Here is a 72,089-nt window from a genome sequence, read left to right as displayed (position 1 = left end):
GGAATAGATTTCAAAGTCTAGAAATAGAATCTGTTAAAGATGATAGCAATCATGTAGAAATGAAATTTAACTCTCTAAAGGATGCCTTGGTAGAATCAGCAAAGTCAATGATTCATAAAAAAAGAAAAAAGCACAAAGAATAAATGGATGACAGATGAAATAAAAAATCTAATGGAAGAAAGGAGACAGAAGAAAGCAAATCCTATAGAATATAAGTCCTTAAATAAAAAAGTTAAAAGCTTATGTCAAAAAGCCAAAGAAGAATGGTTAAACCAGGAATGTGAGCAAATAGAAAGAATCCCTATTACTGATCCAACCAGGTTACATCAACAAATCAAGAATATCACTGGTAAAAAGCTCCTCTGTTCTTCAGGTGGATGTTTGAAAGCAAACGACGGTACCATTATCATGGAAAAAGATGAGATTATGAACAGATGGACTGAGTATATTCAGGAATTGTTTGTAGACTATCGAGGTGAAAAACCAGAAATCAAGAAAAACCTTGAAGGTCCAAGTATTTGTAAAATCTGAAGTTCGTAATGCAATAAATAAGGTGAAGAAAGGAAAGGCAGCAGGTCCTGATGGATTAGCAGCAGAACAAATTATCACCCTTGAAGATTATGGAATTGAAAAACTTACTGATTTAATCAATGACATTTATGAGACTGGAATAATTCCAGAAGAGATGAAAAAAATCAGTATTTATCACTCTTCCTAAGAAAGCTGGAGCAATGGAATGTGAATTACATAGGACTATAAATTTAATGAGTCATGACACCAAGATACTTCTAAGAATTTTGATGACAAGAGCTAAAAGTAAGATACAAGCTGAAATAGGTAAAGAACAATGTGGTTTTTTTGAAAGACAAAGGTACAAGAAACGCAATATTGATGTTAAGGATACTATCAGAACAAGCTATTCAAGTGCAGAAAGATTGTTTGTTTTATCGATTACACAAAAGCATTTGATAAAGTGAAGCACAATAAGTTATTTGAAATATTACAGAAAACTCCAGATCTAGACTTGAAAGACCTCTGCTTAATCAGAAATCTGTATTGGGAATAAACTGCCTCTGTAAGAATAGATGGAGACGTGAGTCAGTTTACAAAAATCAAGAGAGGTGTTAGACAAGGGTGTGTTTTCTCCCCTGATTTAGCTAATGTGTACAGTGAAACAATATTACAAAAAATAAGAGACATCTTGGGAATCAAAGTTGGCGGTGAAAACATCAATAATTTCAGATATGCCGATGACACTGCGTTAATTGCAAGTACGGAGGAAGAACTACAAAACTTAATTGATATAATTGTTGAATAAAGTGCAAAAATGGGTCTATCTATCAATTGCAAAAAGGCAGAATGTCTGGTGATATCCAAAAAGAAGGAGAATCCTATCTGCAGGCTGAGAATAACTGGGGAAGACATAAAACAAGTACAGAACTTTTGCTACTTAGGAAGCTGGGTGACATCAGATGGCAGCTGCAACTTGGACATCTAAAGAAGAATAGGGATGGCAAAAGACACCTTTACGAGAATGAGGAGTATATTGACCAGTACTAAACTAGGCATGACAACTCGCCTCAGAGTACTGAAATGTTACGTTTATCCAGTTATGTTGTATGGCTCAGAATGTTGGACAATATCTAGTAACACGAGGAAATGAATTGTAGCAGCAGAGATGTGTTTTTTGAGGAGAATGGAGGAAACGAATATCTAACGAGGATGTCATGAATAGAGCAAACACAAAAAGAGAAATAATGTATGAGATCATGAAAAGGCAGCGTAACTTCATTGGACATGTGACTAGGAAAGAGGAGTTAGAATGCACGGTAATTATGGGAAAGATTGAAGGGAAGAAAGCAAGAGGAAGACAAAGACAAATGATGATGGAGACAGCAGTCAGAGAACTGAAAATGAATACCGATGAATTGACTCACTTGACCCGAAACAGGAGTGTGTGGGCCATGGCAGTCAAAGCTCAAACTGGGCATGGCACCTGATGATGATGATGATGGATGAGAAAGAGAATAAGTAAGACCAAAGGCCATCATTACATTGAAAACTGTGACAGGTCACTACTATGCAGCAAGTTTCAACATGGAATAAAACTGCTATCTACACACCAATTTTGTGCTTATTTTAGTTGTATATCTTTCACCACTGAGCAAGATGATGTCATTTTCTTTGATTAATATGACAGAGGATTCACATTTTAATGCGTCGTTTCAGTGACTGACAGACTGTAGTGTCAAGATCAGGCTCCTGAATCAGCATGGATAACTTCACTCACTCAACACTGAACTGATCACTACACACAACCTATGGGCTCACTTTCAAGGACTCCACAACTCGTGTTCTCAGAATTTATTGATTTGGAGATTCAGCACAGAACAGGCTCTTTAGGCCCAATGAGCCACACCACCCAGTAAACCACCGATTTAACCCAGCCTAATCCCAGCACAGTCGTCACTGATTTCTTTTGACACAAGAAGATGGATTTCACTGTATGTTTTGATGTAAAAAGCTAATTTTTAAAAATAAAACAGAATATATATATGCCATATGTTCTTCCCGTCCATGTAGCCCATTGGTTTCCACTAAAACTGAATGTTGTTGACCAATATTCCATGGCCCCAATACATTGTGTGTGACTGATTTACTGTTGCATAGGAGCAATCATTTGTGATCGCCTTTCCTACAACTCCTCTTATCCCATCTCTAGATCTCCACAACTCCATCTCTCTCTAACCAAAAAGGAAACTGAATGAATGCAAAAATTCTTGAGGATCTGAAGACAATTCAGAATTGGAGCGAATGAGGGTGAGAGACAACATGATAGAGATATACAAGATGATCAGAGGCACAGATCAAGCGGAGATCCAGAGAATATCTCAGGGCAGAAATTGCCAATGTGTGGGGAATAATTTCAAAGTGATTGGAGGAAAGGATTGAGAGGGTGTCCGAGGAGTGTACGTGCAGAGGCTGTTTCCTCTGGTGGGAGAGTCCCTGACCAGAGAGCAATGATTCTATGGAATTAATAGTCACCGATGGTGGTGGAGGCCATTGGGTATATTTAAAGCAGAGGTTGATAGGTTTTTGCTTAGTAAGGGTGTCAAAAGTTATGGAGAGAATGTTGTTGACGGGGATGATAAATGAGCCATTATAGAATGGTGCAACAAACTCAATGGGCTGAATGGCCCTCTTATGCCCCGATGACTCATTGTCTTATGGTCTGAAGTACAGGCAATGCAGGAGATGATGGAACAGTCTATTTACATGAGGCATCCATTGGCACTTCCTTGAATCCTGTTTTGAACGACAAGTAAAGAGCACAGAAGTTCTACCATATCCTTTGAGAATGGCTTTGGGATGTCCTAGGACAAGTAAAGTTCTCTTTCAGAATCAGAATCAGCCTTATTTTCACTGTAATCTGATGTGAAATGTTTTGTAGCGGAGAAAAAACACAAAGCAAGTTCTTTCCCTCAGACCATTAATGAGCTCAGATTTAACAGGTCCAGGTTCAGAAGTGGGACACTGCATCTGAAATTATCTGCAGCTAATCAACACTCATCAGATAACTCTGAGCTGAAGAGATCAAGGGCTCCAAACAGACTCTGGCGTTACTGCTTCACATCCTCACAGAGCAGGTGAAGTTTATTATGTGATATTCCACATTGTCAGTGGGGCATTTCAAGGTTCAAAATTCAAATTAAATTTCTTATCAAAGTATATATATGTCACTCTCTACTACCCTGATTATAACTGCAAAAATACTTTACCTTCTCTCCTTTTCAAGACTCTTTATTGTACATTCACGTGTTACAGTCACAGATCAGCATTGAGAGAAGTTATACCTTCTGTTTGAAGATTGACACCCTGATGACCAATGCAAGCTGCAAAAATTTGCAGCTCACTCTTTTTATTCAGCACCTAACTTTTATTTCCATTGCTTGTTCTCCTTTAAGACCTTTGTACATTGACTGGAAATGTTCGTGCTGTGGCTCTTTCTCACTCCATTTCAATAAAATGTGTTTTGAGAGGTCAGGAATCATTCAGCTTATCACAGTTGAGAAACTTCACGGTAAATTTATTCTCAAAGTATGTATATGTCTGTCTCCCTTGAGATTCATTTTCTTCCAGACATTTACAGTCTGTCTGTCAAGGTACCATATCCGATGTGGACAATGGTGACCATGGTTTTCCATATAGATCTATCCTTCGTTCTTTGGATAACTTCTATTTCCTCGATGTGTAACCACCTGGCTAGGCTTTTGCTGTACATAAGCCAAGATCTTCCTCTAGGTTTTCTCCCCTCGATCTTAACAGAAAGTATGAGTTTTTCTAGCTCATTGTTCCGCATGATGTGTCCTAGGAATCTGAGTTGTTTTTCTCTTATTGTTGTTACGAGTGATGGAACTGCTTGGGCTCTTCTGAGAACTTCTTCATTTGATGTGTGTGTCATCCATGATTTACAGTAGATCAGAGAAATACAACAGAATCAAAAAAAAACTACACAAGGACTGACAAACTGCCAATGTGCATAGGAAGGCAAATGGGGCAAATGCAAAAAAAAATTAAAGATGTAAATAAATAAGTAAGACTGAGACATGAGTTGTGGAGACCTTGAAAAAAAGTTCATAGGCTGTGTTCGGTGAGCAGTTCAGTGTTAAGGTGAGTGAAGTTATCCACACTGTTTCAGGAGCCTGATGGCTGAACTGTTCCTGAACCTGGTGGTTTGGGACCGAAGGCTCCTGTACCTCCTTCCTGATGGCAGCAGCTGGAAGAGAGCATGTCTGGACGATCAGGGTCCTTGATGATGGATCCTGCTTTCTTGTGGCAACACTCCTTTGCAGATGTGCTCATTGGAGGGGAGGGTTTTACCGATCACTGATCAGTCTTAACCAATCTCCATACTAACTGCCTCTGAGCAATGAATGGGTCTGTTTTTACAGTTGGCTACAAGTCAATATTGCTGATAAATCAGTAAACACAGAAATATCATTCAATGTTATCATAGCTTCAAGGCATTGCAATGAAAGGATCAATCTATATACTACTAAAGCTCTCATGCTCTGTCTGTCTGTTTGTCTGTTTGTGACCTCCAATTAGCACAAACAGTGCATTACAGCAGCACTTCTTTTCTTCAGTTTGCATAAATATTCATTTCCTTTAATATGACGCACAAAGTCATTAATTGTGCACCCAATTGGCTTTAGAGGTCAGGTAATTAGTTAAATAGAGATCTGTTTTTGGAGACCTGTGTGCAGTCAAGGTGTTTCAATTGAATGTATTAAAAAAAGAGCGGTATCTGGAAGGTCCAACACCACAATCGGTGTTGTTTCCATCGGTTTTAAGCAGCGATAGTTAGTTTAAACACATAAAGACATCTTTGTTGACTGTCCTGACTTTGGAAGCAGTTGTACTTTTTAGCTGTATCAGGCTGAAATAGGAATATTTAATCAGATCCATTGAGAGTACTGCTGCTACTCGAGTCGCGTCTAGGCACCCCGGCAGAAGAATTTTCAGTGTTAAATTCCATCTAACACTTCTCCACCCAGCACTGCATCCTGTCGATATCCTCTTGTAAATTACAACTTTCTGTATGATCCAAAACACCGACTATCTTTGTGTCATGTGTAAACATTAGTACATACATCAGACTTTGGAATTAGTTAACATTACAGAGGCGTATTCATATACACAAGTGTCCATAGATCAGTAGGTCATAACCTGGGACTGAACTGTATCATCTTTTATCTTACACGTTATTCCTCTGACCAGATCTACATTCTACATTAACAGTCTTCCACTTTTAATCCAGATCTGAGGAGGGGTCCCTGACCTGAAACTGGCTTCAATGAAGGGTCTCACCCAAAACATCAACTGCTTATTCCCTTCTGTTGATGCTGCCTGATCTGCTGAGTTCCTTCAGCACTCATGTGTGTTCAATCAGCATATAGCAGTGAGATTGAAAATCTGGCTGAATGGTGTCACAACAACTATCTCTCACTCAATTTCAGCAAAACCAAAGAGCTGATTATTGTCTACAGGAGGAGGTATCCAGAGGTCCATGAGTCAGTCCTCATCAGGGGATCAGAGGTGGAGAGAGTCAGTAACTTTAAATTCCTTGTCATTATCATTTTAGAAGACATGTCCTGTGTCCAGTACATATCTGCCATTACAAAGAAAGCATGGCAGCACATTGTTGACTTAGAAATTTGCGAGGATCAAGATATCACCTCTGACTGATTGAAACACCAATGTCCTTGAATGGAAAAAAAAATGAGAAAAGGTAGTGGATACAGCTCAGTCCATCACGGATAAACTCCTCTTCACTGTGGAGCACACTGTCAGACTACAAACAGCATCCGTCATCAATTAGACTATGCTCTCTTTTTCCTGTTGCTGTCTGGAATCAGGTACAGGAGCCTCAATTCCCACGTCATCAAGTTGAGGAACAGATATTACCCCTTAACAACCAGGCTCCTGAACCAGAGTGGATAATTTCCCCTATCACTGAACTGATTCCACAACCTCTGGACTCACTTTCAAGGACTCTACAACTCATGTTCTCAAATATTATTTAGTACTATTATTATCATTTAGTTTACTTTTGGTATTTCACATTTTTTGTCTTTTACACATTGATTGTTTGTGTGTCTTTGTTCATGGGTTTGTCATTGATTCTGTTATGTTTCTTTGTATTTACACTGACTGCCTGAAAGTAAATGAATGGGATAGTATATGGTAACAAATGCAGTATGTACCTTAATAATACATTTAAGTTTCTTTTCTGAGAATGATACAACAATTTGATCAATATAACATTAAAAATGATTGCAATTGGTTATATTTCCAGTCAATATTCAAAGATCTTGAAGATGAATGAACAATGGAATTGAAAGTTGAGCATTGAACAAAATGAGTGGTTACAGCTTGATGCAGCTTGCAATGGTCAACGGGGTGTGAATCTGCAAATGGAAGGTGCTACTTTTCTCAGAGTTGACATGTATCTGTAACCCGTCGATGTTAAATTAGCCTCAGAGCTGCTACATGAAGGGAGCTGTTTGCAAATGTGAGAATCAACACTGCATGATAACAAAGTGCAAAATTTTAGAAGATTCTTTGTAATCAGATAATGATGTTGTATAGCATAAATGTATTCACACCATGGATGAGAGAGAGAAGTAATGTGACCAAAGGCCGCATTGACATGGAAAATTGTGACAGGTCACTCTTGAAACTCTTGACAACATGAAATAAAAATAACACCAATTTTCAGCTTATTTGAGTTGTATATCTTTAATATTTAATCAGATCCATTGAGAGTACTGCTGCTACTTGAGTCGCGTCTAGGCACCCCGGCAGAAGAATTTTCAGTGTTAAATTCCATCTACCACTTCTCCACCCAGCACTGCATCCTGTCGATATCCTCTTGTAAATTACAACTTTCTGTATGATCCAAAACACCGACTATATTTGTGTCATGTGTAAACATTAGTACATACATCAGACTTTGGAATTAGTTAACATTACAGAGGCGTATTCATATACACAAGTGTCCATAGATCAGTAGGTCATAACCTGGGACTGAACTGTATCATCTTTTATCTTACACATTATTCCTCTGACCAGATCTACATTCTACATTAACAGTCTTCCACTTTTAATCCAGATCTGAGGAGGGGTCCCTGACCTGAAACTGGCTTCAATGAAGGGTCTCACCCGAAACATCAACTGCTTATTCCCTTCTGTTGATGCTGCCTGATCTGCTGAGTTCCTTCAGCACTCATGTGTGTTCAATCAGCATATAGCAGTGAGATTGAAAATCTGGCTGAATGGTGTCACAACAACTATCTCTCACTCAATTTCAGCAAAACCAAAGAGCTGATTATTGTCTACAGGAGGAGGTATCCAGAGGTCCATGAGTCAGTCCTCATCAGGGGATCAGAGGTGGAGAGAGTCAGTAACTTTAAATTCCTTGTCATTATCATTTTAGAAGACATGTCCTGAGTCCAGTACATATCTGCCATTACAAAGAAAGCATGGCAGCACATTGTTGACTTAGAAATTTGCGAGGATCAAGATATCACCTCTGACTGATTGAAACACCAATGTCCTTGAATGGAAAAAAAAATGAGAAAAGGTAGTGGATACAGCTCAGTCCATCACGGATAAACTCCTCTTCACTGTGGAGCACACTGTCAGACTACAAACAGCATCCGTCATCAATTAGACTATGCTCTCTTTTTCCTGTTGCTGTCTGGAATCAGGTACAGGAGCCTCAATTCCCATGTCATCAAGTTCAGGAACAGATATTACCCCTTAACCACCAGGCTCCTGAACCAGAGTGGATAATTTCCCCTATCACTGAACTGATTCCACAACCTCTGGACTCACTTTCAAGGACTCTACAAATCATGTTCTCAAATATTATTTAGTACTATTATTATCATTTAGTTTACTTTTGGTATTTCACATTTTTTGTCTTTTACACATTGATTGTTTGTCTGTCTTTGTTCATGGGTTTGTCATTGATTCTGTTATGTTTCTTTGTATTTACACTGACTGCCTGAAAGTAAATGAATGGGATAGTATATGGTAACAAATGCAGTATGTACTTTAATAATACATTTAAGTTTCTTTTCTGAGAATGATACAACAATTTGATCAATATAACATTAAAAATGATTGAAATTGGTTATATTTCCAGTCAATATTCAAAGATCTTGAAGATGAATGAACAATGGAATTGAAAGTTGAGCATTGAACAAAATGAGTGGTTACAGCTTGATGCAGCTTGCAATGGTCAACGGGGTGTGAATCTGCAAATGGAAGGTGTTACTTTTCTCAGAGTTGACATGTATCTGTAACCCGTCGATGTTAAATTAGCCTCAGAGCTGCTACATGAAGGGAGCTGTTTGCAAATGTGAGAATCAACACTGCATGATAACAAAGTGCAAAATTTTAGAAGATTCTTTGTAATCAGATAATGATGTTGTATAGCATAAATGTATTCACACCATGGATGAGAGAGAGAAGTAATGTGACCAAAGGCCGCATTGACATGGAAAATTGTGACAGGTCACTCTTGAAACTCTTGACAACATGAAATAAAAATAGCACCAATTTTCAGCTTATTTGAGTTGTATATCTTTCACCATTGATCAAGTTAATGTCATTTTTTGGATAAATATGACTTGGAGGATTCACATTTTAATGTGTCAAGTTTCAGTAACTAACCAACTGTAGTTTCAAGATCAGGCACCTGAATCAGCATGGATAACTTCACTCACTCAACACTGAACTGATCACTGCACACAACCTAAGGGCTCACTTTCGAGGACTCCACAACTGATGTTCTCAGTATTTACTTCTTTGGAGATACAGCACAGAACAGGCCCTTTAGGCCCAATGAGCCACACTGCCCAGTAACCCACCGATTTAACCCAGCCTAATCCCAGCACAGTCTTCACTATCATTTTGTATCTCCCCCTCCCCCTCCCACTTTCAAATCTCTTACTAACTCTTCCTTCAGTTAGTCCTGACGAAGGGTCTCGGCCTGAAACTTCGACTGTACCTCTTCCTAGAGATGCTGCCTGGCCTGCTGCGTTCACCAGCAACTTTGATGTGTGTTGCTTGAATTTCCAGCATCTGCAGAATTCCTGTTGTTTACAGTCTTCACTAACTTCATTTGACACCAGAAGATACACTTCGCTGTATGTTTCGATGTTTTCATGGACATGTGACAAATAAAAAGCCAATCTTTTTAATAAAACTGAATATACATGCAATATTTCCTTCTTGTCTATGCAGCCGATTTGTTTCCACTAAAAATGAATATTGACGACCAATATTCCACAGCAGCAGTACGTTGTGTGTGACTGATTTACTGTTGCAGAGGGGCAATCGATTGTGATCACTTTTCGAACAACTCCTCTTACCCTCTCTCTCCATCTACACAACTCCATTTCCCTCTAAGCAAGCTGAAAGTAAAAGCGTCATTCTCGAGGATATGAAGACAATTCAAAAAATGGAGCAAATGAGGGTGAGAGACAACATGATAGACACTTACAAGATGATCAGAGGCACATATCGAGCAGATATCTAGAGACTTTCCCAGGGAAGAAATGCCTACTATGTGGGTGAATAATTTCAAGGTTATTGGAGGAAAGTATTGAGGGGGTTTCAGAGGTATGTTCTTAACACAGAGTGGTGGGTCCATGAAAGGCCTTGCCAGGAGTGATTGCAGAGGCAGATACATTTAAAAGACTCTTAGATTGGTAAATGGATAATAGGAGAGTTACAGAAGGGAAGGATGAGACTGATCTTAGAGGAGAGTAAAAGACCCTGTACTCTGGTGTAATGTTCTATCTTCTATATTCCATGAATAGTGGAATCAATCCAGTCCATGACAGGCAAAGGCCACCCCACCAGTCTTTTGCTTGTGTGTAATCTTTGCATTGATTCTGTTATATTTCTTTGTTCTGCTGTGAATGCCCGCATGAAAATGAAACTTAAGGCAGTATATGATGATAAATGTACTTTGATAATAAATTTACTTTGAACTTTGAAGTACAGCAGTAATAGAGATGTTGCTTTCAAATCAGATGCCTTCCAACTACTCAAATGCACACAAAGATCACTCAGTGATGTTTCATTAAGGGAACTCCCAGCTGTAATGGCTACATTCATCCTTGAAGCAACACCAGCCTTCATTTTTTCAGATGACATTTGGGTGTGAGGATCAGTGGAATCCCTGACTCTCACAGTACCGTCAACCATCCATCTGACAACTCACCAGTGAAGTTGATGTCTGATGGTACCTCACGAGTGAAGACAGTCCTTTGCAGGTTTCCCTCCAATCTACAATGGCCTGAAACATCAAGCTCAAATCTCATTGGACAGCCTTCCCTTACAGTATTTCCCGCTGCCTTGAGAGTTTTTCGTCAAGTTAGGTTCTGAATGATGAGAGTTTGAAAATGGAGAGAAACTCTAATATAGCATGAAGTATGTTGACCATTTTGGCATTTGGCAGAGCAAACTAAATGCACTGATCAACAAAGTCTCCTTTGTCTGTCCTGCCTGTTATTTGCTCAAATAATTTCAATGGACTTGGGAGGGTAGATTTCTCCTGAAGGAAACCATGTTGAATCAGGCCTATTTTATCATGTGCCCCAAGTTTTCCGAAATCCCATCCTTAATAACAGATTCTAAAAATGTACCAACCACTGAAATTAAACTGATTGATCTATAATTTCCTGATTTTGTCTCCCTCCCCCTATAAAGAGATAAATGACATTTGTAATTTTCCAGTCATCAGGAACCATATTTGAAAAATCACTTCTAATGCTTCCACAATCTCTCCAGCTACTTCGTTCAGAACCTTGGGATGTAGTCCAGATAACTGATTCTATTTCACAATGCCCTCTCTCCTATTCCACTCCACTCAGGTTCAATGCAGGGTCTTGACCCAAACCATCAACAGTTCCCTTCCCCCTACAGCTGCTGCTAGGTCTGCTGAGTTCCTCCAGAAATTTTCTTTTATCTCCAGATTCTGACATCTTTAGTGTCTACATATATTCATGCACTGTTCCGGAAATGATCAATGACCCCCTAATCAAAGCAGATTATGAAAATACCCCACTCTGGTTGTCACCCACCGTGTAGGACACCAATTAGAAGAATCGAACTCCACATCATTTTATTAATGGAGACCCGATCAGCACTTGTCTGGTCACAGAGTGAAATAACTGTCAAAGAAAAGTAAGGAGGAAGTGGCGAGGAAGTCCAGTCATATAAACACAGCAAGCCAATTGATGTGTGATATGTGATCATATTTCAAGTTCAACTTGAAATTTGATGGGGAGAAAATAAAGTCTAACATAGCATTATTTCAGTGGAGTAAAGAAAATTACAGTGGTATGAGAGAGGAGTTGGCCAAAGTAAACTGGATGTAGCTGCTGGCAGGGATGACAGCAGAGCAGCAATGTTGTGAGCTTCTAGGAAAAATGAAGAAGGTGCAGGACAGATTTATTCCAAAAATGAAGAAATACTCAAATGGCAAAATAGTACAACCATGGCTTACAAGGGAAGTCAAAGCTAATGTAAGAGCAAAACATAGAAACATAGAAACATAGAAAATAGGTGCAGGAGTTGGCCATTCGGCCCTTCGAGCCTGCACCGCCATTTATTATGATCATGGCTGATCATCCAACTCAGAACCCAGCCTTCCCTCCATACCCCCTGACCCCTGTAGCCACAAGGGCCATATCTAACTTCCTTTTAAACATAGCTAATGAACTGGCCTCAACAGTTTGCTGTGGCAGAGAATTCCACAGATTCACCACTCTCTGTGTGAAGAAGTTTTTCCTAACCTCGGTCCTAAAAGGCTTCCCCTCTATCCTCAAACTGTGACCCCTCGTTCTAGACCTCCCCAACATCGGGAACAATCTTCCCGCATCTAGCCTGTCCAATCCCTTTAGGATCTTATACGTTTCAATCAGATCCCCCCTCAATCTTCTAAATTCCAACGAGTACAAGCCCAGTTCATCCAGTCTTTCTTCATATGAAAGACCTGCCATCCCAGGAATCAATCTGGTGAACCTTCTTTGTACTCCCTCTATGGCAAAGATGTCTTTCCTCAGATTAGGGGACCAAAACTGCACACAATACTCCAGGTGTGGTCTCACCAAGGCCTTGTACAACTGCAGTAGTACCTCCCTGCTCCTGTACTCGAATCCTCTCGCTATAAATGCCAGCATACCGTTCGCCTTTTTCACCGCCTGCTGTACCTGCATGCCCACTTTCAATGACTGGTGTATAATGACACCCAGGTCTCGTTGCACCTCCCCTTTTCCTAATCGGCCACCATTCAGATAATAATCTGTTTTCCTATTTTTGCCACCAAAGTGGATAACTTCACATTTATCCACATTAAATTGCATCTGCCATGAGTTTGCCCACTCACCCAACCTATCCAAGTCACCCTGCATCCTCTTAGCATCCTCCTCACTGCTAACACTGCCACCCAGCTTTGTGTCATCCGCAAACTTGGAGATGCTGCATTTAATTCCCTCATCCAAGTCATTAATATATATTGTAAACAACTGGGGTCCCAGCACTGAGCCTTGCGGTACCCCACTAGTCACCGCCTGCCATTCTGAAAAGGTCCCGTTTATTCCCACTCTTTGCTTCCTGTCTGCTAACCAATTCTCCACCCACACCAATACCTTACCCCCAATACCGTGTGCTTTAAGTTTGCACACTAATCTCCTATGTGGGACCTTGTCAAAAGCCTTTTGAAAATCCAAATATACCACATCCACTGGTTCTCCCCTATCCACTCTACTAGTTACATCCTCAAAAAATTCTATGAGATTCGTCAGACATGATTTTCCTTTCACAAATCCATGCTGACTTTGTCCGATCATTTCACCGCTTTCCAAATGTGCTGTTATCACATCCTTGATAACTGACTCCAGCAGTTTCCCCACCACCGACGTTAGGCTAACCGGCCTATAATTCCCCGGTTTCTCTCTCCCTCCTTTTTTAAAAAGTGGGGTTACATTAGCCACCCTCCAATCCTCAGGAACTAGTCCAGAATCTAACGAGTTTTGAAAAATTATCACTAATGCATCCACTATTTCTTGGGCCACTTCCTTAAGCACTCTGGGATGCAGACCATCTGGCCCTGGGGATTTATCTGCCTTCAATCCCTTCAATTTACCTAACACCACTTCCCTACTAACATGTATTTCGCTCAGTTCCTCCATCTCACTGGACCCTCTGTCCCTTACTATTTCTGGAAGATTATTTATGTCCTCCTTAGTGAAGACAGAACCAAAGTAATTATTCAATTGGTCTGCCATGTCCTTGCTCCCCATAATCAATTCACCTGTTTCTGTTTGCAGGGGACCTACATTTGTCTTTATCAGTCTTTTCCTTTTTACATATCTATAAAAGCTTTTACAGTCCGTTTTTATGTTCTCTGCCAGTTTTCTCTCATAATCTTTTTTCCCCTTCCTAATTAAGCCCTTTGTCCTCCTCTGCTGAACTCTGAATTTCTCCCAGTCCTCAGGTGAGCCACTTTCTCTGGCTAATTTGTATGCTACTTCTTTGGAATTGATACTATCCCTAATTTCTCTTGTCAGCCATGGGTGCACTACCTTCCTTGATTTATTCTTTTGCCAAACTGGGATGAACAATTGTTGTAGTTCATCCATGCAACCTTTAAATGCCTGCCATTGCATATCCACCGTCAATCCTTGAAGTGTCATTTGCCAGTCTATCTTAGCTAATTCATGTCTCATACCTTCAAAGTTACCCCTCTTTAAGTTCAGAACCTTTGTTTCTGAATTAACTACGTCACTCTCCATGTTAATGAAGAATTCCACCATATTATGGTCACTCTTACCCAAGGGGCCTCTCACGACAAGATCGCTAATTAACCCTTCCTCATTGCTCAAAACCCAGTCCAGAATAGCCTGCTCTCTAGTCGGTTCCTCGACATGTTGGTTCAAAAAACCATCCCGCATACATTCCAAGAAATCCTCTTCCTCAGCACCTTTACCAATTTGGTTCACCCAGTCTACATGTAGATTGAAGTCACCCATTATAACTGCTGTTCCTTTATTGCACACATTTCTAATTTCCTGTTTAATACCATCTCCGACCTCACTACTACTGTTAGGTGGCCTGTACACAACTCCCACCAGCGTCTTCTGCCCCTTAGTGTTACGCAGCTCTACCCATATCGATTCCACATCTTCCCGGCTTATGTCCTTCCTTTCTATTGCGTTAATCTCTTCTTTAACCAGCAACGCCACCCCACCTCCCCTTCCTTCGTGTCTATCCCTCCTGAATATTGAATATCCCTGAACGTTGAGCTCCCATCCCTGGTCACCCTGGAGCCATGTCTCTGTGATCCCAACTATATCATAATCATTAATAACAATCTGCACTTTCAATTCATCCACCTTATTACGAATGCTCCTTGCATTGACACATAAAGCCTTCAGGCGCTCTTTTACAACTCTCTTAGCCCTTTTTAATGCTTGCCCTGGATTTGTCGGCCTGCCACTTTTACTTTTCCCCTTTGTACTTTTTGCTTCTACGCTCACTTTACACCCCTCTGTCTCTCTGCACTGGTTCCCATCCCTCTGTTGTGAACTAACCTCCTCACACCTAGCCGCTTTAATTTGATTCCCACCCCCCAACCATTCTAGTTTAAAGTCACCTCAGTAGCCCCCGCTAATCTCCCTGCCAGGATATTGGTCCCCCTAGGATTTAAGTGTAACCCGTCCTTTTTGTACAGGTCACACCTGCGCCAAAAGAGGTCCCAATGATCCAAAAACTTGAATCCCTGCCCCCTGCTCCAATCCCTCAGCCACGCATTTATCCTCCACCTCATCGCATTCCTACTCTCACTGTCGCGTGGCACAGGCAGTAATCCCGAGATTACTACCTTTGCGGTCCTTTTTCTCAACTCCCTTCCTAGCTCCCTATATTCTTCTTTCAGGACCTCATCCCTTTTCCTACCTATGTCATTGGTACCTATATGTACCAGGACCTCTGGCTCTTCACCCTCCCACTTCAGGATATCTTGGACACGATCAGAAATATCCCGGACCCTGGCACCAGGGAGGCAAACTACCATCAAAAGAGAGGGTATACAACAAAACAAAAATTAGCAGAAAAATAGAACATTGGGAAGCTTTTAGAAACTACAGGAAGCAACTAAAAGAATCATTGGGAAGGAAGAGACAAAATATGAAAGCAAGCTACCAAACAATATCAAGGTGGATAGTAAAAAGCTTTTTCAAGTATTTATAAAAATAAAAGAGGGATAAGAGTGGATATTGGACTGCTAGAAAATGAGGCAGGAGAAATCATATTGGGAGTGAAGAATATGGCAGATGAACTAAATGAGTATTTTGCTTCAGTCTTCACCATGGAAGGCACTAGCGATGTGCCAGGTATAGAAGGGTGTGAGGGGAGAGCAGTGAGTACAATTATCATTACAAGGGATGAGGTGCTCAAAAAGTTGAAAAACCTAAAGGTGCACAAGCCACCCAGACCAGATGAACTGCACCCGAGGATTCTGAAAGTTGTAGCATTAGAGATTGTGGAGGCCTTAGTAATGATCGTTCAAGAATCATTGGACTCTTCTTCATGGACTCTGGCATGGTGCCAGAGAACTAGAAAAATTGCAAATGTCATTCCACTCTCTAAGAAAGGAGGGAGGCAGCAGAAAGGAAATAATTGACTATTTAGCCTGACCTCAGTGGTTGGGAAGATGTTGGACTCAATTGTTAAGGATGAGGTTATGGAGAACTTGGTAACATGGAACAAGATAGGACAAAGTCAGCATGGTTTCCTGAAGTGAAAATCTTGCCTGGTGAATCTGTTGGAATTCTTTGAGAAGATTTCAGTAGGATAGTTAAAGGGGATGCAGTGGATGTTGTATATTTGGATTTTCAGAAGGCCTTTGTCAAGATGCCACATATGAGTCTGCTTACCAAGTTAAGAGCCCATGGTACTACAGCATGGTTAGAGCATTGGCTGATTGGTCGGAGACACCTGGTGCGAATAAAAGGGTCCTTTACTTGTTGGCTGCCAGTGACTAATGGTGTTCTGCAGGGGTCGGTATTAGGACCGCTTCTTTTTATGCTGTATGTCAATGAATTAGATGATGGAATAGATGGCTTTGTTGCCAATTTTGCAGCTGATATGAAAATTGGTGGAGGGGCAGATAGTGTTGAGGACACAGATAGGCTGCAGAAGGAATTACAAACGTTGTAGATAGATTGGGAGAATGGGCAAGAAAGTGGCAAATGAAATACAACATTGGAAGATGCATGGTAATGCAATTTAGTAGTAAAAATAAATGTAAAGTCTGTTTTCTAACAGTGGAGAAAATTCAAAAGTCAGATGCAAAGGGACTTGGGAGTCCTTGTGCAGAACACCCTAAAGGTTAACTTACAGGTCCATAAGACCATAAGATATAGGAGCAGAAGTAGGCCATTTAGCCCATCAAGTCTGCTCCACCATTTAATTACCGGCTGATCCAATTCTTCTAGTCATCCCCACTCCCCTGCTTTCACCCCATACCCTTTGATACTCTGGCAGTGATGAGGAAGGCAAATGCAATGCTAACATTCATTTCAAGTGGTCTAAATATAAGAACAAGGATGTGGTGCTAAGGCTTTATAAGGCACTGGTGAGGCCGCACTTTGACTATTGTGAAGAGTTGTGGGCTCCTTATCTGAGAAAAGATGTTCTGGCATTGTAGTGGGTTCAGAGGTGGTTCATAACAATGATTCTAGGAATGAAATCATTATATGAGGAACATTTGATAGCTCTGGGCTTCTACTCACAGGAATTTCAAAGGATGGGGGGAATCTCATTGAAACCTTTTGAACATTGTAAGGCCAGACAGAGTAAATGTAGAAAGGATGTTTCCCATGGAAGCCTCCAAACTGATGGCATGAATATTGACTTTTCTAACTTCCATTAATGCCCCTCCTCTCCTTCACACCCAATCTCTTATTTATTTATTTAATATATATATATTTTCTCTCTCTTTTTTCTCCCTCTGTCCCTCTCACTGTAGCTCCTTGCCTGCTCTCCACCCTCCAGGCTCCCCTCCCCACTTCTCTCTCTCCCCAGGCTTCCTGTCCCATGATCCTCTCTCTTCTCCAGTCTGGTATCCCTTTTGATAATCAACTTTCCAGTTCTTAGATCCACCCCTCCCCTCCCGGCTTCTCCTATCATTTTGTATCTCCCGCTTCCCCTCCTACTTTCAAGTCTCTTGCTATCTCTTCTTTCAGTTAGTCCTGACGAAGGATCCCGGCCCGAAATGTTGACTGTACATCTTCCTATAGATGCTGCCTGGTCTGCTGTGTTCCACCAGCATTTTTTTTGTGTGTATTGCTTGAATTTCCAGCATCTGCAGATTTCCTCATTTCTGCGGAAAAATAGAGAGGTGATATTCATGGGTTCACTGTCCATTCATAGGTCTGCTGGTGGAGGGGTTGAAGCTATTTCTGAAATGTTGGCACTGAGGAACTTGAAACTGCTCACCCTTTCCACTGCTGATTACTCGCTGTGTGTGTTCACTAGAATTCCCCTTCCTGAATTGGGCACTTGTCAGCATGGAGAGACTGGGCCGAAAGGCCTTTATCCATGCTGTATTGCTCTGTAATTCTACGAGATGTTTGTGAGTGCTGAACTGAGCCACATGGAAACCGAACATGTGAGATACAGAAGAACTTTATTCAACACAGCAGATCTAGAGAGTCTATTTCTGCTCACTCCACACAAAACAATACAGTGATGTTTTATACTTTGTAAACAAAAAGAAAACAATCAGTGATTAAATGCATTTTAATAGTTATTGTTACTTAACCTTTAACTTTAATTGCTGAAAATAGACAGGTAACTTTTGCAGAATTGCATATTTACATGGGAGAACATCCCAAATGAACAGCACATCTAAAATTTAATAGCCTAGCAGCTGGTCTAAGAGCTTCTGAGCATAAACACTGGACATCCAAAATATATATCTTTTATTACAGATTTGAGCGATGACCCCCTGACTATACAAAGGTTGGTATATGCCTTCAACACTGTGTTAATACAGGATATGGCCACTTAATGGTTCCTTTGATTTAATCCTGAAGACTTTATTCAGTACAATTTAACACCTCGATTTTTCAGTTGTCTCAATCTGAAGTGTTATAGATGCAGATTGGGCCATCCTTAGGGTGGAGGGGCGACAGCTAGTTTTCCATCTGGTTAACCTCCAACATGATGGCATGAATATTGGTTTCTTCTTCCAGTTAAAAAAACACACCCCCTCACCTTTTCTGTATTCCTCACTCTGGCCGCTAACCTCTTCTCACCTGGGTACCCTCCCTCTTCCCTTTTTCTTATGTTCCACTCTCCTCTCTTATAAGATTCCTTCTTCTCCAGCCCTTTATCTTTCCAACCCGTCTGCTTCCATCTATCACTTTCTAACTATCCACTCCCTCTCTCCTTTTTATTCTAGCATTTTCCCCCTTTCTTTCCTGTCCTGTCTCAGATCCAAACATCATTTCCATGGCTGCTGCTTGACCTGCTGAGTTCCTCCAGCATTTTGTGTGTGTTGCTTTAGAAATAGAATATCCCACCCTCAATGATTGGTTTCAAAACCCTTAGAATATTAGTGGATTACATTTTATTTCAGGAAGCTTTGTTCCCATTTTCAATTCATACCAATTATTCATATAATTTCATAACTCCTGGATAATACAGGGCAGTGAAGAAAATGATTGATGAGGGGAATGCTATGGATGTTTTATACATGGTCTCTAGAAACCATTTGACGTGGTCCCTCATATTACGTTGGTCCAGAAAATTAAGTAACACAGGATCCATAGTGAGTCTGTAATTTAGAAACAAAGTGGGCATGTTGATAGACAAGTGAACCAGTGGTAGAGGGGTGATGATGTGACTCGAGGCTCATGACCAGTGGAGCTCTGCAAGGTTCAGTGCCTGGACCTCTGTTGCTTGTAATAAATATAAATGATTTGCATGAAGACATAGGTATTTTTGTAGAAAAAACAAAATTTTCAGAGCTGGGGATAGTCAGGAATGTGGTCGAAGGATACAGAAGGATATAATAATCCTGGAGGAAAACCTGATGCAGTCTGCAAGAGAACTGAGACTTGGGAGAAGATTTGCTTTCCAGCAAGACAATGACCCCAAGCATAAAGCCAAATCAACACAGGAATGACTTAAAAACAACAGAGTTAATGTCCTGGAGTGGCCAAGTCAGAGTCCAGACCTCATCCAATTGAGAATTTGCGGCTGAACTTGAAAAGGGCTGTTCAAGCAAGATCGCTATGCAATCTGTCAGAGCTTGAGCAATTTTGTAAAGAAGAATGGGGAAAAATGCCCAGATGTGCAAAGCTGATAGAGACCTATCCACACAGTCTCAAGGCTGTAATTGCTGCCAAAAGTGCATCTACTAAATATTGACTTGAAGGGGGTGATTATTGTGTTATATATTTGTAATTAATTTAGATCACTTTGTAGAGGTCTGTTTTCACTTTTACACGAAAGAGTCTTTTTCTGTTGGTCAGCATCAAAAAAGCCAAATTAAATCCACTGTGATTCAATGTTGTAAAATAATAAAAAATTTAAACATCCAAGGTGGGTGGGGGTGAATAGTTTTTATAACCTCTGTAGATCAGCTGGCTGTTTGGGTAGAGAAAAGACAGATAGACTTCAAATCACACAAGCATGAAATGTTGCATTTTGGGAGGTGAAATGCAAGACAAGATTATGAAGGAACTGGCAGGACCCTTTGGAGCACTGATCGACAATGGGATCGTGACATGAAAGTCCACAGCTCCCGAAAGTAACAATGCAAGTGAACAGGGCAGTAAAGGTGGTATATGGCATGCTTGCTAACATTGAGTATGAAAGTTGGGAAGTCAAGTTGCAACTGTATAAAAATTTGGCAACATTTGGAGCAATTGTGTAGTTTTGGTCTCCAGACTATAGAAAGAACGTAGAAGCTTCGGAGATGGTGCAGTAGAGGTTAACCATGGTTTGGCCTGGATTAGAGTGTAATAGATATATGGAGAGCATGTGCAAAGTTGGAGTGTCAGAGCCTGAGGGAGAGTTTAAAATTATGAAAGGCACGGACAGGGGAGATAGTCATAATTCCCTGGGTAAATGTATAAAATACCAAAGGACTTACATTTAAAGTGAATAGGGGAAAACATTGAAGGAGATGTGAGAGGCATTTTTTCTTTACACAGTAAGTATAAATGGTGCCTGGAATAATTTGCCAGATAAAATAGCAACATTGAAAAGGTATTTAAACAGACACATGGCCAGGTAAGAACATGTGCAGGCAGATGGGATTAGTTAGATTGGAATAATGGTCAGCACAGACAGGGTGAGTCCCTGTATTATACCCTGATATGATCTGTATTCTATATTCCATATTCCTTGTTTCACTGAATTCATACACCAATCTAACAAACACAAAATCCCAAGAATCTTTCTGGGAAAACTTTGCTGTACTCAGTCCATTGTATCCTTCCTTAGGTGGGAAGAACCAGACTTGTACAAAATGGTCCATATGCAGTCTACCAAAGCTCTATATAATTAAAACACGATAATCACTCTATTAATATTTAAATACCTGAAAGAAATTATGATTGAGGAGGGGATATCAGGGTGGATATTGCAGAACTCAAAATGAGAGGCAGTAGCATTTTGACATTTGTAGAGATGATCGATCTTCCAAGAGGATCACAACTTTGTCATGTTTTGGAGGGTTTTGTACCTCAATGGCCTGGTGAGCTACATCGACTGGAGTTAAGGCATTATGCTTTGGCCCTTGGCAGGGTTACCCTTGCCAAGCAGGTCAAAGGGTCGAGGCCAGATGAAGAGTATTGCACTGGTCCTCTAGGTTCAGTGGTTCAGCTCAGGGCTAACAACTCTGACAGCTAAAACAAAACTGTTGCGGAAACAGCAATGAAGAATGCTACGTCTGAGTGTGATTCTATAACTGAGTCTCAAATCGGGACTTGCATGACTAACAATAGTGAAAACTGAGAGGAAGCTACTGACACGATGAAGGAAGCACTGAACACCACCAGAGATGGAGGACCTCCATTGCTGCTCCAAAAGCCCGCGACATGATGGTCAGTAACTCAGAGACGATATAGACTCAGACGCTCAATGCCAGTTGGTTATACTTACCTATGAAGCTGAACTGGACAAGAGGGATCTGTGGAAGAATCAGCTCAAGATAAGCTCAACAAAGTAATTAAGTGGATAGATTCAGTCAAATGAGTTACACTCAGTGGCCACTCTATTGGATACACCCGTACACCTGCTCGTTAATGTGAATACCTAATCAGCCAATCATGTGGCAGCCACAAGATGCGTAAAAACATGCAGATATGATCAAGGGGTTCAGTTGTTGTTCAGATCAAACATTAGAATGGAGAAGAAATATGACATAAGCGATAAACAAAAAAACATCCAATGAGTGGCAGTTCTGTGTGTGAAAATGCCTTGTTATTGAGAGAGGTCAGAGGTGTTGTAAACTACTGCTTTTTTAAACAATACTTCTTATAACGTTTGTACTTTTTTAACATACTCATATATTTTTGACATTATGTGGTGGTTTATACCCACTCACTGGTGAAGAATGATCACATTATCCACATGAGATAATTGTTTTAATTATGTGGCCTATTAACTAGTTTATTTCTATCGAAGGAATTTTCCTTATCTTGCCTATAAAAGTCATGGATTTTTCAGAGGTGTCATCATTTTGACTTCACATTTTAAGCCGTTCATTTACCTCTCAGTGTAATTTCTCTGCACCTTATTTAGTTTGTTTACTCTGCTGAGTTCCTCCAGCATTTTATGTGTGTTGCTTAGTACTTGTATGTTTTTTTATACTTTAAAATAAATGATCATTAGAATTAAGACTGTTCATCATTCCTGATTCCTGGAAAAACCTGAAGGAACAGTCAATAAACAGGTCCAATAGAGGACAATGGCCAGATTGGTTCAAGGTGCCAGTTAGTCAAATAAACATACGTTACAACAGTGGTGTGCAGAACTACACCTTTCAATGCATGACATGTCAACATGCATCAAGTTGCTGCCACGTGATTGGCAGATTAGATATTTGCACTAACAAACAGGTAACCAAGTGTACTTAATAAAGTGGCTTCTGAGTGTAACTTTTCTGCCTTAAATTAATCCACATAATGACTTTTTCACGCTTATTCTGAGTCCTGTGGAGTACCAGGAGAGAAAGCTTTCTATTTGGGCCTTGCGGGTTGGCTTTGAAATTTGATATCTGCATAGGTGGTGTTGTCCTCATCCATAACAGCTCGTGACTTCCTTTTAAATTTCATGTTTGCATACACAACTCCATTTTCATTGTTAGCCGACTGGGCAGCTGCCTCATTGTTTTGAACATGGTGTAGATCTGCATAAACAATGTTTTCATCCAACCTGGCCATTTCCTGAAATAATAAATAAATTCCAAGATCTATATTATGTCTGATGAATGTGGAAGGTGAGGGTGTGAAAGGCTACTAAGAGAAGGCAGGATAATAGGGTGAGAAAGAAAATAAATCAGTCATGATTTGATGTGCAGAGCAATCTTGAGGGGCCAAATGGCCTAATTCTGCTCCTATACCTTATGGTCTATGGTTTTGTCCATGGATTTTTAAATTATTTATCTTATGTTTATAGCTTTACTTCTGCTCTCATTTGTAAGTAGAAACATGTTCACTACTGTATAAAACAATTGGATACTGTTGCAGATATCTACCAGATCACCCTCAGTTTTCTGCTTTTAAGTAAATCCCAATCTTTTCAATCAGCTTGTAGAATATAATTTTTCAGAATGTTTGATAACAGTTTATGACTGAGTGACAGTGATCACTAGTGAGGACCCGCTACTAAATGTACAACATCGGCATGTTGCTTTACAACACCAACACACTAAACTGGTCCAAGGTGTTTCACAGGGATTCAACAAGAGAAGAGGTTGAGAATGAAGTTGGGAATTATTTGGGCAAATTACAGTACTTTTATGGTTTACAGTCTAAATGGGTTGTCGAAGCAGGTAAATTGATTAGATGGGTGTAATTAGGAGGCTCGTAAGCCAGAAGGACTCATGACGAACAAAAGTTAAGAGGACCGAATTGCAGGAATCTCTTACTAACTCTTCCTTCAGTCAGTCCTGACGAAGGGTCTCGGCCTGAAACGTTGACTGTACCGCTTCCTAGAGATGCTGCCTGGCCTGCTGCGTTCACTAGCAACTTTGATGTGTGTTGCTAGAATTGCAGGAGTTCATGGATTTGTGGGATTGTCTAGTGTGTGGGATTTGGGCAGCTGAAGCTGCTGACATTGGTGGTGGGATTCCGAGGCTGGAGGATGCAGAAGAGGAACACACAGTTCTCTGAGGGTACAGTTCTGAGAGGGAAAGTGATGCAAACAAGGGAAAATGTACGGCAGAGCAGAATCCTCCAACAATCTCCACCCTGCAGTTACCTTTGGGAATAAGAAAGGCAAATGATAAAATTGAGAAACCAATTGAAACTCTTTGATAATATTGAACCCAATCACTCAATAAGGAAAAAAAGTTAAATTAATTGGGACATTAATTAAGGTAATAATACACAAGAGGCATGTTAGAAACTGTGGAAAATATCACAAAGATTGTTGATAACAGACCTAAGAGACAATAGACTATTCATAATGGTATCAGGATTGAAGGGTAGAGTGAGAAAGTGGGAGGGGGGGTGGGGGTGAGATCATCACAGAACTGATATTTACTTATTTAGAGATACAGCATGGAAACAGGCCATTCTGGCCCAACAAGCCTATACTACCCAATTAAACCCATGTGACCAAATTAACATACTAACATCTTTAGAATCTGGGATGAAATGGAAACACCCAGAGGAGATCCACACAGTCACAGGGAGAGCATACAAACTCCTTCCAGACAGGAGGGGAACTGAACCCAAGTCACTGGCGCTGTAATAGCGTTACGCTAACCGCTACCCTACTGTGTCACCCCCAATTTATTATTCTGAATAGACCTGCCCTATTTTTCTGATTACACGTCAGAGTTTGAGACTTAGAGGGAATATACAAAATGTAAACAGAAAAGTTATTCAACCCAAAGACAGATTTACACAATTAGGTGTTCCATCTCCAAATGTAGAGAAAGGACCAGTCTCACTTTTCACTTTTCAGTAACGTAATAAAGACTGAAGCACTTTGAAGATAAGTCACATAAAATATTATGGATAGACTGAAGGAATAGCTAGATGAGCATGAGAGCAAGGGACAAATAACTGGAAGGATATACAGATGGGATTCAATAAGGGAGTGTTCAGAGGTTTGTGTAAAATATTAATACTGGACTGGACTAGTGGGGATGAATGATCTGTAAACTCCCATGAAATCCAAATTTTAAATATTCTGAAATATTCAGACAATTTATACTTCTTGTCCATACCTGGGTATCATTGTTGCCTTCTCTGTGAGATGCGTTGTGCTTGAATTCTGGAAAATATACCATTATTGCTAAAAATTGCATGGTTGTTACAGACATAAACATTTATTTATTCATTTATTGATTGATTGATTGATTGATTGATGCAGCACAGAGTCGGCCCTTGCAGCCTTTGAGTTTCGCCACCCCAACAACCCCCGACAATCCAGATTAACCCTAACCTTATCTCGGGACAATTTCCATTGACCAATTCACCTACCTGGTACGTCTTTGGACTGTGGGAGGAAACTGGAGGACCCGGAGTGTATCCATGCATCCCACAGGGAGGACATACAGAGACTCCTTTCAGAACGGCACTGGAATTGAACTGCCCCGAGCTGTAATAGCTTCGCCCAAACTGTTACGTTACCATGGCCCCCATACTGAATCTCAGAACCACAGGAACCCAGGCTGCAACACCATAATGATTCTCCACACAGAGCAAACCTCTGCTCTGGTTACTGCACAATATTCAGAAAGGATCATGTTGTTTTATGCCTCACCTTCTCTGCTACTGCAAACTGACATTTTTTTTATCTTTGAACATTGTAATGAAGAATTCAGATTTGAAATTTCATTTTTCTTTTTATTGCTTCAAATTCTGTCTGATCTACCTACATTTTCTACATTGTTTGTGCATGTTTTTAGATAATATTTCTTCTTCACAATATGATGGAACAGGTTACCTGACAATATTCACACTGTCCCATGAACATTTCACTGATCTCCCCAGGACTCTGTGGCAGATTGTCCCTCGGGAAGAAGGAACAAACTGCCCAAAATAAAAATTACCTCACTTTCCTACTGGTCACAAAATCTCCTTTCAAATTCAACACTGAGATCAACAATTTCATATGGAAACCAAATGCCCTATCTTCAATCAAAGGTTTTTATGGCCTGAGACTATTAGTGAATGTTATGTTCCCCCTGATTTGGTTTGCCATTTTATTTCTAGTCACTAGAAATCACTGCTTACTTGTAAGTTTACAGCAGTTGTTCATTTCTTACTACTGTGTTTCTAAGCAAATGACCTACGACATCAGGTCAGCCATTTTGTAATTGCTTGCATATTTACTCATTCAGTTGTCCATGAAACTTTGTGACGAGGCAAAGGAATTTTAATCAATATTTGAATCCATCTCTTGTGAAAACATCTAGAAACACTTTTTTTCTCAGCTCTTGGCTTACTGTAATGGGTTGCTGAATAACAGAACTGCATTCAAACTACAACTACACCTAGACTGGAGTTTACCTATCTGCCTACCTTAAGAAAACGGGGAAAACTCTTGAGTGAGGGCAGAATAGTGGAAGTGGAATTGTGAACAGATTTTATTTCCCAAATCCTGCTTCCCATTTTTAAATTAATAGTTAACAATAGAAAGAGAAATGCCAAAGGAAATCAAGAGCAGTACACTCTGTTACTGATGAGGATAATGTCACCAATGAAGATATCAAATTTCAAAGCCTGCCCATCTTTAAGTCTTCATTTATCCTATTACCACCCACCTTTTGCCTCACACATCATCTTTCCTGACGTATTTTTTCTGTCTTGTACTCCCTCAGAAACCCTCTCTTTTATGCTTCCTTCCGTACTTCCTCTGCACCTCAGGACTTGTTATCGCTCATATATTCCTGTTCTGATGTAAGTTCATTGCCTTGAAGGATCAGCTGTTCCTCTCTCCACAGCTGCCATCTGACATGCTGAGCATCCCTAGCACTTTCCTGCCTATACCTCAGGTATTGACCATTTAGGGAATCTCTCTTTGGAAAAGAATGCATTCCTTTTGTTCAGATCGTTGCAATAAGCAGTGACTTGAGGATAATACTACGCTGAAAGTAACTGTCTGGTTTGTTGGGGAGAGAGAGAGAGGGGCCAGAAACTAAATCATGGGGAGCAGTTGAATTATTAGTTGTCTTCATTTTCATCCAGTGAGTTATATTCCATCAGCCAGTGAGTTGGAGGCTGCAGGGGCTTTATTTTCCAGTGATCAACTCCATTTCCCCATCTGATAATAACACAGAGATGATCTCTGTACTCACAGTTCTCTTCAATGGTTTACAAAGTCTACTTAAAGGACACAAGATTACTTATTTATTTATTTATACATCACAGAGTAAACCCTTCTGGCCCTTTGTGCCACGCTGACCCAGTGACCCCGACAAGCCTGATTAAACTTAATCCAATCATGGAACAATTTACAATGACCAGATAACTCTCTTTGGAGAGTGGGAGGAAACTGGAGCACCCAGAGACACATTCAATGGGCTGGACACAGAGACTCTGTACAGAACAACATCGGAATTGAACTCCGATCTCCAAAAAGCCCCAAGGAGTAACAGTGTGGTGCTAATCCCTACGCTACCGTGGTGCCCATGTCAGGATCATCTCAGCAAAGCAGACCCGTGACTTAATCTACAGCAACCAATGAGAGCAGGGTACTTTGTCCAGTGATATATAGTGAGTGGTAGATAGGTGAAAGATACACCTGATCTTTTTTTTTGAGAATGACATGAGAGAATGATTTTACACATACATTGTCCAAATGATTGCTTTTAATTTGGAAGTTGTACTGAGGAACAGCTTATGGAATACACCTTCAAATACAACAGCTAATTCCCCAAAACTGAGTACAACAGTGAGACCACCTAAATCTTTCTTCAACCCAGCCTCTTGGTTCTCTGCCATTCCACACCTGAGGTGAGATTCCATCACCTGATGTTTCAGGAATAATGGAGTCACCAGGTTACAGTGGAAGCAACACCATTTTATCATGTGTTGTAAACCAACAAATTGGCACTCTAATCCTGGCTTTTTGTTGACTGCAACGAAATCAAGTTCTTTAAGGTTCAGCTGCTAGTTATCATATTCATCATGAAATAATTAAAGGAAAAAAGAAACCTACCCCTCCTTTTTCTCTTCAGGTAGCAAAGTAGACAAACGACAAGTAGTATGAGAAGAATTCCAACAACACTGAGCACACTTATGTAAGTGGGCCTGTGGTAAAGAATAAGAAAGTGTCAGTCCTGGTTTCAAACTTATTCTTGGCCATTTGTAAGGTCTGACATTTACACAGCATTTTTCATGAGTTCAGGATGTCTACAGATCAGAAATGATTGTTAGACACTGTTGACAGTGTGGGAAATTGCAATAGCCAATCTGCTCACAGCAAGGTCTCACAAGTAGAAATGTGATCATGACCAATGAGAGTGATATTGGTTATGAGTGATATTAACTACTGTCCAGGCCATTTGGGAACCCTCACATGTTCTTTTACAAACATTTCATTGGAACTGTTACATTAAAGAATTGATTGGTGGCTTCTTCTCTGACAGACAGAGTTGCTGACCATGTAGCCGAACCTCTTCTTTGAATGGTTTCCATGGTTTTCTTTGTTTTGCGGCTGTCTGGACCCTTGTTTGGCTTGGACGAGTCAGGCTGAAGGGCCTGTTGTTCTAATATACAACAATGACTTTAGTACTCAGAATATTTAGAGTAAGAAAATTATCTTTGATCTCAGGCTTGACGCCTGTACAACAAAATTTAGTTTCCAACATGTCATTTCATTGAAGTTAATCATGTCAAATGTTTCTAATACCAGTTAAAGAGAGACAAATTTCTCTCCCAACTGGCTCTATTTGGAAGGAGTAGCAGTGAAACCAGCCGTAGAGAGAAACTTATACTTTACGTTTTATGTGAAATAGGTTCTCCCCTTTGTGCACTTGTTGTAGATACTGTCCCAGTATTTTCACAGAAATGGATTGGCCCTGTTAAAAGAAAATCAAATGACGTTTTATCTGCTTTGTATTTGCAAAAACAAGAGAGCACAATCGTTGGACCAATGGGTACTTGAGCACGGTAGACCAAAGGTGATCTGTTATCCAATACACATTTAAAGATTAAAGATGAGATTTATTTGTCACATGTTCATCAGATCACACAGTGAAATGCATTGTTAGCAATAACAACCAATATAGAATATTTTCTGGGGGAAGCCTGCAAGTGTCCCATGCTTCCAGCACCAAAATAGCATGCCTATGAATTACTAATACTTGCCCGTGTGCCTTTGGAAAATGAGAGGAAATCAGAGTACTCAGAGGAAACCCACACAGTCACTGGGAGAATGCATAAACAACTTGCAACAGTGGTGGGAATTGGGCCCCGGTCACTGATCGCTGGTGCTGTAATGGTTTTATGCTTATTGCTGTTCTCCTGAGCACCCAGTTACATTCACCGACAATTTGGATTCTTTCCCGTATTTAGGCACTGGTGGCGTGGAGATGCTGCTGGGGACTTGGACTGAGGGAACTGTAATCCCAATCATAAGGGAGATTTCCAGCCAGGGAGCTGGCCTCTGCCAGCCATGGGGAGACCTCTTTCCGGGGCCCCCTCACCCTCTGAGGGGCGTGGTCATAACTGCTTGAGTATTCAGGCAGGTAATGGTTCAAGTACACTTTTTATCCAACAGGATAATGCAGGGCGTTTTCTCAATGAAAAGGCAAAGTCTTTTAAAACCATATACAGAAAGTCAATGTACCCTGGTTGCCATGGTACCGAAGCAGCTAGAGTGATGCAATTACAGTTCAGGGCATTCCGAAGTTTGGAGTTCAATTCTGACGCTGCTCTATAAGGAGCCTCTGTATGTCCTCCCTGTGGAATGTGTGAGTTTTCTCAGGGTCCTCCGGTTTCTTTCCAGAATCCAAAGACGACCGAGTAAAGTAATTGGACAGTGTAGATTGTCCCATGATTAGGTTAGGGTTAATTGGGTTTGGTAGGGGTTGCTGGGGCAGCATGACTCAAAGAGCTGGAAGGGCCTACACCATGCTCTATTGCTAAATAAATGAAATGATGGAACCTCACTTCAGGTGTAGAGTGGCAGAAAACTAAGAGGATGGGTAGAAGAAAGATTGAGATGGTCTCACCTGTTGTACTCATTTAGGGGCAATGAGCTTTTGAATTTGAAAGTATATTCAATAAGCTGTTCCTCAGTACAAACTCCAATTAAATGCAATCATTTGTACAATGTGTGTGTAAAATATATGTCTGGCTTTCTGTGTTTGCACTAGTGACAGAAACCTCGACCATTCTGAGAAGTTGTCATAAAATCCTGGCAACAATTTTCTTTACATATAATTTTGCTGATTCTCTTGCTGGTGAGAGAGTTTCCACCCCTCCAGTGAACACTCAGAGATTTGAATAAAGCTTTTCATTTTTGAAACATTTGTTCAAACTGCACAGAGTAACAGACTTAAGTACAATAACAAAATGATTATCAGTATTCTGTCATAAGGTGGGTGGCTGGGAATGGACCCAAGTGCAAGACACAGACACTGAAGTACTAGGGACAGGATTAGGATAAGAGAGCTTGGAGCCCGGGCTTGGACTCCGAGCCAGAGACTGGACAAGGACCCAGTACCTGGGTCTTGCCTCTGGCTTGGACCCCAGGACTAGGCAAGGATGAGGCGTGGCAGGCAGGCAGGATGAGGCTAGAATCTTCAGGCGAGAGGCGAGAGGCGAGAGGCGAGAGGCTAGAGGCTAGAGGCTAGCGACTTGGCTTGGCAAGAGGCTAGAAGCTTGGCTTGGCTAGAGGCTAGAGGCTAGAGACTTGGCTTGGCTAGAGGCTAGAGGCTAGAGACTTGGCTTGGCTAGAGGCTAGAGGCGAGAGGCTAGAGGCTAGAAGCTAGCGACTTGGCTTGGCAAGAGGCTAGAGGCTAGAGACTTGGCTTGGCTAGAGACTAGAGGCTAGAGACTTGGCTTGGCTAGAGGCTAGAGGCTTGGCTTGGCTAGAGGCTAGAGGCTTGGCTTGACTCGAGACCAGAGACCAGAGGCTTGGCTTGGCTTGGCAATGGGCTAGGCAGGAGGCTGGAATCTTCAGGCTTGAGCTAGAGACTAGAGGCTAGAGACTTGGCTAGACTTGGCTAGAGGCTAGAGACTTGGCCTGGCAAGAGGCTAGAGGCTAGAGGCTAGAGGCTAGAGACTTGGCCTGGCAAGAGGCTAGAGGCTATAAGGCCAGAAGCCAGAGGCCAGAGGCTAGAGGCTAGCGACTTGGCTTGGCTTGGCTTGGCTAGAGACTAAAGACTAGGGACTAGAGACTAGAGACTAGAGACTTGGCTTGGATTGGGTAGAGACTAGGCTTGGCTAGAGGCTAGAGGCTAGAGGCTAGAGACTTGGCTTGGCTAGGCAAGAGGCTAGAGGCTAGACACTTGGCTTAGCAAGAGGCTAGAGGCTAGAGACTTGGCTTGGCAAGAGGCTAGAGGCTAGAGGCTCGAGACTTGGCATGGCTTGGCAAGAGGCTAGAGGCTAGTGACTTGTCTTGGCAAGAGGCTAGAGGCTAGAGACGGCTTGGCTTGGCTAGAGGCTAGAGGCTTGGCTTGATGAGGCGAGAGGCGAGAGACTTGGCTTGGCAAGGGGCTAGGCAGGAGGCTGGAGCCTTCGGGCTGGCGGCCAGGCAGGAGGCTGGAGCCTTCGGGCTGGCGGCCAGGCAGGAGGCTGGAGCCTTCGGGCTGGCGGCCAGGCAGGAGGCTGGAGCCTTCGGGCTGGCGGCCAGGCAGGAGGCTGGAGCCTTCGGGCTGGCGGCCCGGCAGGAGGCTGGAGCCTTCGGGCTGGCGGCGAGGCCGGAGGCTGGAGACTTGAGGTGAGGCGAGGCCGGAGGCTGGAGACTTGAGGCGAGGCGAGGCCGGAGGCAGGGGTCTCGAGGATAGGCGAGGCCGGAGGCAGAAGATTTGAGGAGAGGCGAGGCTAGAGGCAGGAGACTTGAGGAGAGGCGAGGCTGGTGGCAGGAGACTTGAGGAGAGGTGAGGCTGGAGGCAGGAGACTTGAGGCGAGGCGAGCCTGGAGGCTGGAGGCAGGAGACTTGAGGAGAGGCGAGGCTGGTGGCAGGAGACTTGAGGAGAGGCGAGGCTGGTGGCAGGAGACTTGAGGAGAGGCGAGGCTGGTGGCAGGAGACTTGAGGAGAGGCGAGGCTGGTGGCAGGAGACTTGAGGAGAGGCGAGGCTGGTGGCAGGAGACTTGAGGCGAGGCGAGGCTGGAGGCAGGAGACTTGAGACAAGGCGAGTCTGGAGGCTGGAGGCAGGAGACTTGAGGCGAGGCAAGGCTGGAGACAGGAGACTTGAGGTGAGGTGAGGCTGGAGGCAGGAGTCTTGAGGCGAGGTGAGGCTGGAGGCAGGAGTCGAGGCGAGGTGAGGCTGGAGGCAGGAGTCTTGAGGTGAGGTGAGGCTGGAGGCAGGAGTCTTGAGGCGAGGTGAGGCTGGAGGCAGGAGTCTTGAGGTGAGGTGAGGCTGGAGGCAGGAGTCTTGAGGTGAGGCTTGGCAGGAGGCAGGAGACTTGAGGCGAGGCGAGGCTGGAGGCAGGAGACGATGCGAGGCTTGGCAGGAGGCAGGAGACTTGAGGCGAGGCGAGGTTTGGCAGGGCGCGGTACTCCTGGGCAGAGCGTGGATAACCACCCGACAGAGGTAAGGGACAGGAAGGGATACAACCATCCCCAGGTAACGGCAAGACAGCCTGGTTTACCTGGGCGGAGGCAAAGGACAGGAAGGGAGTGAGGTACAGGGTGCCTCTAGGACAAGACTGCAGGCAAGACAAGGTGAGAGTTACCGGCAAGACAAGGCAAGGCTTCTGGCAAACCAAGACGAGACAAGAACTTCAGGCGAGGAAACAGAAGGCAGAGCAAGGGATACAAGGAGTAACGACAAGAACAATCCAGCAGCCATGCCTGGGTCTCTGAAGGTATTTATGCAGCCAGCCCCAACTAGCATCAACTGCCTAAATTAGCTCAACAAGAAAAGAAACAGGGTGGATAGGAAAATCTGGAGCAAGGGTCGATGGACTGGACCGTGAACCGGAATACGGACTTCACAGACCGGACCATGACATATTCTCCTGGAATTGTCCCCATTCTGGACCCTGCAGCCTGTGAAACATCCTTTTCAACATGAACTCCATCCACCCTCAGGGAATATTTCATGCATTAAAGAGATCCCCTTCGAGCTTTTAAGACCATCAAGCACGACTTTCAAAAGAAATTAGTGAATCTATTAGATCCAAGGAAATGCATCATGTTCAGCAAATCTGCAAAGCTGAATATTAGAAATAGTTTAGAATTCAAAACAAAACAAAGAAATTGATTAAATCATTGAAAATTTAGAACGTGAGCAGGTTTGTAGGGAACACATATACTCATGTGAAACCTTCAATAGGTACATGGAGAGATGAGGAATTAAAACAAATATATATAGGATAGCTAACAGACAGAAATGGGGGAATTTATAATGGGCACAAAGAAACCCAAGACCAATTCAATACATTGGTTTTACCATTTGTCCTTCCTCATCACGTTTCTCAATACCAGTGTCAGGCTAATTGCTCAATCATTTCCTCTTTTTTCTCTAGCTCCTTTTTTAAAATAGAGTGGTTAGCTTTCCCCTAGTCCATTGAAATTAGAAATGGCCAGTAATTTTTTTCTTGTCCCAACTTTTTAAGTTCTCCTGGACGTAGAATATTAGAACCTGGAGATATCTGGGAGAGTAACTGTTTCCCATATCTTTTGATCTCTCTACCTCTGAGAAAAATAACTCAATCTTTCTGAAATACAGATTCACCACTTTCTGGGAGAAGGGACCTTTCCTAATCTCAGTCTTAAATGACTCACCCATTAGACTATTCTCAGAGTCCGGAAACTGTCCTGTATTCCCTGGCATTGGAAGCATCCAACCTGAATCTGTATCTAAAATATTGCAAATTTTTATGAAATCACCTCTCAGCCTTCTAAACTGCAGCAAGTGAAAACCTCTTCAACTAAATCTCTGATCTTTTGTCACTTGTGACATTCCAGAAATCAGTCTGCTGGTCCTTTGCTCGCCTCCATCCAAAACAAGAACATCTTTCATCGGACCAAAATTGCACACAATACTGATGGCCTGATACCAATTTTAGTGCTGGGCCAGATTGGAAATGTCTGGTACGGACCTAATTGAGGCATTAGGTCCTGGGCATGAGAGCATACCGGAGCATCAGGGCCACGTGTCAGAGAGCAAGGAACGATCGGCTGACCTATAACAGGAACATATTTCATTGGACCAAAACTGCACACAATTCTAGTAGTCGAGAGCGAGGAACAAGTTGATGTCTCACTGATTTAACCTTTGGGCCAGATCGAATCGAGTCAGCAGGTCCCGAGCATGTGAGCGCATCGAATGGCAGGGCCTGAGTGTGAGTGTGAGGAATGACGCTCTGGTTGGCCGACTTAAACACAGGGCCAGATTGAAAAGTTCAGGCTGTCAGGGCTGGACAAGAGGGACGGGCTGATGTGAGGCTAACTGCTCCGCAAAGTTTACTCATCCCTGCGCTGAGCTGAGGCTGCGGCCTGCAACTGACAGGCTCCGAGATTGCCAGTGACTGGCTTCATAGCTGGGGACTCACTTGTATGAACTTCAGTTCTGAATGTTATTTGCTTACTATTATTGTTTGATTGATTTGTTTATTTTTGGCACATTGTGTGTTTGATGGTCTTTTTTTGATAGGTTCTATTGGGTTTCTTTGTGTTGTGGCTGCCAGTAAAGAGACAAGTTTCAAGGTTGTGTATGGTATACATACTTCGATAAAAAATGTTACTTGGAACTTTTTTCCCAACTGATAAAGGCCCTGTTTCATTGTAGTGTTTCATGCTTTTTCCTTTACTTGAATCTTCTCTCTGAAAGTCCAAATCTAATTTGCATTCTTTATGCCCTGCTGCATCTGCATGTTTACCTTCAGTGAAAGATGTACAAGGACACCCAAAACTCATTACGTTTCCCGCTTTTCTATTCTATTGCCATCCAGGTAATTATCTACATTTCTGTTATTGCCACAGTCTAAGTAATACTAATTTTTTTGCCCATGTATTTTCAATTTGCTGAACAGGGGAAATAAGACAATCCAAGCCCCAGTGGTTGAGTGGTTGACTTGTTCCAATATAAACCTACCCTCTTCAATAATGTTTCTATCCTTGAAACTGCTCAGCATAGAATTCACTTGAGCTCCATCTCTCTACACTTTTGCTTGGAGACTCAATGAACTAGGATGCATAGTTTTTTGAGGTCATATCTCACAATCCCACCTGCGGGGAAAGATATGTTGGCTTTCAGGACACAGACATTCACAATCCATGTGATTTCTGTACTTTTCATCAAGATACAACTGCTTTGATTTGATGACTCAGCCCATTTGCTATAAAATGCAGCACAGATAATTGTTTATAAATTCAGGCAGAACAAATATGGATAAAAGTCTGCATGGAACACTGCCATGAGAAAGCAGCATCCATCATCATGGACCACCCAGGCCATGCTTTCTTCACGCTGCTGTCATTGGGAAGGAGGTGTCACAGCACCAGGGTCAGAAACAGTTATTACCTTTCAACCATCAGGATACTGAACCAACCTAGATAACTTCACTCATTTCAACACTGAACTGATTCTGCAACCAATGGACTCACTTTCAAGGACTCTACAACTTACGTTTTCAGTATTTTTTATTAATTTACTTATTGATAATTTGTTTCTTTTATATTTGCACAGGTTGTCTTCTTTTGGTTGTTTGTCCATCTTTGATTATGTGTAATTTTTCATTGATTCTATTGTATTTATTTGTATCTACTGTGAATGCCTGCGAGAAAATGGATCTCAGGGTAGAATATGAAGACATATATGTACATTGATGATAAATTTACTTTGAACATTGAAGTGGTTTATCTTAGAAGGATTATGTTAATTAATGGCTAGAAATATTACCAGACGAGACACATTCACACCCAACCAGTGAGAGCAGATCGGAGGTAGGAGACAGTGTGGTGAGCGACTCACGTTTAAACTGCTGTGCTGAAAGGTTTTTCATTCTCTGAAAGGTGGTGACAACATACACTCCATGCTCCTGAGTGAAGATCCAACAACACAATATCCAACAGGCATCGGTCATGCAGTTGTACTCCATCAACCATCACAAAGAATCAAACTCTGCACCACTTACCCGTGCTGTTGACTTCAATCACATATCTGCAGATACTGACACTGTTGGAGATGGACACATTGACCATTTCACTGGACTTTGTTCCATTAACATTTGAGGCTTTGCAATAATAGAGATCTTTTTTGTATTTTAATGGTTGGCAATGTAGATCCAGTTTATTGTTATCGGAGATCTTTGAATCCGCAGATGGGGTCCTTTTGTACCATGAGTACTGAATGGGAAGGGATCCATGGACAGACTCACAGGACACTGACACGGAGTCCGCACAACTTGAGCCACTTGATGGTGGAGAAAATTGAAGCAAAGGAATAGACACAGGTTCTGTGGAAAACAATCAGTAAACATCTGAAAATCAAACACAGTGAAGATTTCAGCAGTTCTGTATCTCAACCAGAACCCACAAGTTTGGAATCTCAGCAGCTCATCTGCTCCATTGTGTCTCTGCATCTTCCCATCTGACTGAACTTCCATGTCTGTCAGTATCACCGGAGACAGAAGGATGCCTGATCAGAACAACAGTGGTGACACTGAGAATGTGTCTGTGTGATAATCTGGGCTTCAGTCTCTCTCGCAGCGAGGAAACAGTCGTAAGTGAGAGCAAACAATGTGACTTTGCAATGGCAATATTTGTGTGTGTCCTGGAAAACTCACCATAATTTGAAAGCAGGAAATTGTCAGATACATACAAGATGAATGGTGACTTTAAGGAGAAAGTATAATTGTGATTTGATTTCGGTGACCTACAGCAGCAAGGGAACCCATTAGTAATGATAGCTATATGAAGACAACAAGGAATGATGTGAGATCATAGACCATAATACCATGAAACATAGGAGCAGAATTAGGCCATTCTGTCCATTGACTCTGCTCCACGATTCCATCATGGCTGATTTATTAGATCTCTAAATCTATTCTCCTGCCTTCTTCCTGTATCCTTTGATGCCCTTACTAATCAAGAACCTGTGATATTCCATTTTAAATATACCCAATGACTTAACCTCCACAGCTGCCTGTCACAATGAATTCCACAGATTTTTTTTTGGATCATGAGAACACTCAGTCCTCCTTTATTGTCATTTAGAAATGCATACATGCATTAAGAAATGATACAATGTTTCTCCGGAGTGATATCACAGAAAACAGGACAAACCAAAGACTAACACTGACAGAACCACATAATTATAACATATAGTTACAGCAGTGCAAAGCAATACCATGATTTGATGAAGAACAAACCATGGGCACGGTAAATAAAATCTCAAAAGTCCCCGAGTCGATTGACTCGCGGGTCCCCGATAGCAGACAGTAAAAGGGAGAAACTCCCTGCCATAAACCTCCAGGCACCGTCAACTTGCCGATGCCTTGGAAGCAGCCGACACTGAGTCCACCCGTCCAAAAACTTCGAGCTTCCGACCAGCCTCGGGCCTTCTGCTCTGGAGATTCCAGTTACCATACAGTAACAGCGGCAGCGAAGCGGGCAATTCAGAAGTTTTCCAGATGTTCCTCTGTACTCTCACGTCCGTCTCAATCAAATCAGAATTGTGCACGGTCCCCTACTTAACAGATAACAGACATCACCACCGAAGTGGTCGCGCGTGCTGCTGTCGCGCCGCCATCTTATCCTTCTCATTAGTAAAGGCTTCATCTCCCTCTGGCTGAAGAAGTTCCTCCTCATGTCTCTTTTAAAGGGACATCCTTCCATTCTGAGTCTGTGCTTTCTGGTCCTAGTTGCCCACACTGTAGGGAACCTCTGTTCACATCCACTGGGGTTTGCAATGCTCGATAGCTCAATGCAATGCTCAATAAAATCCACCCTCATTCTTCTAAACTCCAGCACGCACAGGCCCAGAGCCTTCAAATGATGCTCATACATTCAGGGAGTTTGAAATCACCTGGAATTTAACAGATGGATCCCTTTAGAATTGATATACCGAGAGTTCTTGGGAAACAAGTCCATTGCTCCCTGAAAGTGGCAACACAAGTGGACATAATGGTAATGAAAGCATTCAGCACATTTGCCTTCTTCACTCTACATGTTGGAGGCTAAAGCTGACAGGGCATCTTGTAGCTTCCTAAAACACTGATTAGGTCACATTAGGAACATAATATGTATTTCTGGTTGCAACACTATAGGAAGGATGTTGTCATTTTTCAATCTATTGCAGATCTCTCTGCAAGCCATGATTGCCCCCCTGACTGTGCAATACACACACAATCTTGGTGTCATCTGCAAATTTGCTGATTCATTTTACCACATTATCATCCGGATCACTGATACAGATGCAAACAACAACAGACCCAGCACCAATCCCTGCGCTAGGCATCATTGTTGCTAAATATATTTTAATTATGTTTGCCAGCGCCCCAGTAATTTCTGTACTTGCCTCCCGTGAGGTCCGAGATAACACGTTAGCAGGCCTTGGGGTATATTCACACTGATTTGCCTCAGGAAAGCAAACACCTCCTCCTTTAACAGGGTGACGTCTCATGGAGTTCAGAAGCAGGAAAATATACTGAGCCTTCCACTGGAAACCAGTATCCCAACAGTGGATCAGAAGTCACAGTGGATGAGAGAATTGTGAGCGAGGTCTCCCCATCTTTGCACACTAGCCACAGGGCTCTGCACTGCTGTGGAGCCTCCGGATATTCCTGCTGCCCTGACTCTTCCCAGAGAAAACCTGAATCAGACATTTCGGTGGAGACAACAAGTCAATCAATGAGAAACCTACCATCAGATACTTGGAGATGCACATCAAACACTGGATGATTGCCAGAGGTTGTAATTCCACATCTGTAAGGTCCTGTATCATTAGAGACAAGATTCTCCATAGTAACAGTAAATATTCCCAGGGATGTGTTATCTCTGATTGTCATTCTTCCACGCTGCTCATTTGTCCCATTTGTATTCACTAACGATGTGCATTGGCGATCCCACATGCGGCACAAATACTTTGTGTGTGAACGGTACATTGGTGCATAGTTACAATCGATTCTGACCGCTCTTCCCACAACTCCTCTTACTTCACCTTCTGTCCATAAAGCACCTGAAACTGAGGGAGAAAATCTTCAGAAAATGGACAGGTAAAATCAAATTTACACAAGCAGGCTCAAATTTCAAGATTATTTAATGTCATTTCCTGTACGAACGTGTAAACTGGAATTAAATCATTGTTATGCCTGATCTAAATGCAGCAGGAAAAAAACACAAAAGATAACGAATACAATTATAATAGCTAAAGATGTTTTATTTACAACTGACACTGTGTTCCAAGGAATCTGCCACAGCGTCAATTGATATAAATGAATTCCTCACAGACAGAGAAGACAATAACATCGTCCCTCCTCATGTGCTCCCAGCTCTTCACAAGTAGCAATTTTTATTTGATTGGAGTCATCATTCTCACTGCCCACTAATGTCTCAGTGTGTTTCCATATTTCTGAGTCAACAGATTACTGATCCAGTCCCATTCCAGGCAGGTGAGCCCAGGATCAGTGGTGGGTAACTTATTGGAGGCAGGATCAACCTGAATTTGCAAAGGCAAGATCTGATTTGGATAGCCAACACGATCTGGTGCATGGGAAATCCTCCCCCAAAACTATTTGACTGAGTTTTTTTTTGAGAGATGATGAAAGGACAGGACCTTAGAGATTAGCAATTTTTGTTTAGCAAGGTTTATGACCATACCTTGCATAGCAGACTGATCTGTAATGTGAGATCACATGGTAAGCTACCTGGATGGATATTGAATAGGCTTGGCGGAAGGATACAGACTGTGGTAGTGGAGTGTTGGTTTTCTGACAACATCAGACTTTATCACCAGCAATGTGCCATCAGGATCGGTGCTGTTATTTGTTAACCATTCTTATTTGTCATCAATATTAATAATCTGGAATGAAACTGTAGGTGGCATGATTAATAAATTATGGGTGAGACAGCAGTGCGGTGGACAGTGGAAAGAGTTGTGTAAGTTTACATGAGGATCTTGAAAATGAGCCGGTGTTCAGCCCCATTACTCTGTGCCAGCAAGCTGCCCCCTCCCCACCTGAGCCTGTATTGTCCGCTTGCATTTGACCTGTCTCCCTCTCTTCTCGGTCCTACCATCAGGTGGAAGGTGCAGGAGCCTTGGGCCCCACACCACAGGGTTCGTCAATAGTTGTTGTCCTGCAGCTATCAGGCTCCTGGATTGGTTTCACTCGCCTCAGCACTGAACTGACTCTGTAGCTGTGGACTCACTTTCAGAGACTCTGCCTCTCATGTTCTATGTATTATTTGTTTACGTATTTTTATTATTTGCACGATTCATCATCGCTTGCACATTGGCTTTTTGTCAGTCTTTGTTGTGTGTGGTTTTACATGGATTCTATTGTGTTACTTTGTTTTGTGGGCAAGGATATGGTGGATAATCACTGTCTTTATCCCAGGGTGGGGGAGTTGAAAACTAGAGACACTCGGCTTAAGGAGTGAGGGGAAATCCTTAGAGAGCCCGGAGCAGCCGTGTTTTACACACACAGCCGTGTGTGCCTGGAAAAGGCTGTCAGAGGAAGTACTAGAGATGGTTACAAATACACTATTTAAAATACATTTGGACAAGTTCATATGTAGGCAAGTTTTTGAAGGATACGAGACAAATGCAATGAAATGGGAGAAGCTCAGGAAGATACTGTGGTCAGCATGGATGATTTGGGGTGAAACTCCTGTGTCCATAACCTATAACTCCCTGACTCTGCAGCATCCTCTCTAAACTGGAACATGCTTTTAAAAGGATAAATTCAGAATTCTATTTCATTGCATAGATGTGACAGCTTATGGGATCACAGCCAATCAGATTGCACTTCAATCTCAACAATCAAAGTTCAAAGTATACTTATTATCAAAGAATCTATACCATGGACAACCTTGAGATTCACCTCCTTCCAGGCAATCACAAAAAAATAGAACACCCAATATACAGAAGAAAGAGCAAATCAAAGTAAGCAAATAACATTTGGAACTGAAATTCACAAAACTGAGGCCACAGCCAAGAAGCCAGTCATCACTGTAGCCAATTCATGAGGCCATTAATTGCCAACCACAGCCTCAGTTCAGCATAAAGACACGTAAACCTTGCTGTGCAGCAAGCTGAACACCAGCCCATCCCTCACCTTGGACTGACATTCCTTTAGTGATTAAAAGGGAATTGAAGATTTATTATCCTTGTTGTAATCATGAAATGCAGCAGCCTTGTTCATAGAAGGAATGGATTTCCTTCTCATGTCTCAAAGCGAGTGAGGTTTTTTATTTAACAAACAAAAACCCAGTTTCAGCGGTTGGTAATTTACCTGGGATGCTCAGAGATTCAAAAGCTAGAGACGACCAAAGACAATGAGACCATTAGACATAGGAGGAGAATTAGGCCATTTGGCCTATACAGTCTGCTCCACAATTCCATCAAGGCTGACTTATTATCCCACTCAATTCCATCCTTGGCATTTCTCCCCGTAATCTTTTGATGCCATTCCTAAGCAAGAAACTATTAAGTACGCTTTAAATATACTCAATGTCTTGGCCTCAAAAGCCATGTATGGTATTGAATTCCACAGATTCAACACCCTCTGGCTACAGAAATTCCTCCTCATCTCTGTTCTAATGTACGGAGTCTATACATCCTCCATGTGGAATGTATAGGGTCTCCCCGAGTGGTCCTGTTTCCTCCTACAGTCCAAAGACATACTCATTAGGATAACTGCTCTTTGCAGATTGCCTTGTGATTATGTTACAGTTAATTGGGTTTGTCGAGAGTTCACTCGGTGTTGTGACCCAAAGGGCTGGAAGGGCCTATTCTGTACTTTATCGGTAAATAAATAAAATAAAGGGACGCCCTTGCATTCTGAGGCTGATTTTTCAGGATGATTTCCCCATAAGGAAACCACTTTTGATCATATACCTCCAAGTACCCCAAAATCCTGTTCTTAATAATAGACTCCCACATCTTCACAACCACTAAAGTCATGCTAACTGGTTGACAATTTCCTTCCTTTCGCCCCCCTCCTTTCTTAAAGAGTATGGTGATACTTCCAATTTTCCAATCCTTTGAACATTCCAGTCTAATTATTCTTGAAAGATCACCACTAATGCCTCCACGATTTCTTTAAATAACTCTTTCAGTAACTTGGGATGTAGTACATCTGGTCCAAATGACTCATCTATTTTCAGATCCCTCAGCTTCTCAAGCACGTTTTGCTTAGTAATAGCAACAACACTCATCTCTGCCCCTGCCATTGCCAAATTTCTGTCATTCCCACTAATATTTGCAATATTATAAGTCCTTTTTGCTTTTATGAGAATCAGAAGTCGATACCAGTCTGGACTTTTCAATGTAAAGCCAGAAGTATTAATGGAATGCTCTCAATTTGTCGAGATGCGCAAGTCCAACTATGTTTGAGATGCTCCATATCTTCCAGGAGCAAGTGACAGACTTAACTGTTCACTGCACTTTCGTTCTACCCCATGGAGGCTGCAATGTGCAGCTTCCACAAATGCAAAGAAATTCCTTATCCTCACTAGAGGTATAAGAGCAGCAGTAACAGAGTAATAAAAAGAAATATTTAAATGTATCCTCCCTTGAAATTAGAACTTACTAGTGCCATTGATTTCTGTCACGTAACTGCAGATCTCTCCGTTGTTGAAGACTGTCACTTTAACCATTGCACTGGATTTCGCTCCACGCCAATTTGAGGCACTACAGTAATATTGATGGTGTGTGTGATTGAAGGATTGACAATGCAGAGTCAGTTCATTGGTATTTGAGATGTTTGGATGCACAGATGAGGTTTGTTCATACCATCTGTATTGAATGGGAAGGGATCCCTGGAGAGACTCACAGGAAAGTGACACTGAGCCGCTGAGACGTGAGACATTTGCTGGTGACAGATATCGAATCACAGGAACAGACACGAGTTCTGTGGGAAAGAATTAAACATTCAGACACTGAATGAACATCTGAAAATCAGACACTCTTCTGCCACTTTATTAGGTACAAATATTAACCTGATCACTAATGCAAATATCTAATTAGTCAATCAGACCATCAGCAACTCAACTCATCAAAGCATGCAGAAATATTCAAGAGTTTCAGTCAATGTTCAGGCCAAACATCAGAATGCGGAAGTAATGTGATCTAAGTGCCTTTGACCATGCAATTATTGCTGGTGCCAGACGGGGTAGTAAATATCTAAGGCACTACTAACCTCCTGGGATTTTCACACACAACTGTCTCTAGAGTTTACTGAGAATGGTACGAACAACATGAAAAAACATCCAGAGAGCAGCAATTCTGTGAACAAAAGTGCTTTATTAATGAAAGAGGTCAGAGGAGAATGGCCAGACATGTTCATGCCGACAGAAAGGTGACAGGAATTCAAATAACAGTGGGTTATGACAGCGGTGTGCTGAAGAGCATCTGAAAGTACAACACGTCAAAGCTCGAAGTGGATGGGCCACAAAAGCAAAAGACCATGAACATACACTCAGTGGCCACTCTATTATGACAGGAGGTTTAAAGGCAGCAACTTGTGAGATATCTGTCACATGTTTGGTGGCTTTCAGGAGAGAATGAAATTGTAACTGGGTTCAGTGACCTGCCGTATAGAGGGAAACATTTGGTACTGATATTAATGCAGAGATAGTGAGGAATGGACAGTGTCTGACAAAGATCATGAGACATTTAATTTATGGAAGGCACAAATCAATCACTGAGAAACCTACCATCATTTACTTTTAGTTCTAAATTAAATCTCGAATCGGGACCTGTTGTTGAAATTCCACAGCTGTACCATCCTGAATCTCCAGAGTGAAGATTCTCCACAGTAACAGTAAATATTCTCTGTTCTGGGTTATCTGTGATTGACACTCATCCACTCCGTCCGTGTTGCCCATTTGTTTCCACTGAAACTGAACAACTGACGGTCCATCCATGGCACCAATACTTTGTGTATGAGCGGTACTTTTCTTCATAGTGACAATCGATTGTGATCGCTCTTCCCACAACTCCTTTTACATATTTCTCTGCCCACAATGCACCTGAAACTGAGGGAGGCATTGTCAGATGTGAGGGAAAGGAACAATTTAATACAACAATTATTTTTGAACATGACGGTAAAAACAGGTGCAGGTCACGTACAGCATGTGGTCCATGACACCACAGCCAATGATTCTGGTGTGAAGTGCAGTCAGTGCTATTACTGTGTCAGCTGTGTCAGTGCTGTCTCCCCTGTGTCAGTACATTGTGAGTTCACTTCCCACTCCAGAGTCCTGAGCAGAAACCCAGGGCTGATCTTCCAGTGCACTACTGGGGGAGAGCTGTAGTGTAGCCAGAGGGTGTTGACTCTATGGAATTCAATACCATACACAGATTTTGAGGCCATGAAAGTGTTCAACTTTCAGTTGCTTCAGAATATGTCAGCCTTTGAAATGTCCATAGAGGTCCCAGCTATTTCATAAGATGCTCCCAATTTTGTGTGTGTGTGTGTGTGTGTGTGTGTGTGTGTGTGTGTGTGTTCAGACAAGGTTCTGAAGCAATTTGTAAATATTGTACCTATCAAGTATTTCTATGTGTAGTTAGAAGGTGGCGCAACAGTGGTCATTAGTGCTTCTGTGTCTAGAAACTCAGGTGAGATTTCAATAACTGTTGAGAAACTTTGAGTACGAAAATCCAATTTATTATTTCTGGAATTTAAAAAACAAGTATCAATAATAATAATGATGGACTGTCAGATTGTAAAGATCCCATGTAGATTGGAAAGACTTTTAGGGAGAGAAATTTCTTATCCCTACCACCCTGGTTTATCTTTGACTCCAGATCTAGTAACGTTCTATGCTAACTGCACCACTGAAGTGGCCCAGGAAGGACTTGATTTCAAGACAATAACGTCAAATGTCACAGTGATCCCTGCAGAGAGAGAACAGATCCCAGCAATGGTAGATCTGATGTTCTTGCTTAACAGGTTGCAGGAGATTTCTCCAGCTGAACATATTCTCCCCACACCTGGCTCTACACTATTCCTCTTTTCTCCTTATCTGCTTCCACCTCTCACCCACCTCCAAACACCATCCCTTTTCCACCCCACTCCATTTGCCTGTTGTGCTTCACTATTCCTCAGCCCCGACTAACTTGAGGACCCAGTTTCACGCCTCCCCCTCTCCTATTTAACCCTCTCCCGCTCTAATCACACATGAGGCAGGGTCTCGACCCAAACCATTGACATTTCCTCTGCCCCTGACAGAAGCTGCTTGACCCATTGAGTTTCTCCAGGAGTGAACTCTGAACTCCAGTTTCCGACATCTTTAGTGTCTACGGGTATTCAAGCATTCTTGTGGAAACGTTGTACGACCCCCAATCCAACACTGATTATGCAGTTGTCCAGTGCTGTCTGTAACTCACCAGGTAGGAAACCAGTCAGAAGAATCAACGTCCACAGCATTTTATTCACGGAGACACAAGCAGGACCTGTCTGTCCTCAGAGAGAAATGACTGAAATAAAATAAGGAAGAAGGCAGTCGGAAGTTTGATCAAAAAAACTACAGTAACACAATTGGTGTGTGGTACGTGACAATCTGAAAAGCTTTTAGTTATATTTAGCAGGACAGGAACACAAACTATTCTCAAAGAGTGAATGAAGTGCTGAGAAGTTTTAAAATATTAGAGACAAGCAACAGGAAACGTTTTAATCTGAAGTCAAAATAAACGACTGTAGGTGTCCTGAAGCAGGGGATTAATCTGAAATGTTGACCACCTGACTCCTGAAGTTCAATTTATTTTTTGCTTGATTTATAACGTTAGCCGTGGTGCATCATCAGGGAAAGTGTTCATGGTGAAAAGTTAACGATGGAAAGAGAAAGAGCTCATGTAGAGTGTTGTGAGTGTGAGGAGAAAGTTTGATGGCTCTAGGCGTGTACTCACCGGAGATTAGAAGAATGAGGGGGAAAGGGGGAATCATATTCAAACCTATTGAATATTGAAAGGACAAGACAGAGTGGATGTGGAGAGGATGTTCCCTGTGATGGGGAGTTCTAGGATCGGAGGGCAGTGCCTCTGAGTACAAGCACACTCCTTTAGAACAGAGATGAGGGAAAATTGTTTTAGCTGGAGGGTGGTGAATCTGTCAAATTCACTGTCACAGGTGGCCGTGGAGGCCAATTCACTGGGTATACTTAACGTGGAGATTGATAAATTCTTGAATAGTAAGGGCATGAAAGATTATGGGGAGAAGGCAGCAGAATAGGGTTGAGAGAGAAAATAAATCAGGCAGAATGGAATGGTGGAATAGACTCAATGGGAAGAATGGCCTAATTCTTCTTCTCTGCCTTTTGGTCCTATGGTCTTCTAATACAGGCAGCAATCTGCTGAACCTCTTCTGCAATCCCTCCAATGTTTCCACATCCTTCTTGATATACCGCAAACACAATTACACACCGACATGAAGCGTGTCCTAATCATATTTTTATACATTTGCAACCTGAATTTTCATATGCACATTGCTGGCTCATTGCCATTAGCGGAAACCCATCTCCCTCTGTTCCAAATTTCAGGGAGTTATGGACTTACACTCCAAGCTTTGTCCATCATTCTGGATCTTGCCTTGGTACCCCCAGCACTCAGGGCAAACCCTTCTCTCATTGTTACCATCAGTAAGGAGATACAGAAGCCTGAAGGCACACACTCAGCAATTCAGGAACAGCTTTTTCCCCTCTATCATCCAATTCCTAAATGGATATTTTATGCATAAAGACTACCTCACTTTTTTAATGTATATTATTTCTGTTTGTGCATGATTTTAATCCATTCAGTATATGCAAACTGTAATTTATTTTTTTCTCTTCTTCTATATTATATATTACATTGAACTGCTGCTGCTAAGTTAACAAATTTCATGACACATGCCAGTGATAATAAAAGTGATTCTGATTCGGGTTCTGATTTTGATTCTGATACTTCAATGTTTTGGGGAGCTTGCTGCTGAGGAGGGAGCAAAGTAGGAAATAGGTGTGATGTAGAAGGGGCTTTTCATGCAAACTCAGCATACAGTACTTCACTTCATTCCCTCTCCTCTCTGAAAACCGTGTCCGCTCTTTGAAGGAAACTTTAAAGCTCACCTTTTCTGAATTCTATTCCATCTGTCAGTGCAATTTCAAGAACTCTGATGGATTTTCACCTTACTCTGGTTAGATGTGAGAGGAAACCAAGTGAGTGGAATTACACAGTCACAATGGAGTAAAATCCATATCAGATCTGTTCTTAAACCAAATTAAATCAATTTTGACAGGAAATGATCTGTGTTAAGTAGACAACCCCTGTAGTTTCTATTTCTCATAGAATCACATGGCACAGTTAATGGGCTGGACACACTTGTCCAAGGAGAAGACATTTCTGTCTTACCTAGCTCAACTCCATTGTCTCCCTTTCCCCTAACCCTGCATACCTTTGCTGAGATTCTCTGTCTCTAGCATCACAGTATCTCTGTTCACCAGGTTTGATCTTTCTATGTTTGTCGAAGTGTGATCCACATTCCACATATCCACATTCATGCTGTGCAATTCCCTGGGGCAGATGAAGTCTGAGGAGAGCTTCAGTACAAGGAATAACAATTCTCATGTGTCATACATATTGTAGAAGTAATACAGAATCATAATCAAAATCAGTTTTAATATCACTGACATAATGTATGTTGTGAAATTAAATGTAGCAGTCCTAAATGGGAATGTTCGATGATTACCATTGGAGCTCTACACAGAGTCACAACTTCTCGGTGCCATCTTGAATTTTATCTGAACAATGTTAATCGTTCAACCTTGATTTCATTGTAAACACTGGAAAATCTGCAGATGCTGGAAATCCAAACTAACACACAGAAAATGCTGGAGGGAACTCAGCAAGTCAGGCAGCATCTGTGGAAATGAATAGATAGTCGACATTTCAGGCTCAGGCTCTTAGTCAGGTCTGAGAAAAAAGTGAGAAGTTGCCTGAATCAAAAGGAGCGGAAGGCTATCTGGAAGGTGATCAGTGACGCCAGCTGGATAGGAACGGGTGTAAAGGCAGTAAAAGTAGGAATCTGACGTGAGACGTGAGAGGAAAGTGGACCATAGGAGAAAAAGGAGGAGGGGCCTAGGGAGAGGAACCAGGCTGGTGAGAACTGGTAAAAGAAGGGCCTCCGACTGAAATCTTGACTGTCTATTCACCTCCATAAATTCTGACTGACCTGCTGAGTCCCTCCAGTATTCTGTGTGTGTTGCTTTTGTCCTCATTGTAGTGTGAGGGTTGAGGTGATTCAAGAATGTAGCTCATTTATTTTTTCCTGAATTTTTGTTGCTGACTTTGCAATTGTTTATAAACACTTAATTTCACATTGTATATCAAGAGATAAATCATAAAATAATTCAGTATAGATGGAGAGCTGTTGTAATTTTGGGTTTGTTACATTTGCTTTAGGGGGAAACAGTGCAGTATATTAGCAGTGAATGTATATCTGCTTAAATTCTGTACATTGTACAGTATATGTGCTGACTCTATTGCATCAGTCACTGCTGTCATCAGTCTAATGTTCACCCTCAGCGAATGATGTGGTTAGAACTTCTGTCTTCGTTACTTGTCTTACCAAACAGAATAGAGAAGTAACAACAGATGCTACACATTGACCTATTGCTGTGGTCTCTTTCTGCATTGCACCATCACTTCTTGGAAAACTTCTCAAAGGTCATTTTCATAAATAACCTGGATGAGGAAGTGGAGGGATGGGTTAGTAAATTTGATGACACAAAGTTTGGGCGTGTTGTGGATAGTGTGGAGGGCTGTCAGAGGTTACAGCGGTACATTGATAGGATGCAAAACTGGGCTGAGAAGTGCAGATGGAGTTCAACCCAGATAAGTGTGAGGTGGTTCATTTTGGTAGGTCAAATATGATGGCAGAATATAGTATTAATGGTAAGACTCTTGGCAGTGTGGAGGATCAGAGGGATCTTGGGGTCCAAGTCCATAGGACACTCAAAGCTGCTGCGCAGGTTGACTCTGTGGTTAAGAAAGCATATGGTGCATTGGCCTTCATCGATCGTGGGATTGAGTTTAGGAGCCAAGAGGTAATGTTGCAGCTATATAGGACCCTGGTCAGACCCCACTTAGAATACTGTGCTCAGTTCTGGTCGCCTCACTACAGGAAGGATGTGGAAACCATAGAAAGGGTGCAGAGGAGACTTACAAGGATGTTGCCTGGATTGGGGAGCATGCCTTATGAGAATAGGTTGAGTGAACTCGGCCTTTTCTCCTTGGAGCGACGGAGGATGAGATGTAGGTACTGAGGAGATGTCAGGTGTACGTTTTTAATGCAGAGAGTGGTGAGTGCATGGAATGGGCTGTCAGCAATGGTGGTGGAGGTGGATAGATAGGGTCTTTTAAGAGACTCCTGGATAAGTACATGGAGCTTAGAAAATCAGAGGGCTATGGGTAACCCTTGGTAATTTCTAAGGTATGGACATGTTAGGCACAGCTTTGTGGGCCGAAGGGCCTGTATTGTGCTGTAGGTTTTCGATGTTTTTAACTATGGGTCAATATGCTGATGAGAACAAGTGCAGAGGTACAAAACATCTTCAGCAAAGTATTTTTGTTTCAACAACTAGATCACTGAACAACAATAACAATTTGGTGAAGAAAAGTGAAAAGGTCATTTAACCATTGTGTTTAAACCTCATCCCAATCCTGTGCATACCTCTAAATACAACGGTGGGATTGTAAAACATTTTCCATTCGGTTGTTGAGAAGTCATATAAAAACTGCAGCTTTATGAGGTATTGGTCAGACTGCACGTGGAAGATGGTGAACAGTTTTTGGCCCCATATCTTTGAAAGGATGTGCTGTAATTGGAGCGGGTCCAGAGGAGGTGCCCGAGAACAATCCCAGGCATGAAAGGGTAAATATATGAGGAGTGCTTGATGTCTCGGGGACTGTACTCGCTGGAGTTTAGAAGAATTGGGGAAGGGTTCTCAATGAAACCTCTTGAATAGTGAAGGGCCTAGACCTGCGTTGGCGTCTATGTGGAGCGGACGTTTCCTCTGGTAGAAGGGTCCCTGACCAAAAGGTACTGATTCTGTGGAATTCATTATCACAGATGGCTGAGGAGGCTAAGTCCTTGGATATATTTAAAGCAGAGGTTGATAGGTTTTTGTTTAGTAAGGGTGTGAAAAGGTACTGGGAGAATAGGGTTGAGGTGAACAATAAATGAGCCATTATAGAATTGTGATACAGTCTCAATGGGCTGAATGGCCTTCTTCTGCCACTATGTGTCATCGTCTTATGATCTGAAGTGATAGGGCAATGCAGGGAAAGGTTGCAACAGTTAGTTTACATGAGGCATCCATTGATACTTAACTGTATTCTATTTTTACAGAATAAGACAAGTAAAGAATATAGAAGTTCGAACACAGACTCAAAGCAGTAATTGTTGGCAAAAGTGCATCTACGAAGTACTGACTTGAAGGGGGTGAATACTTATGCAATTAATTATTTTGTGTTTTATATTTCAAATAATTTACATCACTATGTAGAGATCTGTTTTCATATGCAGAAGTGTCCATAAATCAGGGCTTCATCACCTGGGACTGAACTGTATCGTCTTTGTCTTACACATCATTCCTCTGAGCAGATCTGCTTTCTAAACTGACAGTCTTCCATTTTTTATCCAGATCTGAGGAGGGGTCCCTGACCTGAAACTGGGTTCAATGGCCCAAAACATCCAGTGCTAATTCCTTTACATAGATGCTGCCTGATCTGTTGAGTTCCTTCAACACTTGTGTGTGTTCAATCAGTATATAGGAGGACGTTTGAAAATCTGGCTGAATGTTGTCATAACAACTATCTCTCATTCAACATCATCAAAACCAAAGAGCTGATTATTGACCACAGTATGAGGTATCCAGAAGTCCACGAGCCAGTACTCAGCAGGAAATCAAAGGTGGAAAGAGTCAGTAACTTTAAATTAATTGACTATCATTTTAGAGGATCTGTCCTGGGTCCAGCATGTATCTGCCATGACAAAGAAAGCACAGCAGCGCATTATTTACTTAAAAGTTTGCAAAGATCAAACTGTCTTCTGAAACTTTGACAAAGTTTTATAGATACACAGTGGAGAGTATTCTTACTGGTTGCATCATGGCATGGTATGAAAACACCAATGTCCTTGAATGGATAAACCAACAAAACGTAGTGATAAAGTCCGGTTGATCACAGATAAACCCCTCCTCACTGTGGAGCACATTGACGCACTAAAAGCAGCATCTATCATCAACTAGGCCATGCTCTCTTCTTCCTGTTGCTGTCAGGAAGCAGGTACAGGAGCCTCATGTTCCACACCACCAGGTTCAGGAACAGATATTACCCCTTAACCATGGGGCTTCTGAACCAAGTGGATAATTTCACCTATCACTGAACAGATTCCACAACCTCTGGAGTCACTTTCAAGGATTCTACAACTCATGTTTTCAAATATTATTTAGAACTTATTTACTTATTACTATTATTATTATTTTGTTTTACTTTTAGTATTTCCATTTTTTTTTCTTTTACTCATTGGTTATTTGTCTGTCTTTGTGTGTAGTTTCCACTGATTCTATTGTGTTTCTTTGTATTTACGGTGAATGCCTGAAAGTTAATGAAACAGTATATGGTGACATATACAGTATGTCCTTTAATAATAAGTAGAAGTTTCTTTTCTGAGAATTATGCAATCATTTGATCAGCATAAAATAAAAGTTAATTGAAATTGGGTATCTTTCCAGTCAATATTCAGGGGTATTAAAGACGAATGAACAATGGAATTAAAAGTTGTGCTTTGAACAAAATGAGTGATTGCAGTTTGTTGCAGCTTGCAATGGTCAGCGGGGTGTGAATCTGCAAATAGAAGTTGCTACTTTTCTCAGAGTTGACATGTAACTGTAACCCGTCGATGTACAATTCGCCTCGGAGCTGCTACATGAAGGGAGCTGTTTGCAAATGTGAAAATCATCACTGCATGATAACAAAACACGAAATATTAGAAGATTCTTTGTAATCAGATAACGATATGGTATAGCATAAGCTTTTTTCACACAGTGGATGAGAAAGAGAATACGTAAGACAAAAGGCCATCATTACATTGAAAACTGCAGCAGGTCACTCTTATACAGCGAGTTTCAACCTGGAATAAAACTGCAACCTACACACCATTTTTGAGCTTATTATAGTTGTATATCTTTCACCTTTGATTGAGATGATGTCAGTTTCTTTGATTGATATGACAGAGGATTCGCATTTTAAGGCATCAAGTTTCAGTAACTGACAGACTGTAGTTTCAAGATCAGGCCCTGAATCAGCATGGATAACTTCACTCACTCAACACTGAACTGATCACTGCACACAACCTATGGGCTCACTTTCAAGGACTCCATAACTCGTGTTCCCAGTGTTTATTTGTTTGGAGATTCAGCACAGAACAGGCTCTTTAGGCCCAATGAGCCACACCACCCAGTAACCCACCGATTTAACCCAGCCTAATCCCAGCACAGTCTTCACTAATTTCATTTGACACAAGAAGATGGATTTCACTGTATGTTTCAATGTTTTGATGTAAATTTGATGAATAAAAAGCTAATTGTTAAAAATAAAACAGAATAAACATGCAATATTTCCTTCCCGACCCTGTAGCCCATTGGTTTCCACTGAAACTGAATATTGGTGACCAATATTCCATGGCACCAATACATTGTGTGTGACTGATTTACTGTTGCATAAGGGCAATCATTTATGATCACCTTCCCTCAACTCCTCTTACCCCATCTCTCCATCTCCACAACTCCATCTCTCTCTAACCAAAAGTAAACTGAAATTGAAAGCAAAATTCTTGAGGATCTGAAGATAATTCAGAATTGGAGCGAATGAGGGTGAGAGACAACATGATAGAGATAGAGATGTACAAGATGATCAGAGGCATAGATCAAGCGGTGATCCAGAGAATATCTCAGGGCAGAAATGGCCAATGTGTGGGGGAATAATTTCAAGGTGATTGGAGGAAAGGATTGAGAGGGTGTCCGAGGCATGTTTTTTTACACAGAGTGGTGGGAGCATAAAAGCCATTCCAGGAGTGATGGTAGAGGCAGATACACTTAAAAAACTCTTAGATAGACTTATGGATTATAGGAGAGCTTCAGAAGGGATGGATTAGATTGATCTTATAGTAACACACAAATGCCAGAGAAACTTAGCAGGCCAGGCAGCATTTATAGAAACAGGTACTGTCCACGTTTCGGGCTCAGACCCTTCAGTGTCCACTCCCCAATTTTCGGGAACAGGAATTACCTTTTAACCATCAGACTCCTGAACCGATGTGGATAACTTCACTCACTTGAACTGTGAACTGATTCCACAACACATGGAATCAGTCTCACTTTCAAGGATTCTGCAGCTCATACTCTCAGTATGAAAATAATGTATTAAAATATGTGTATTTTTATCTGCACTATTTGTCTTCTTTTGCACCTTGGTTGTTTGTCTGACTTCGTTTATGTAGGTTTACACAAATTCTACCACATTGCTTTATTTTTCTCTAAATGCCTGAAAGAAAATGAATCTCACAGTAGTATATGCTGACATGCATGTACTTTGATAATAAATTTACTTTGACTTTGACTAGTGCAACACTTTGTCAAAAGGTTTTTGAAAATCCAAGTAAACATCATCCACTGATGGACAAAGTCTCGTTCCTCTATGCAGCCTGTTAATTCTTTAAGGAATTCTAACAAATTTGGCAGGGTAGATTTCTCCTTAAGCAAATTATGCTGACTTCATCCTACCTTACCATATATCTCCAAGTACTCTGAAACCTCATCCTTAATAACAGATTCTGACATCTTACCAACCACTGAAGTCGGACTAATTGTCCTATAACTTCCTGCCTTTTGTCTCCCTCTCTTCTTAAAGAAATGAGTGACATTTGTAGTTTTCCATTCCTCTGGAACCATACTTGAAAATTAATACTCATGCCTCTACAATCTCTTCAGTTAGCTCCTTCAGAACCCTGGGGTGCAGTCCAAGTAACTGATCCTATTTCACAATGTCCTCTCTCCTATTTACACTATCTTCCCTCTCCACTCAGGTTCAATGCAGGGACTCAACCCAAACCACCAACAATTCCCTTCCCCCAGACAGATGCTGCTTGGCCTGCTGAGTTCCTCCAGGAGATTTCTCTGAACTCCAGTTTCTGACATCTTTAGTGTCTACACGTATTCAAGCCCTGTTCTGGAAACAATGCAAACCAAAACTGATTATAAAAATGCCCCATGCTGGTTGTCACTCACCGGGTAGGAAACTAATCAGAAGAAACGAAATCCACATTGTTTTATTCACTGAGACCCTGTCAGCACTTGTCTGTTCACAGAGTGAAATTACTGTTGAATGAAAATAAGGAAGTACAGGGCGGGAAGTCCAATCCCAAAACCACAGTGAGCTAACTAAGGTTTGACATATGATCATATGAAAAGCAACAAACACAAAATTCTGGAGGAACTCAGTAAATCAGGAAGCATCTATGTAAATGAACATAGTCGATATTTTGGGCCCGGATCCTTTATCAGGTCTGAAAATGAAAGGGGAAGACACCAGAATGAAAGGATGGGTGAGGGGATGCAGGCTAGCTGTAAAGTGATTGGTGAAGCCACGTGGGTGGGTAAGGTAAAGGGCTGGAGAGGAAGGAATCTCATAGGAGAGGACCGTGGAACATCGGAGAAAGGGAAGGAGAAGGGGACCCAGGGGGAAGTGATAGGAAGGTGGGATGAGGTAAAAGGCCAGAATATCAAAAGCTCTTAATTATATTTATCAAAATTAAAGACAATTCCCAATAACAGATAGAAGTGATGAGAAAATCGAATTGTTAGACGCCAGCAACAGCAGATGTAATAATCTGCAGCAAAAATAAATTGCTGGAGGAGTCATGATGCAGCAGCTTAATCTGAAATGTTGACCATTCTGCAGGACATTAACAGTGATAGGTGCGTAAAAAGGACCCGAAGGATTATTGGCAAACTAAGTTACCCCGACCACAAGCTGTTCCAGCTGCTACGATCCGGGAAACAGTATCGCAGCATAAAAGCCAGGAGCAACAGGCTCCGGGACAGCTTCTTCCACCAGACCATCAGACTGATTAATTCACACTGACACAATTGTACTTCTAAGCTATATTGACTGTTCTGTTGTATATCTTACTGCTCATACTATTTATTACAAATTACTGTAATTTGCACATTGCACATTCAGATGGAGACGTAACATAGAGATTTTTACTCCTTATGTTTGTGAAGGATGTAAGAAGTAAAGTGAATTCAATTCAATTCAATCTGCAGATGCTGTCTGACTCCCAAAGTTCCTCCAGAAGCTTTTTTTCTTGCTTGAGTTAAAATGTTATCCATGATGAGTCATCGAGTAAAGGGTTGATGACAAAAAGTTAACGGAGGAAGAGAAAGGAATGAGAGGAAGAGAAAAATCATGGTCGAGAGGTTCAGTTGTTCTTCAGAACAAACGTCAGAATGGGAAGAAATGTGATCTAAGTGACTTTACTGTGGAATGATTGTAGGTGCCAGATGGAGTAGTTTGAGTATCTCAGAAACTGATGATCTCCTGGGATTTGCACACACTACAGTCTCCAAAGTTCACAGAGGATGGAGCAAAAAAATGAAAAAAAAATCGTGTGAGGGGTGGTTCAGTGGGTGAAAATGCCTTGTTTATGGGAAGATCAGAGCAGAATGGTCAGACTGGTTTAAGCTGACAGGAAGGGACAGTAACTCAAAAAAACATGCATTACGATAGTGGTGTGAGGAAGAGCATCTCTGAACACATAATACATTGAACCCTGAACTGGATGGGCTACAGTAACTGAAGACCACTACGTACTCCCAGTGGCACTATATCAAGTACCTCCTGTTGAGTTTAAGAGGGGTGATTGATAAGTTCGAGGCCTAAGGTAGAAGGAGATGAGTTATACAGCTCTCGTTACATGCACTTGCATGTCAACTCTTTGAGTGATCATGCAGAAAGTTTGAAGTTAATAACTTATCAGGGGTGATTGATAAGTTCGTGGCCTAAGGTAGAATGAGATGAGTTATTAACTTCAAACTTTCTGCATAATCACTCAAAGAGTTGACCTGCATGTGCATGTCACGAGAGCTGTATAACTCATCTTCTTCTACCTTAGGCCACGAGCTTATCAATCACCCCAGCACTAGACACTTCCTGGGGGTCCAAGATCCGTATGCTCCTCAACTGCTGGACTAAGTGTGTAAATGCAGGAGGGGACTATGTTGAAAAATAAATGTGCTAGGTTTTCTAAAATTGACTCCTTCTACCGTAGGCCACATACTTACCAATCACTCCTCGTATGTTGTGTGTTATTTTGTGTGTGAGTGAAATAGACCCCTTCACTCCCCGCTTCTGTTTTCAATAGCACCGGGGATTTAAGATAAACCCACAGGTATAGTAGCTGATGCACAGTTTGTTCAGAGAGGCAGGGGAAATTTCTGAGGGTCCCTAAGCCTGTAACATTGAACAATCATGTTAGCAATGATAAATTAATTCAATATTTAAATTTAGAAGAATAAGAGCGGGTACACATTAAGGCAATTTAAACTTTTATACAAGCATGTCTAAATCAAATAAAATAAATAGCTCCAATTGCCTCTCCCATGTGGCTGGTTTCTCCTGCTGATCCCTCTGTCCTTGTACTGGTAATGGATTCCCATCAAAAATGGAGAGGCCTTTCATCATCGGGAGTCCGCATGAGTGGCCACAAGGTAAAAGTTAATTCTGCTTCTGCACAGTTATCTAAAACTTGTATTATGAACTTCAGTAATGCTTTTCACTTGTTGCAAACTAGAGTTATGGGGTCAGAGTGTGAAGGCACAGAAACTCTCCGTTTGGACAATTCATAAACACCATCCACCTGCCTTCACTTTGCATTGGTTGGAGTAGTTAACAAAATGTATATCATGCTATGGTTAGTTAATAGAACATGAAACAGTGAAGAACAGGAAAAGGTCTGCTCTGACTATGGCAAGTAAACTCATCCAATCTGGCTGTATATGTTCCATATCGATCCATCCCTCACATGTTAATGTGTGTGAATAATTGCCTTCTTAAATGACATTATGATATCTTCTCCCACCTCAATCCTAGCAGTACATTCCAGGCACGTACTATTCTGTGTAGAATTCTCACTGGGAAACTTATTTATGTGTAACCACTCTCAACTCTCATATTAGATCCTGGGGAAAAAGACTCTTACTCTTTGCCCTATCTATACTGCATTCATTTTCATAAAGTTCTTTCTGGTGTCTCTTCAGTTTCCAGAGAAAAAACAATCCTTGTTTCTACAACCTCTCCATCCACCTTATATGCTCTAATTCAGAAAAAAAGCAGGTGAATCTCTTCTGCAGCTCTCCTAAAGGGTCCAAATCCTTTCCTGTTTTGCGGCAACCAGAACTACTAGCAAACTCCAAATGTGGAGTTAGCAAAGTTTTATACAGCTACTACACGTATTCCAGACATTTTTGTTTAATGTCAAGACTGAAGACTATTTTACCACTAACATTACATCTGTCCACGTTGCCACCTTCAAGGAGTTATGGATTTCACCCCAAGATTTGTAGATCACTCTGGATCTGCCTTGGTGATAATTCAGTCAAACTTGCTTTGGAGACCCTGCCTCTGAGGGAAGAGCAAAGCAGGAAACAGGGGGAATGTAGAAGGGGCTTTTCAGGCGTACTCAGCATCCAATACTTGGCTTCATTCCCTCTGAAGGCTCTGTCAGTTCTTTCATGCAACCTTTAAAACTCACCTGCTCTGAAATATATTCCATTGGTCAGTGCAATTTCAGGAGCCCTAATGGGATTTCACTTTTCTTCAGTTCAATTTTAGAGGGAAAACAGCAGATTGGAATTGCACATTCATGCATTGTGGTGACATGGATTTTATTACAGAGGTAAAATCTGTGTCAGCTCTGTTCTTGAACCAAATCAAATCCAGTTTGTCAGGAAATCGTCTGTGTGAGTCGCTTAAATATTTCTCATAGAATGATAGAGAACAGAATTTGGACGGGTCCCACATGTACAGTATCTATCTCCTCTTATGGTCTCCCTTACCTCTAGCCCAGCATACCTTCACTCACTTTGTCAGGAAATGGAAGTTGCCAATTCCACAATATATGAACACAAGAAATTCTGCAGATGCTGGAATTCCAAACAATCATACACCAAATGTTTGAGGAACACTACAAGTCAGGCAGCATCTGAGGAAATGAATAAGCAGTTGACATTTAGAGGCAAGATTCTTCTCTAGACTGGGCAGAAAGGGGGGCGGGGAAAGAAGATATCTAGAATGTGATAGGTTGGAGAGATAAAGGGCTGGAGAGGAAGGAATCTGATAGGAGAGGAGAAAGGTCCCATAGGAGAAAGGGAAGGGGAGGAGACCCGGGGGATGTGATAGTCAGCTGAGAAGAGGCAACAGGCCAGGTTGGGATTAGAATAAGAGGGGAGACGGGAGTTTTTTTAAACAATATTCCACAATATGTCATGATTATCCAGTCCTCCAAAAGGGTTTTGGCCTGAAATGTCAACTGCTTATGCCTTTCCATAATGCTGCCTGACTGGCTGAATTCCTTCAGCATTTTGTGTGTGTTGCTCTGGATTTCTGTCATCTGTGAGTTTTTTTTTGTTTTTACAGTATAAATCCACAATATCACTGTTGTCCTGGTTAGATCTTTAGATGTTCAGCTAAGTGGGATCTATCCAGCTCGTGCTGTGATTCTCTTCAACAGATGAATTCTGAGGAGTGTTTCAGTACAAGGGATAACAGTTGCCATTAATTTACACCTATTGGAGGAGTAATACATTCTGTTTAACTGTTTATTCTTGATTTCAATGTACTGTGAGATTTGAGGTGATCTGAAAAAATTGTTTATTTATATTCACCCAAAATTTGAGGGCACGTGGAAGTACGAAACATGCAGAAAATGTTGATCCCCAAAATAACACTATGTTCCTGTTTCCTCATACATTCCGGTTTTATAACTTATCAAGAAAGGACACTGGCGTATATCACCAGAACTTCCTGTCAATAAAAATAAAACATTAATCTCCACTTCTGTTTTCCTGATGCAGGATCTAGAATGTACAACATAGGAGCGTGTTCAGCCCTTCATTCTGTACTAGTCAAAAACTTTCTTTATTTCTGGTCCACCCTCTACCATGGGTCTTTAGCCCAGCAAGTAACGGCTCTTCAAATACACCTTCCAGGCTCTGTTTATTGTGCTGAAGGTTTCTGCTTCTAACAACCCTTCAGGAAGTAAGTTTCAGAACCCTACCACTTTCTCACTTCTCCATGGATCATCACTATGTTGTGGTGGAGAGGACGTGAGTTCCTGAGATCTGAGAGCAATGCCGTCTGGAGCTTAGCTCCTGGTCGTGTCTTCCATGGTAGTAAGATCAAGGGGGAGGTTGCAGACAAAGCGTGATCCAACCAAGGCCTCAACAGTGGATCCAGTGGAAGGCGATGACACATCACAACAGCAGTGAAGACGAAGGAGGGCTGCAGCAGTGAAGGGTCCCCAGTCATCATGCCTCTTGACCCTCACTCCGACATGTCATGGACTGGGTCGTGGCTGCCGATGCTTCAGTCTCCCCACTTTAAACAAAGTCACGCACAGGTGTTCTCCATCAAGGGTCTCCACCCTAACATCCCAGATTAAATCTTGTGCTGATCAGCGAGTGGCGTGAGGGGGCAGAATTGTGATATTGTGGATCCTAGTGACACCAAAGGACCCACCAATAGCCAATTCCTTAGGAGAACGTCATACATGAGTCAAGCGATTGCACTCTCCCTGGGAGAGAAGTGTTTTCCTCATCTCCCCTCTAATCCTAACAACAGAAACTTAACCTAGGACACCTATCTTTAATAACTCATCTAAGTGACCAAAATTCTTCCCATTCATGCTTTTGATGCCCTTTATAATTTTTCACAACTCAATTAAGCCTCCTCTTTGCCTCCTCAGTTCCAGACAAAGCAACCCCAGTCAATCCAATCAATCCAATGAGTGAAGCACTCAGACCCAGGCAGATCCTCACCAATCTCTTCTGCAGTCTCTCCAGTGCATCCTTGTCTCTCTGGTAATGTGGTTGACTCAAATGACTGCAGTGTTCAAGCCATGGGCATAACCACACTGCTCCTACATCCTCAGAATCTACAAATCAAGGAAGCCGTTGTGTCTGCCTTTCTAATCACCTTATCTACTTCTTCAATCACACTCAGTGATCAGTGAGTGTGCAAGGTCCCTATGATCCACACATTCCTCAATATCCTTGCATTTACTTATCCATTAATACACTGGTGGTGGGGTGGAGGTACCGCTCTACCAAAGGAGGTGCAAGACACGCCTACCCTCCACTAACCTATGCAGGTCATCCTTGCGCAAGGTGTAGCACTTGCTTAGCCCCCCACCAACCCCTACCCTCCATCCCCCCGTCAGGGTTACGTTCAGCCATGGGAGCAGGTGGGGGATGGTCATATGAGCAGCTAGTGCATATAACAGTTCCTAGTTATGCACCTACTGACGTCTGACAGACAACCTCTGTAGTGTATTGATAATGGCTGGGGTCAACTGTCTTGTAAAGACACTCTCCAGAAGAAGGCAATGACAAACCACATCCGTAGAAATGTGAGAAATCCAAGAACAATTGTGGCCGTGGAAAGACCATGATCACCAACATCATAAGATATGGCACATAACAAAAAAAGAAAACAATATAGACACTATTTTCTTCATACATTGCCCCTCATTCTATAGATTTAATGTATGTGCTACGATGAGCAGTTGGATAAACTTGGATTATTTCCTCTGGAGTGGCAGTGTCATAAGGTGATGGCTGGGAACAGACCCAAGTGCAAGACACAGACACTAAAGTACTAGGGACAGGACTAGGATACAGGGTGGGGGCCAGGACATGGACACAAAACTCTGGGAACCCGGAACAGGACTGGACAAGAGAGCTAGGAGCCAGGGCTTGGACTCCAAGCTAGAGACTGGACAAGGACCCAGAACCTGGATCTTGCCTCTTGCTCGGACCTGAGAACAAGATAAGGATGTCTCTTGGCTGGCAGGCAGGACAAGGCTGGAGTCTTCAGGCTTGAGGCGAGGCTTGAGACCAGAGGCTTGAGGCGAGGCTGGAGACCAGAGGCTTGAGACCAGAGTCTTGATGCGAGGCTTGGCTAGAGGCTTTGGACCTTGAAGCCCCTCCTGGGCACGGTACTCCTGGGCAGGGCGCGGATTACCTGGGCAGGGCACGGATCTCCACCCGATGAAGACAAGGGACAGGGAGGGAGAGAACCCACCACAGGGTAACAGCAATCTGTCCTGACTTGCCCGATGGAGGCAAGGGACAGGAAGGGACAGAACCACCCGCAGGTAACGACAAGGCAGCCTGACTTAGCTGATGGAGGCAAGGGACAGGAAGGAGCAGAACCAACCATAGGGTAATGGCAAGACGGCCTCGCTTACCTGACAGAGGCAAGGGACAGGAAGGGACAGAACTAACCGCAGGGTAACGGCAAGACGGCCTGACGGCCTGACTTAACTGGCAGAAGCAAGGGACAGGATGGGAGCTAGGTACAGCGTGGCTCCAAGACTAGACTTCAGGCGTGACGAGGCAAGAGTTACCAGCAAGACAAGGCAAGGCTTCAGGCAATGCAAGGCAAGACAAGAACTTCAGGCGAGGCGAGAGTTACCGACAAGGCAAGGCAAGGCTCCAGACGAGGAAATAGAAGGCAGAGGAAGGGATACAAGAAGTAAGGACAAGAACAATACAGCAACCACGCCCTGGGCTCTGGAGGTATTTATGCAGCCAGCCCCCACAAGAATCAGCTGCCTCAATTAGTGGTCAACAAGAACAGAAACAGGGTAGACAGTAAAACCTGGAGCAAGGGTCAATGGACCAGACCGTGAACTGGAATGCGGACTTCACGGACCGGACCATGACAGGCAGAGACTGAGAGGAGATCTGAGAGAGGATTATTAGATTTCAAGAGGAATAGATAGAGTAGACAGATAGTATAATTTTTCCCATGGGCATGCATTTAAGGTGAGAAGGGGTAATTTCAAATGAGATATGAGAGGTAAGGTTTTTTTGTTACACAGAGAGTGGTAGGTGCCGGGAACGCACTGTCTGGGCTGGTATAGAGGCAGGTACATTAGAAACTTTTAATAGACATTTAGATAGGCACATGAATTTAAATGTGAAGAAAATGGAAGGATATCGACATTGCGCAGGCAGAATGGGTAAGTTGAGTTGGCCATTTGATTACTAATTTAATTAGTTCAGCACAACATTGTGGGCCGAAGTACTGCTCTATGTTCTATTTGAATCCCCTTGCTATTTTTCTACCCCACTGACCATCTAAATCTCCCTGGGTTGAAAAGCTTTCCTCCTGCCTGTCGATCACCCGGTCAGTTTCACTCCATTTGCAGGTGTCTTCACCATGCCTCTGGCATTTGAGTTTGCATTGTCAATGAATACTGAACGTCATTGAACTCACAAGTAATCATATTCCCCAAATACTTTTACTTATAATGGCTGTTTTTCAAAAGCGGGGGCAATGAATTTTTTAGGGAAATATTTGTCAAATTGCCTCATTGAACTCTTCAAAATGCCTGCCTGGAATTACTCAGTAAGACAAGAGATGAAGACAATAAATGCCGGTACTGTGCCCCTGCTCGGACAGCGTCCATAGTATTTTTTTTAATGGAAAAATGGAAAAAAAATACTGGGTGCTGATGAGTAAAGCAAATGCTCACAGTTAGAGGAAGTGAATGAGCACAAAATAGGTCAGTGCAAGAGAAGAATGAGGAAGAAGGCAGCAGGAAGTTCGACCGAGAAATCGCAATGAGCCAGACACTGCAATCTGATGACTTACAATCTGAGGCCTCCTCGATTGAATAGAAGAATCAAATCTCCTGTAATTTACAGTAACCTTCACCCCTGCCAACGACATTCCCTAATGTTGTGCCCTCCACAGATTTACTTATGCATTTGCATCCAAACAAATAAATACAGAATAACAAGGGCCCCGACACTGATCCTTGTGGCATGACACGAGTCACCACCCTCCATTCCAAGAAACAGCCTTCAAGCATCACCTCTGCTTCCTACCTCAAGCAATTGAATCCTCCTAGTTATCTCTCCCTGGATTCCATGGGACCCAGCTTTCCCGATCAGCCAAACTTCTGGAACCTTGCTGGAAACTTTGCTAAAGTTCAAGTAGCCAGCATCCAAGAATAACTGATTCATCAGGCATTACTTTCCCAGGAAAAAATGATTGTGTCAATTTACTCTTTCTGTGCCCCTCATTTTATCCCTCTCTGTAAGATCATTGAAGCAAAGAATATTTCAGCTGAATCCACAGCTTGAGTCCTGGGCAGGGTTCAGGAACAACTGTGAGGTTCTCAACAATTGATAATGTAACACCACATTGGCTATCGTAAGGTGCATCTCTCTCACTTTACTCAAAACCCATCGTTTTTTTTTTATTGCTAATTGACCTTTGATCTGTTTATCCCATGATTGAAAATGCACTTAAGCTGAGTAAATATTTGTTGTTGGTTGAAAATGAGAATCTCCTCTGCATCCTCTCTAAAGCAACCACATCCTTCATATAATGAGAGGACCACAATCCAAGTCTAGTTCGTCCACTATTTCTTTGTCTCTTATTATTATTTCTCCAGCGTCATTATCCAGTGGTCTGATATCTGTTCATGCTTCCTGTTTACTCTTCATATATCTGAAAAACTTCTGGTGTCCTCTTATATATATTGGCTTCATATACTTCCTTCATATTTCATTTTTTCTCTCCTCATAGCTTTTCTTGTTGCCTTCTGTTGGTTTTTAAGTTTCTCAATTCTCTAACTTACCACTAATATTTGATATATAACATGATGTTTCTTTTGTTTTTATGATAGTGTCAATGTCTCACAACTCGATATCCATTCTAGCATCTTCAATGCAGAATCCAGAAATATGAAAACAATACTCTCAATTTGTCTGGATGTGCAAGTCCACCTATGTCTGAAATGCTCCACATTTTCCAGGAGGAAATGCCAAACTAAACTGTTCACTGCACTTATTTCTACCCCATGGAGGTAGCAATGTGTAGCTTCTAAAAATGCAAAGAAATTCCTTACAGTCACTGGAAATATAAGAGCAGCAGTAACAATGTAACAAGAGAAATATTTACGTGTATCTTCTCTTGAAAGGAGAACTTACTGGTGCCATTGATTTCTGTCACATAACTGGAGATCTCTTTGTAGCTGAAGACTGTCACTTTAACCATTGAACTGGATCTTGCTCCAAGCCAATTCCAGGCACTGCAGTAATACAGATGGTACTTGTGTTTGAAGGATTGACAACGTCGAGCCACTTCGTTGGTGCCTGATACTGTTGGATACCCAGATGAGGTTATTTCATACCATGTGTACTGAATGGGAAGGGATCCCTGCAAGGACTCACAGGAAACTGACACTGAGTCCCCGAGAAATGAAACATTTGCTGTTGACAGATATCGAAGCACAGAAGAAGACACAGGTTCTGTGGAAAGGAATTCAACAATCAGACACTAAATGAACATATGAAATCAATAACTCCTCTGCCACTTTATTAGGTACACTTGTTCACCTGTTTGTAAATGCAAATATCTAATTAGCCAATCATGTGGCAGCGTACTTACACACCTGGAGAAGAGGGGTGCTGAGGTGAGAATACTGTTCTTGGACCACAGTTCGGCATTCAACACCATAATTCCCTCCAGGCTTGACAAGATACTCAGAGACCTCAGCCTTCACCCTGCCTTGTGCAGCTGGATCCTGGACTTCCTGTTAGTTCGCCGGCAGGTGGTAAAAGGGGGTTCCCTCATCTCTGCCCCTCTGACCCTCAACACAAGAGCCCCTCAGGGCTGTGTCCTAAGCCCCCTCCTTTACTCTCTGTATACCCATGACTGTGTTGTCACCTACAGCTCCAATCTGCTAATTGTATTTGCAGATGATACTATATTGATTGGCCTTATCTCAAATAATAACAAGACAGCCTACAGGGATGTCATCACCCTGACACTGGTGTCAAGAAAACAACCTCTCCCTCGATGTCGCAAAAACAAAGGAGCTGGTTGTGGACTATAGGAGGAATGGACACAGGCTAACCACTATTGACATCAATGGATCTGGGGTTGGGAGGGTAAACAGCATTAAGTTCCTTGGCATACACATCACCAAGAATCTCAAGTGGTCTGTACATACTGGCTGTGTGGCGTAAAAAGCAGGACAGCACCTCTTTCACCTCAGATGGTTGAAGAAGTTTGGCATGGGTCCCCAAATCCTCAGGACTTTCTACAGGGACACAATTGAGAGCATTCTGACTGGGGGCATCACTGCCTGGTATGGGAACTGTAACTCCCTCAATCACAGGACTCTGCAGAGAGTGGTGTGGACAGCCCAGCACATCTGTGGATGTGAACTTCCCAATATCCAGGATATTTACAGTGATAGGTGCATAAAAAGGGTCCGTAGGATCATTAGGGACCCAAGTCACTCTAACCACAAACTGTTCTGGGACAGCTTCTTCCATTAGGCCATGAGACAGATTAATTCATGCTGATACAATTGTATGTCTATGCTATATTGACTGTCCTGTTGTACATACTATTTATTACAAATGCCTCGTATCCCTTTTGCCAATCAACTTTCCAGCTCTTGGCTCCATCCCTCCCCCTCCTGTCTTCTCCTATCATTTCAGATCTCCCCCTCCCCCTCCCACTTTCAAATCTCTTATTAGCTCTTCTTTTAGTTAGTCCTGACGAAGCGTCTTGGCCCGAAACGTCGACTGTACCTCTTCCTATAGGTGCTGCCTGGCTTGCTGCGTTCCACCAGCATTTTGTGGGTGTTGCTTGAATTTCCAGCATCTGCAGATTTCCTTGTGTTTGTGTTTTTGCCTGGATTCCAAAGAAGAGCTTTGCCCCATTCTTAAAGCCCCATGAACTTCGCACGTTTTGAGCACATTGAATCATGCCAGATTTTTGCCTCACCCAGCCCTGCGTCGGCTGCGCTTAATGCTGTCTTGAAGAAAGGTACGATGTGGTGTTGGGAGCGGGCAGAAGAATTTGCTTTCCAGAGACGGAAACACGTGCTGACTCAATCGCAAGCATTAATGCACTTCAGACCCGGCGCGCCAATAGCTTTGTCTCCCCGTATGGTGTTGTTGCAGTGCTAACCCAGAAGGATACAGACAGAGATGAAAAGCCTGTCGCCCTGAGTCACGCACCCTTAACCCAGTGGAACGAATCTATGCACAGTTGGACAAGGAAGCACTGGCAGTTGTTTTCACCATTACCTGTACGGCCAACGTTTCGAAATTCGTACGGATCACAAGCCATTGGAGGGATTGCTTGGAGAGAGCAAGGCCGTTCTGCACAGTCCGCTCTTCAGTACACAATATCCTAAGTTTGCTGTAGAAGCAATTGCGCTGCCATTTTAAGCCGCCTTCTGTTACGTGAATATTCTCACGAGTTAGAACTCCCGGGAGAATTGGTGCTACTGATGGACTGAGGAACTGTCACGCTCCCGATCGTTAATTCCCTATTTTCATGTAATTTACTTTGATTGTGCCATGACTCCGACTGTTAATTTCCCATTTGCTCCTAATTCTCTTTGATGATGACACAGCTGGTTTCCATCAGGACCTGCAGCATAAGAACCCCAGCGTTACAACCACTAGTTGCCAGATTGTTGGTTTTGCCTGTGTGGTAATTAACGTTTCCCGGCCGCTTAGGTCCATGTGTTCTAAGTTCTGCTCCAGTTTCAAGGTTTCCCTATGAAACTCCATCTCTCTGTGTCAAGATCCCTCCTGTTTGCTGTTCAACGTTCCCGTCCGCGTAAGCAGCCTAACTCATTCTCCATGCCTGTGCCCTGCACTTGGGTTCACTTCATTTGCTTGTTATAACAGGAATGCATCTCCGATCTCAGGTAAAAAAAGAGACTCAGCGAGATGTAACATTGATACAAGTAAAAAGCTACGTAGAAGGTAAATGGCCAACTAATGTGCCCTAAACTGTGCCACCCGATGCCAAACGTCAAAATGAGCTGAGCATCTACGACGGTTGTCTTTTGTGGGGGAAGTCGTGTTGTCATTCGGACATGATTACTGTATCCTATCTTGGGAGAGTTACATCCCGCGCATCAAGGAATATCACTTATCAAGGCGCTAGCCCAGAATTATGTTTGGTAGCCAAATTTCAACACACTGTTTGTGTATGTGACCCATGCCAGCAGTCTCCGCCTTTAAACACTCCCGTACTGATGGTTCCATGGCATTGGCCCATCAAACCTGGAGAAGTTTACACATAGACTGCGCAGATGCATTGGATGTCGGATGCTATTGATTGTTGTCGATGCGCATTCTAATTGGATCTTGTGTTACGTCGAACAGGTGAACCCAAATGCAGAACACTGACGCGGAGGTAGAGTAATCTGTAGAGTGTTTATTAATGGTTGCAGGGAAGGCCGGGGAGTGAGCATTAGGCTGAGGAAAGCAGAGGAGAGAGTGAGGCTTGACCGGGGATCGAACCCAGGAACCTGGTGAGAGCCCGGCGTTTAACCACTGAGCCAGCGCAGAGTGTAGGCGGGCAGCAGAGTGAGGCAAAGCAGGGATGCAGACAAGGGTGTGAGCGACACACACACACACACACACACACACACACACACACACACACACACACACACACACACACACACACAATAATTCAGGGTACATTTCATGTCCATTGATGATAATGATATTTTTTCTAACTACTTTCTTCAAAATTATCATTTTACCAATTAAAGGAAAGCATATTATAAAATCAGACAAACATTTTGAGCACACTATGTTTCACTTAGCTCGAATATGTCATGCTGTTCCTAAGTTGACAGCTTTTGCAATGTCCGTTTTACAATTGAGTGGATTTTGGCCACAAAATAATGATTAAAAACCATTAAAGTTAGCATTATCTATTTGTTATTTATCTTAAAATTCTAAATACTTTAGAAAAATAGTTTTTTAAATTGAGTTTCACATTTAAATGAAATAAATATCTCAGTCTATTATTGTCCTTAAAAGTTCTGTCAACTATGTTACTAACAGAACACCCCCCTGTAACTGAAAAATGGTTTGTCCCAAAACCATGTGACCAGCATCACAGGATGCCATTTCTCTCAGTGGTGGCCATTTTGAATACATTCTGGTGAGTGTCCTCTCATTTTTTTAAATATTTTATCTGTAATAGCGCATGGTCAAGGAGTATAACCATATGGCACGGAAACAGGCCATCTCGGCCATTCTAGTCCGTGCCGAACTCTTACTCTCACCTAGTCCCACCGACCTGCACTCAGCCCATAACCCTCCATTCCTTTCCTGTCCATATATCTATCCAATTTAACTTTAAAGAACAACATCGAACCTGCCTCAACCACTTCTGCTGGAAGCTAATTCCACACAGCTACCACTCTCTGAGTAAAGAAGTTCCCCCTCATGTTACCTCTAAACTTTTGCCCTTTAACTCTCAATTCATGTCCTCTTGTTTGAATCTTCCCCCACTCTCAATGGAAAAAGCCTATCCATGTCAACTCGAACAATCCCCCTCATAATTTTAAATACCTCTATCAAGTCCCCCCTCAACCTTCTATGCTCCAAAGAATAAAGAACTAACTTGTTCAAACTTTCTCTGTAACTTAGGAGATGAAACCCAGACAACATTTTAGTTAATCTCCTCTGTACTCTCTCAATTTTATTGACATCTTTCCTATAATTCAGTGACCAAAGCTGTACACAATACTCCAAATTTGGCCTTACCAATGCCTTATACAATTTCAACATTACATCCCAACTCCTATACTCAATGCTCTGATTTATAAAGGCCAGCATACCAAAAGCTTTCTTCACCACCCTATCCACATGAGATTCCACCTTCAGGGAACTATGCACCATTATTCCTAGATCCCTCTGTTCTACAGCATTCTTCAATGCTCTACCATTTACCATGTATGTCCTATTTTGATTAGTGCTACCAAAATGTAGCACCTCACATTTTTTCAGCATTAAACTACATCTGCCATCTTTCAGCCCACTCTTCCAACTGGTTTAAATCTCTCTGCAAGCTTTGAAAACCTACTTCATTATCCACAACGCCACCTATCTTAGTATCATCTGTATACTTACTCATCCAATTTACCACCCCATCATCCAGATCATTAATATATATGACAAACAACAATGGACCTAGTACAGATCCCTGAGGCAGACCGCTATACACCATCCTCCAATCTGACACGCGACAGTGAGAGTAGGAATGCGATGAGGTGGAGGATAAATGCGTGGCTGAGGGATTGGAGCAGGGGGCAGGGATTCAAGTTTTTGGATCATTGGGACCTCTTTTGGCGCAGGTGTGACCTGTACAAAAAGGACGGGTTACACTTAAATCCTCGGGGGACCAATATCCTGGCAGGGAGATTAGCGGGGGCTACTGAGGTGACTTTAAACTAGAATGGTTGGGGGGTGGGAATCAAATTAAAGCGGCTAGGTGTGAGGAGGTTAGTTCACAACAGAGGGATGGGAACCAGTGCAGAGAGACAGAGGGGTGTAAAGTGAGCGTAGAAGCAAAAAGTACAAAGGGGAAAAGTAAAAGTGGCAGGCCGACAAATCCAGGGCAAGCATTAAAAAGGGCTAAGAGAGTTGTAAAAGAGTGCCTGAAGGCTTTATGTGTCAATGCAAGGAGCATTCGTAATAAGGTGGATGAATTGAAAGTGCAGATTGTTATTAATGATTATGATATAGTTGGGATCACAGAGACATGGCTCCAGGGTGACCAGGGATGGGAGCTCAACGTTCAGGGATATTCAATATTCAGGAGGGATAGACACGAAGGAAGGGGAGGTGGGGTGGCGTTGCTGGTTAAAAAAGAGATTAACGCAATAGAAAGGAAGGACATAAGCCGGGAAGATGTGGAATCGATATGGGTAGAGCTGCGTAACACTAAGGGGCAGAAGACGCTGGTGGGAGTTGTGTACAGGCCACCTAACAGTAGTAGTGAGGTCGGAGATGGTATTAAACAGGAAATTAGAAATGTGTGCAATAAAGGAACAGCAGTTATAATGGGTGACTTCAATCTACATGTAGACTGGGTGAACCAAATTGGTAAAGGTGCTGAGGAAGAGGATTTCTTGGAATGTATGCGGGATGGTTTTTTGAACCAACATGTCGAGGAACCGACTAGAGAGCAGGCTATTCTGGACTGGGTTTTGAGCAATGAGGAAGGGTTAATTAGCGATCTTGTCGTGAGAGGCCCCTTGGGTAAGAGTGACCATAATATGGTGGAATTCTTCATTAACATGGAGAGTGACGTAGTTAATTCAGAAACAAAGGTTCTGAACTTAAAGAGGGGTAACTTTGAAGGTATGAGACATGAATTAGCTAAGATAGACTGGCAAATGACACTTCAAGGATTGACGGTGGATATGCAATGGCAGGCATTTAAAGGTTGCATGGATGAACTACAACAATTGTTCATCCCAGTTTGGCAAAAGAATAAATCAAGGAAGGTAGTGCACCCGTGGCTGACAAGAGAAATTAGGGATAGTATCAATTCCAAAGAAGTAGCATACAAATTAGCCAGAGAAAGTGGCTCACCTGAGGACTGGGAGAAATTCAGAGTTCAGCAGAGGAGGACAAAGGGCTTAATTAGGAAGGGGAAAAAAGATTATGAGAGAAAACTGGCAGAGAACATAAAAACGGACTGTAAAAGCTTTTATAGATATGTAAAAAGGAAAAGACTGATAAAGACAAATGTAGGTCCCCTGCAAACAGAAACAGGTGAATTGATTATGGGGAGCAAGGACATGGCAGACCAATTGAATAATTACTTTGGTTCTGTCTTCACTAAGGAGGACATAAATAATCTTCCAGAAATAGTAAGGGACAGAGGGTCCAGTGAGATGGAGGAACTGAGCGAAATACATGTTAGTAGGGAAGTGGTGTTAGGTAAATTGAAGGGATTGAAGGCAGATAAATCCCCAGGGCCAGATGGTCTGCATCCCAGAGTGCTTAAGGAAGTGGCCCAAGAAATAGTGGATGCATTAGTGATAATTTTTCAAAACTCGTTAGATTCTGGACTAGTTCCTGAGGATTGGAGGGTGGCTAATGTAACCCCACTTTTTAAAAAAGGAGGGAGAGAGAAACCGGGGAATTATAGGCCGGTTAGCCTAACGTCGGTGGTGGGGAAACTGCTGGAGTCAGTTATCAAGGATGTGATAACAGCACATTTGGAAAGCGGTGAAATGATCGGACAAAGTCAGCATGGATTTGTGAAAGGAAAATCATGTCTGACGAATCTCATAGAATTTTTTGAGGATGTAACTAGTAGAGTGGATAGGGGAGAACCAGTGGATGTGGTATATTTGGATTTTCAAAAGGCTTTTGACAAGGTCCCACATAGGAGATTAGTGTGCAAACTTAAAGCACACGGTATTGGGGGTAAGGTATTGGTGTGGGTGGAGAATTGGTTAGCAGACAGGAAGCAAAGAGTGGGAATAAACGGGACCTTTTCAGAATGGCAGGCGGTGACTAGTGGGGTACCGCAAGGCTCAGTGCTGGGACCCCAGTTGTTTACAATATATATTAATGACTTGGATGAGGGAATTAAATGCAGCATCTCCAAGTTTGCGGATGACACGAAGCTGGGTGGCAGTGTTAGCAGTGAGGAGGATGCTAAGAGGATGCAGGGTGACTTGGATAGGTTGGGTGAGTGGGCAAACTCATGGCAGATGCAATTTAATGTGGATAAATGTGAAGTTATCCACTTTGGTGGCAAAAATAGGAAAACAGATTAT

General features: G+C 42.2%; 1 protein-coding gene and 1 pseudogene across 2 annotated transcripts in view; one reads left to right on the top strand and one right to left on the bottom strand.

Annotated features, from left to right (window-relative positions):
• Nucleotides 1-18,293: 18,293 nt before the first annotated feature.
• Nucleotides 18,294-54,518, bottom strand: LOC134355431 (uncharacterized; annotated as a pseudogene).
• Nucleotides 54,519-68,413: 13,895 nt separating this feature from the next.
• Nucleotides 68,414-72,089, top strand: part of LOC134355434 (Fc receptor-like protein 2) — a 121,461-nt gene continuing 117,785 nt past the window's right edge. Inside the window, exon 1 of one of the 2 annotated variants that reach the window (XM_063065302.1) lies at nt 68,414-68,449. The gene's annotated coding sequence lies outside the window, so the exon portion shown is untranslated. The remainder of the gene's footprint in view (nt 68,450-72,089) is intronic. The other variant, XM_063065301.1, reaches the window with a different exon arrangement.

The sequence above is a fragment of the Mobula hypostoma genome, chromosome 13 (assembly GCF_963921235.1).
Source record: "Mobula hypostoma chromosome 13, sMobHyp1.1, whole genome shotgun sequence".
NCBI lineage: Eukaryota > Metazoa > Chordata > Chondrichthyes > Myliobatiformes > Myliobatidae > Mobula > Mobula hypostoma.
Note: the sequence above shows the minus strand (reverse complement) of the source record. Positions and strands in the feature narration are given on the sequence as shown.